Below are 72,089 nucleotides of genomic sequence, written 5' to 3'. Positions count from 1 at the left end.
TTTGTGTAAACTAAGAGAATAAAGTAAATAAATAAACAGGAGAAAAAAGATAATTTTATTTATTTATTTAAATTCAAACATTTTATTCATGGTCAATAAAGTGTCAATGAAGATTGATTTAATTGGTAAAATTGATTGATTTGAAGTGGATTCGATTTTTATTGTCAATCTGAAGACTTCTTTGATGATTGATCTGTAAATATTTTTATTAATGTTCATTAAATTTTGAAGTCTGAATTGATCCTAATGAACTTCATAACCCATTTCACCTTACTTTTTATACTAAAATTTTCATTAGAAATTTCATCGAACAAGTGTATAAAAAGCGATTAAAACTTTCAGTACATGACTGACACATAGGGAAAATTGATCTTAAATCATTTTTCCTTTAAAATGCTCCCAGTTCGTACGATGTTTCTCCCAAGTGGTCAAATGAAGTTCTTAATCTAATTTTAGAGTGGGATGTGTCAAATTTTACCGCACGGCTTGCTTTGAGAGTTAATGGAAGAACTCAATGTGTGTTAAATCTGTTCTTAACCTTATGATTTCTATTGATATAGAAATTAATAATAAAACTCTTTACTAATTCATTTGAGTCGATAGCCCATGAACTTCTATCCCTTAAACTCATATCATAATTCAACCAAAGAATAAAAGGGAAAACGTATTTGAATTTTCCATTCAGATTCACTGAAGGTGGGTATTTAATCTTCCAATTTATAGAGTTTTCTTATGGCTCCTTAAATCTCCTCTGATGAGGATGAACAGAGAATTTTACTGATGAATCATTTTCACGTTTTCTACAAATGAGAATCATAACCCCTATAAATAACCTTAGGGTTATTTCTTAGTTTTCAATATTCTAATTTGTCCCCTCATCAAATTAGATATTGACTTATGCTATCTAACAATAATCTCATATTTCATGATATTTATACTTTTAGCCACATACTTAATATTAATTAGACTGTTGTAGTTTTGGCTAATTAAATAATGACCCTAATACAAGCAATATTACATTTGTGATCCAAAAATTCTAACAATCTCTCACTGGTCACATATGTAATTTTACACGCACTACGCCAAAAACTGGAATAGACAGCGCCCCTTAGAGGGCGCTTTATTACAAAAGCGCACTCTAAAGTAAAGAGAAAAAATAAGGAGCATACTATTGGAATAGACAGCGCACTTTAGAGGGCGCTTTTGTAACAAAGCGCACTCTAAAGTGAAGCGAAAAAATAATGAGGAAATGGAGGGACACCAATAGAGGACGCTTTATTGAAAGCGCCCTCTAAGGGTAACCTTAGAGGGCGCTTCTAAAAAAGCGATCTCTATGTCCATGTACATTTCCAGTTTATAAGGCGTTTTTGGAAAGCCTTAGAGAGCGCTTTTAGAAGCGCCCTCTTAGGCCCCCTTTAGAGGGCGCTTTTGTAACTAAGCGCCCTCTAAAGTGAAGCCAAAAAAAAAATGGAGGGACAACAATAGAGGGCGCTTTTGTGAAAGCGCCCTCTAAGGTTACCCTTAGAGGGCGCTTTTGAAAAAGCGCTCTCTAAGTCCATGTACATTTCCAGTTTAGAAGGCGCTTTTGGAAAGCCTTAGAGAGCGCTTTCAGAAGCGCCCTCTTAGGCCCCCTTTAGAGGGCGCTTTTTTTAAAAAAGCGCCCTCTAAGGTCCCCTTTAGTAAACATTAAAATTATAACATATACTTCATGTCTCTTTATTTTCCCTCTCTATAAGCTATTTCGTTTACGTAACTGGGTTTTCTCTCAACTGCGATTACTCTCTACTGCGATTACTCTCGTCCTCCGTTCGTTCTCCCTCCCTCACCGTCATCGTCGCCGTTCGTTCTCCCTCCCTCACCGTTCACGTTCACTGCGTTAACCTCTTCCACCGTCATTGTTCACTTTCTTCTCCATCGTTACCGTCACCTTTAAGGTATTTCTCTTCTCCATCGTTACCGTTCACTTTCTTCATGTGTTTGATTAGGGCATTTTCTAAACTTAGTTTTTCATTTTGTGCATTATGTTGATTAATGTTGTTTAGGGCAAACTGAGTTTTTTATTTCTGATTGAAAACTGATATATTTGAAGTGTGTTTGAGCTTGTGCTTGGAAGTTTGATGATTATGGATGCAAGTTTGTTCATGTTCCAAACACCATAAGTTTGCATTGGTCTTTTGCATGCAGTAGGTGTGTGTGAGTAAATGTGTATGCAGTAAGTTTGTGCATGCAGTAAATGTGTTCACGTATTGAATCATTGTCTTACTTGGGTCTTATTGAATCATTTCTATATTACAGATAAAATGGCTAACCAAGACGATACCCATGTCGCGAATGAATCACGTAATAATGTTGAAAAAGAAATCAAACGAGGATTGACTGTTATGAAGTCAATCATTCGTGCAAGAGACAAGGGTGTAAAATTTGAAGTACATTGGAGTGCTGAAGACCAACTAATTGAGCCTAACGGTTCAATGTTGGCAAGTTACATTGGTTTCCTTGTTCGCCAACATATTCCGATTACATGTGATAATTGGAGAAGTCCGGACTTGAAGGTTGGCAAGGAAAAAATATGGTCGGAGATACAGGTACTTACCATATATTGTTATATGTTTTTTTTGTTGACTATTTGTTAACCATATATTGTTATAATATTACTTTATAATAACACACTTCATTTGTATGTTTTTTAGAGATCCTTTCACATCGATGAAAGCCGGCAAAAATATTGTATTCAATTGGCCGGAAAAAGACTCCGAGGATTTCGATCCTTTTTGTGCAATAAATTTCTCAAGGATGAGGAAGGAAAATTTGTTGAAGGAGAACGGCCAATGAAGTATGCCGAGATTATTTCAGCCGATGAATGGGATAACTTTGTCGCCAAACGAAGAAACGAAAAATTCCATGTAATGTCTATTAATTATGGTATTATACAATTGTTAAGTTACTTGGTTCTAATATGCCTTAAACTTTTTTATCCAGGAAGTAAGCGACATAAATAGGAAAAGGGCATCAAAACCCGCGTATCCGTACAAAAAAGGGCGTACGGGTTATGCACGGTTACAACAAAGAATTGTGAGTATATTCAAATGCTATGAGCTTATACATTGTCACAATATGTTATAATTGATGATCTTATAATCTAATTCAATGTGTAGCTAGCCGAGGAGAAAAGTGACGCAACATCTCTTCCGGACCACGTATTATGGAAGGCTGCTCGGGTTGGAAAGGATGGGGTTGTCGTTGAAGCGGTCCAAAATGTTTATGACGAATGTGTAAGTATATGTAACATTATTTCTTTAATTATATCGAAAATTTTGTTAGACATATAATTCATTTTTAATCTCCTCTAATAATATTTCAGGAGACTTTATCCCAAACCGTACCTTCAACCGAGGTCCAGGATTGCAGGAGCGTACTTAGTCGAGTACTAAATGTTCCTGAGTATTCCGGTCGTGTGAGGGGTAAGGGTTTTGGTGTGACTCCGTCGTCATTTTATAAAAAAACAAAAACAAAAAATCCTACCAACAAAGAGGTGATGGAGACCTTGGCGGAGTTAAGGGCACAAGTACTCCAACTGCAAAACGAGAATGCAAGGTATAGAGAGGAAAGGTGCGCTTCCGAGGCAAAAGATACTAGTGACCGAGCTAGTATCAATCATCAACCGAAATTTCCCGAGGTAATTATATATGTTATTATGAAATTAAAATAGCACTTTTTTACTTGACACATATACAAGTTAACAATAACATTTATTATTGGTTTAGGGCATTTCACCTTGTCAGCTGTATCTATCGTCACCAACTTATCGCATGGTTGGCAAGAGAAAAGTGCACAATACTTTGGATGAATTACTTCACCATAATCCCCTCCCGGTGGGATTTATGAAAGTTTCGGTTGACCTCGTATTAGATACGGACGCCCGTCTACCATTACCCGACGTTGTTTCAGAGACAACGTTGATGCGAGATGCAGTCGGATCCTTTGTTGGTTGGCCGTCAGATCTAATTTTCCCTGATGCCGAGGTATATATGTTCTAAATGATTATGAATATTTAGAATTCACATTTCAATTCAGCTACAATTATGATATTTAATCAATCCTTATTACATGGTAATGTTAGACTCCTACAAGACCCACCCCTAAAGCTGGTAAAGGGATTTCAAGACGCATCGAGTCGGTTGCATCTCAAAAAGAGGTACAAATATATATACCCATTGAATTATATACACAACGATTCTTTTGCATCACAAAAAGTAATGATTTATTTTATATGAATTTTTAGGTTCCCGGTCGAAAGTTGAAAAGCGATGGTAAGGATATTCCAACGAAGGATATTCCAACGAAGGATATTCCAACGACGGCCGGGACAAAATCTCAAATTATGATGCGTCTTGAGAAAATGGTGGAAGAGTCCGATATTATGGACGGGTCCATTCGTAGTATAGATTTTGATGAAGGTGTTTTCGGAAAAGCTCATTTCGAAATAATTGGAAAGGAGGACATGCAACAACTTTTTGAGCACGACGAATTGGGCATCGCTATCATTCATACATACATATGGTACTCCGATCAATCTATAATTTACTTAGTTGAACAATTTATTTACACATTTCAATGAGTAGTCTAATATTTATTATGTTTCTATTTAAGGTATATGTATGACAAATTGATGCGGGGAACTGAATTGTGTAACCGTTTCAATTTTATTGCTGCTTCCCGTGTCAACGCAACGTTAATATCGAAAAATCCAACATCCGTAAAGAATGATCTAGTCGATAGATTCATGGCGGCCGGCGATAATACTACACGCAGTTTGTATTTTTTACCGTTTAATTCTGGCAACGGGTTAGATTTTCTTTCTAATAATTTCATTCTAATCTATGTATATCTTTTACGTAGAAAATTTTCATTCATCTAAATTTTTGTTCTATTTTACAGTGGCCACTGGGTGTTGGTTGCTATGGATCTTTCGAGACTAATAGTGTATTATCTCGATTCGTTTTTGGGTGATTGGAGTAAATATCCGGGTTTGAAGAAGACGGTTGACACGTAAGTGAAATTCCCCTAAATATTCGTGTGTATTTCTATATTTAATTATGTCTGTCAGATTGATCTCAATATACGTTTTTATTTTGTTAGGGCAATAATAAAATTTAGATCGAAAAAGAATTACCGCATTAGGAAGGACATTACCTGGGTCAGAGTTCAGGTATATATTAAGTATCTTATTTTTGCTTATAATAGTGTTTGTTTTTTTGCTTATAATAGTGTTTGTAAGAAATTAACTATATATATATTGTTTGTTTTTCTGTGTAGTGTCCTCAGCAAAATAATTTGGTCGATTGCGGATTTTTTGTATTGAGATTTATGAGAGATATCATTGCATTGAATCGTATAGACATCCCAAAAATGGTATGGAATAATAACTTAGGGTTTATTTTAATATTATCGGATAACTAATCTAATTTGTTACTAAATCATGAATATGTTTTATTCTCTTAATTGTAGTACTTTGAGGAATACAAATCTTACTCAAGAGCTCATTTGGATGAAATGAAGGATGAATTGTGTCAATTCATTGTTGATCAAAGAATCATATAGCTAGGTTGTATATTGTTGTACATATATGTATGGAATGTTGTTGTTGTATGCTGTTGTTGTATATATGTTGTATATTGTTGTTGTACTTTTACTAAATCATGAATATGTTGTTGTATATTGTTGATCAAAGAATCATATATTAATGTTGTATATATGGAGGATTAATGTTGTATATAAATGGATTCATGTTGTATATATCAATGGATTAATGGTGTATAACATTGGATTAAAGGATGAAATCAATATGAATTTTACACTTTTGCAGCATGCGAACAGGTTACCAATTAAATATCCACTGTTTTTCAAACAAATTTTTTTAAAATAACTAACACTTTAGAGGGCGCTTTCTGTAGGAAGCGCCCTCTAAACACTTTACATTGAGAACTTTAGAGGGCGCTTTGTCCAGAAAGCGCCCTCTAAACACTTTACATTGACAACTTTAGAGGGCGCTTTCTGCAGAAAGCGCCCTCTAAAGTGTTAGTTATTTTAAAAAAATAAGCGCCCTCTAAACACTTTACATTGACAACTTTAGAGGGCGCTTTTTCCAGAAAGCGCCCTCTAAACACTTTACATTGACAACTTTAGAGGGCGCTTTTTCCAGAAAGCGCCCTCTAAGGTGTCCCTTTATGGACCACTCCAGAGGGCGCTTTTTTCATAAAGCGCACTATAATGTGGGCCTTTAGACAGCGCTTTCTCCAGGAAAACAAAGCGCTGTCTTTACCTATGCCAGCGCCAGATTAGAGGGCGCTTAAAAGCGCTGTTATAGGCCAAAATAAGCGCCCTCTTTTCCCTTATTTGGCGTAGTGACGTGTGCTAGACTTTATGAGCTCAAAATTTGGCATTATATTCTTTAAGCATATCCGAAGTATCACGTCCATTAGTCATGTCAGTATACAAAATCAAAGTGATTTTCGTTATATCAATCATAACTAAACCCTTCAATAATCACTAATAGTGACATAACTAAATGAGATAGATCCATCATGAAATGTGCAACATGAAAATCAGATGAAGTTGGTATGTATATGTCGTTTTTCAAATAGTCCTACTTTACTTTAGTAAGATCATTCAATAACTTTATTGTATACAATATAAACTAGTGAATATCAAACTTTATTAATTGGAAAGTATCCAAAATCACAGTATGCATACATATTACCAAACACAAAAAATAAAATTCAAAATCGACTAACTTCCACTAAACCAAGACTCCTCTAACGGTAAAACACTCATGCAAGAAGTGTGCTCATGAAAGACCCTGGATGGAAGACCTTTTGTGATAGGATTTGCTATCATGGAGTTTGTCATCGGTTGTTCTATGAAAATTTGTCTACTTTGTACCCTTACCTTAACAACTAGGAACTTGATGTCAATATGTTTTGACTTGGTCGAGCTCCTGTTATTGTTGGAATACATGACAACTGATTTGTTGTCACAATATAACTTAAGTGGCCTTTCAATTCCTTCCATAATTCAAAGTCCAGTGACAAGATTCCTCAGCAAAATTCCATGGTTTGATGCCTCATAACTATTAGAAGTAATTCATATTTATTAGTTGTACTATTTTCTTAGCCCCTAAGTTTGTTAGAGGGTATTTTAGTATTTTATCCTATTCTAGTAACCCTAGTTTTAGCTTATAAATAGGGTGACAATCATTGTAACTTTTATCATGTTTTGTAGCCGTCATTCTCTTAATAGAATATTTCCGTTCATCATTCGTTCTACCTTTGCACCAACAATTGGTATCTAGAGCTCCGGTTCGGATTCATTGGGAAACACGGGAAACACGAGTGAACGTGAGGTCTTGTGTGTTTGATTTTGATTCTTAGATTCGTGTTGAATCTTGAACAAAATCTGATCAGAATTTTAATTCTGTGGGTTGGGAAACACTGTGTGAGAAATCTGAGTGTACTGCGCAAGGTAGAAAGATGAACGGAAACGGCAACATGAACACCAAACTTCCAGTATTTAACAGTAAAAACTGGAATCGTTGGATGATCCAAATGCGTGTACTGTTCGGTGCTCAAGATGTTCTAGATCTTGTCACTGATGGTTATGTTCCGGTAGCAGCAGATGCGACGGATGAACAGAAAAACACACAGAAGGAAGTAAGGAAGAAGGATCAGAAAGCATTGTTCTTCATTCATCAATGTGTTGATGTAAATGTGTTTGAGAAGATTGCAGATTCAACGACAGCAAAGGCTGCGTGGGACACACTGGTTAGATGTTATGGTGGTGACGCATCAGTGAAGAAGGTGAAGCTTCAGTCCTTGAGAAAGCAATATGAGAATCTCAACATGAAGAATAATGAGAAAGTTTCTGAATACATCTCCAGAGTGATTCTGATCACTAATGAGATGAAAGCGTGTGGAGAAACTCTTTCTGAAGAAACAATCATGGAGAAGGTATTGAGATCCCTTACCTCTCAATTTGATTACATTGTGGTAGCAATAGAACATTCCAAAGATCTGAGCACCATGAGAATTGAAGAGCTTCAGAGCAGTCTAGAAGCGCAAGAGTTGCGTTTGACTGAGAGAACTTCTGAAAGGGAAGTAGAGCAGCAGGCTCTGAAAGCAACTTCTGATAGGAGGTATCAGAAGCAGTCAGAAGCCAGGAGAAGATCTGATGGTGGTCAGAAGTCAGAAAGCTCAACCTCTGATAGACAAAAGAATGCTCAGAAGGGAAAAGAGAAGTATGACAAGAAGAAAATCCAATGTTACTGTTGTAAGAAGTTTGGTCACTTTGCTAGAGACTGTTGGTCAAACAAGGAGAGAAAATCAGAAGAAGCAAATATAGCCAGAAGTTCTGATGACGAATCTGTGCTATTGATGGCCTCTGAATCTGATGATATGGATCTGATAGACTGGTGGTATATGGACACTGGCTGTTCAAATCATCTTACTGGAAACAAGAAATTGCTGGTTGACTTTGACTCTGAAAAGAGGACAAAGATCAGATGTGCTGATGACAAATATCTTAATGCAGAAGGTATGGGAAATGTCAGAGTGATTCTGAACAATGGGAAAACATCATTGATTCAGAACGTGTGGTATGTACCTGGCATCAGAAGCAATCTGATGAGTGTGGGACAATTAATTGAGAAAGGTTTTTCAGTTACCATGAAGGACAATCTTCTGAAGCTGTATGACTGCAATCAGAAGTTGATTATGGAGTCAGAACAGGGAAGGAATAGAACATTCAAGGTGAATGTCAGAACTGCAGACTCAGAATGTCTTAGTGCAACAAGTACTGAGAAGGAGAGTGAGTTGTGGCACAGAAGATTTGGTCATTTGAATTTCAGAAGCTTAAAACATCTGAATTCAAAGAAGTTGGTACATGGAATTCTTGCAATTAAGAAGCCTGAAAAGTCATGCAAAGTTTGCATGGAAGGAAAACAACCACGATTGCCATTTGCGTCAGAAACTGCTCCAAGAGCAAAACATGCCTTGGGAGTTGTACATTCTGATGTGTGTGGTCCATTTCCAGTAGCATCGATTGGAGGGAATAAATACTTTGTGTTATTTGTTGATGAATTCACAAGAATGACATGGGTATCCCTTATTAAGTTTAAACACGAGGTGTTTGATGAATTCAAGAAGTTCAGAATGAAGGCTGAGAATCAGAGTGGTCAAAAGTTGAAGATTCTTAGAACTGACGGTGGAGGTGAGTATAACTCCAAAGATTTCCAGAAGTTCTATGAGGAGAATGGAATTGAGCATGAGGTTACTGCTCCTTATACCCCTCAACACAATGGTCTTGCTGAAAGAAGAAACCGCACTTTGCTTGATATGGTGAGAAGCATGCTAAAGGAGAAGAAGCTTCCTCAGAAGCTCTGGGGAGAAGTTGTTGTCACTGCAACGTATGTACTCAACCGATGTCCTACGAAGAAGTTGAAGGAAATAGTTCCAATACAGAAGTGGACTGGAGATAAGCAAAGTGTTAGTCATCTGAAGGTGTTTGGTTCTGTTTGCTATAAACATGTTCCAGAAGCCAGAAGACAGAAGCTGGATGATAGAAGAAAAGTGATGATTCTGATAGGGTACCACAGTACAGGTGCATACAAGCTCTATTGTCCATAAACCAACAAAATTGAATTCAGTAGAGATGTGATTGTGAAGGAATCAGAATTTTGGAATTGGGATAAATCTCAATCTGATTCTGATGTTAGAACTTCTGAAGAAATGTCAGAGTTAAGAATTTCTGAAGTTGGAGTAAACTCTGACGTTGATTCTGATTCTGATAGTGATTCTGACTCTGGATAAGACTCAGAAGATGAAGGTAACTCTGATGATCCAGACTCTGATGATCCAGACTCTGATGACCCAGACTCTGATGGTAATCCAGATTCTGGTGGCAATTCAGACTCTGGAAATATGCCAGACCCTGAAGATGATCAAAGCTCTGGAGGAAGTCAACCATCTGAAGCTAGAAACTCTGAAGCTCAAGACTCTGAACAAGTTCAGAGACCACAAAGAATCAGAAACATCCCCAGAAGATATGCAGAATTTGACATGCTGCAAGACACTGAAGTAGACTCTGAAGGAGAAGTTATTCAGTGTGCCATGTTAGTAGACTCTGAACCCATAAGTACAGAAGAGGCTCTTAAGCAGAAGCTCTGGCTAAAGGCCATGAAAGAAGAACTTGACGCTATAGAGAGAAACAAGACTTGGAAGCTGACAGAACTTCCAAAAGACAAGAAAGCCATCAGCGTCAGATGGGTTTTCAAGCAGAAGTTAAAGCCAGATGGTTCAATTGCCAAACATAAAGCAAGGTTGGTAGCCAGAGGATTTCTACAGAAACCTGGGCTGGATTACTCTGAAGTGTTTGCACCTGTAGCAAGACATGAAACAATCAGAATGGTGATTGCAATAGCTGCTAACAGGAATTGGCCTCTGATGCATTTAGATGTAAAATCTGCATTTCTGAACGGTCCATTAGAAGAAGAAGTTTACGTGTCACAACCTCCTGGATTTGTGAAAAAGAATCAGGAAGGGATGGTGTACAGATTATACAAAGCTCTATATGGATTGAAACAAGCACCCAGAGCTTGGAATCAGAAGATTGATTCATTTTTCAAGAAGCAAGGCTTTCAGAAATGTGAGATGGAGTACGGTGTCTATGTTCAGCATACTTCTGAAGAAAATATGACTCTGGTATGTTTATATGTTGATGATATACTGCTGACTGGAAGTTCTGAACAAGAGATAGCCAAGTTCAAGAAAGTTTTGATGAATGAATTTGAAATGACTGATCTAGGCAAAATGACATACTTTCTAGGGATGGAGTTCAGATACTCTGAGAAAGGTATTATTTTGCATCAGCTCAAGTATGAATTAGAACTTCTGAAGAGATTTAATCTGAAGAACTGTAAGATTGATGTCACACCTTCTGATACAAATCAGAAACTGGATTCTGACTCTGATGGAAAGGATGTGGACGCTACAACCTTCAAACAGTTGGTTGGTTCTCTGAGGTATTTGTGCAATACCAGACCTGATATTTGCTATTCAGTTGGGATGGTTAGTAGGTTCATGAGTAAACCTAAGTGGTCCCATTACCAAGCTGCAGTCAGGATTCTGAGGTATATCAAGGGAACTCTGAAGTATGGAGTATTATTTCCTTCTGGAAGAAAGGATGAGTCAGAACTTCTGAGTTATTCAGATTCTGATTGGTGTGGAGACAGAGTTGACAGAAGAAGTACGTCTGGGTACTTATTCAAATTTCTGGGAGGTCCCATTTCTTGGTGTTCCAAGAAGCAACCTGTTGTGGCATTGTCAACTTGTGAAGCTGAATACATTGCAGGTGCTGTTACTGCATGCCAAGCTGTGTGGATTCTGAATCTATTGCAGGATCTGAAGATTAAAGTAAACAAACCTCTGAAGCTGATGATTGACAACAAGTCTGCAATCAATCTTGCCAAAAACCCAGTATTGCATGGGAGAAGCAAGCACATTGAGACCAAGTATCATTTTCTGAGACATCAAGTTCAGAGGGGAGTGTTAGAAGTTGTACACTGCAACACTCAGAAACAGTTGGCAGATGTTCTGACGAAAGCTATCAAGACTGATCAATTTCTCAGATTAAGGGATGAAATTGGTGTTACAAGTTTTGATGGAATATGAATTAAGGGATGGTATTAGAAGTAATTCATATTTATTAGTTGTACTATTTTCTTAGCCCCTAAGTTTGTTAGAGGGTATTTTAGTATTTTATCCTATTCTAGTAACCCTAGTTTTAGCTTATAAATAGGGTGACAATCATTGTAACTTTTATCATGTTTTGTAGCCGTCATTCTCTTAATAGAATATTTCCGTTCATCATTCATTCTACCTTTGCACCAACAATAACATGCTATAAACTCTGCTGCCATGGTGGATGAATCCGTAAGAGTTTGCTTAACATTGCGCCAAGAAATAACATCATCAACCAACATGTAAATATAGCATGAAGTGGATCTTTTACTGTCTTGGCATCCAGCAAAATCTGAGTCAGAGTATCCAGTGATCTCTAACTGGTATGACCTCCTATATATATGAGCATATTATCATTTGTTCTCTTTAAATACCTCATAATCTTTTTGGCTGCTTTCCAATGATCCATTCCTGGTTTGCTCAAATATCTACCTAACATCTCAACTATGAACGCAATATCCGGACGTGTACACACTTGAGCATACATCAGACTCCTTATAGCTGACGCGTAAGGAATCTTTTGCATTTCTTGAATTTCTAAGTTCCCTTTTGGACACTGATTGAGACTGAATTTGTCTCCCTTAGCAATTGGAGTATATCTTGATTTACATTCCTTCATACCAAATCTTTTAAGTACCTTTTCTATATATCTCCTTTGTGATTATCCTAGAATACCTCAAGATCGGTCCCAATGTATTTTAATTCCTAATACAAAGGAGGCGTCACCACGATCTTTCATCTCAAATGTTCTTGATAGAAATTTATTGGTTTCGTGCATCATGCCTATATCATTGGCGGCAAGCAATATGTCATCAACATATAGGACCAGGAAAATGTATTTGCTCCCACTGAATTTGTGATACACATAATCTTCAACGAGATTCACCTCAAAATGAAATGAGAAAGTTACTTCATGAAACTTGTGATACCACTAACGAGATGCCTGTTTTAGTCCATAAATAGATTTTGTTAAATTTTAAACCATATTCTTTGAGTTTCCCGACACAAAGTTTTTTGGTTGCACCATATAGATCGTTTCATCAACGTTGCCATTGAGGAAAGCCGCCTTGACATCCATTTGATGAAGTTCCAAATCATAATGTGCAACAAGAGATATGATTGCCCCAAAAGAGTCTTTCAATAAAACCGGAGAAACATTCACTTTAAATTCAATCCCTTCCTTTTGAGTATAACCCTTAGCCACAAGAAGGTCTTTATATCTTTCCATATTACCGTTAGAACCTCGCTTGGTCTTAAAAATCCATTTGCAACCAATAGTTTCACACCTTCTGGTAACAGGACAAATTCCCAAACTTTGTTTTCTTGCATGGACTTATACCATTCCTTACTCCTTGATTGCTTCAATCCATTTTTTCGAGTTGGAATATTACATGTCTTGACGGAAGTTGATTGGATCATCTTACATCATAACATTATTTTCCTTAAGTTCTTGGAAAAATATTATGTAATCATCCGGATTAGCATTTCTCCTTTCTCTAGTGGATCTCCGTAAAGGTATTGGTTCTTGTAACACTTGTTCATGAGGATATTGAGTTCATGAATTACCAAATCACCTTGAGTTTGAGGAATTTCAACAATGTCTTGTGGAGGTTCCGCTCTTGTTTGATTAAAAGCAACTATATGAATCGGTTCTGGAATTGTTATTGATTCCTCCCCTCTAAGAAAAAGTCTTTAACCTTATTCTTTTTACCAAACTCAATGTCCTCAACGAATGTGGTTGTTCTCATATCAAAAATTGAATTTAATTTCAGATTGTAAAATTTGTAGCCCCTAGATCTTTCAGAATAACCAATAAAGTAGTTTCTCATTGTTCGAGAGTCCAATTTATTTTCATTTGGCTTGTAAGGCCTTGCCTCAGCTGGACATCCCCACACATGAAAATGTTTTAAACTAGGCTTTTGCGCAGTCCAAAGCTCATAAGGTGTTTTGGCAGCTGTCTTTGTTGGTACTTTGTTTAGGATGTAAGTTGCAGTCTTTAGTGTCTCTCCCCAGAGTGACTCTGGCAAGGTAGAATGACAAATCATACTCCTTACCATATCCTTAAGAGTTTGATTTCATCTTTCAGCAACACCGTTCATACTAGACGATCCTGGCATGGTGTATTGTGGGACGATCCCATATTCCTCCAGGTATTTAACAAAAGGCCCTATACATTGTTCATTTGAATCATCATGCCGTAATATTCACTGCCACGGTCAGACTTGACTTTCTTAATTCTTTTGTTGAGTTGATTCTCAACTTCAGCCTTAAACAATTTGGACACATCCAATGATTGAGACTTTTCATATATAAGAAACATGTATTCATATCTAGAATAATCGTCTATGAATTATATAAAATATTGTTGACCATTCCAAGAAGGTGTCAAAAATGGTCTACAAATGTCTGTATGTATCAATTCTAAGACATTCATAGCTCTATATACACCAAATTTCTTTGGTTTGGTCTATTTGCCTTTAACACATTCAACACAAACATCAAAGTTTGTTAAGTCAATGGAATCTAGAATCCCATCAAACACTTGTCACTTAACTCTATTGTTAGAGATGTGATCAAGGCGCGTGTGTCATAATGCTCCTGAATTATTATTATCAATTTTACACTTAGTAACACATGTTTCCACATTTAAGGATTCGCCACAGGTAGTTATTGTGTCAAGCAAATATAGATTATCATGACTCATAAGTGAATCAGTTCCAATAATATTTAAATTAAAAGACAACTTAAACATATTATTTCAAAATGAACACAAATAACCTGATTTGTCCAAATAAGAAACTGAAATTAAATTATGTCTAAATGACGATACAACAAAAGTGTATTTTAAATCCAAATAAAATCCAGTACTAAATAATAATCTAAAATTCCATACAACTTCCACCTTCACCTACTTGCCATCTCCAACATAGATGTATCCTTCAACATCATTTGGCTTCCAGTAGTTCAGGCAACCCTGCGTTGAAACATTAATATTAGTAGTTGCACCTGAGTCTAGCCACCAAGTATTTCTAGGTACTCAAGCTAAATTGACCTCAGAACAAACCAAAGTGAGAAACATACCCTTCTTTGCATGCCAAGCGTGATATTTAGGACATTTTTTCTTCACATGTCCAGACAATTTGCAAAAATAAATAATTATCATCTTGTTTTTGTTTTTTTTGTGCTGGAACACTTGCAGTTGCATTCTTGGGCTCATAATTTTCCTTTATTTTGCCCTTGTCTTTAGAGGTGCTAACAGAATGAGCACTTTATGTCTTATTTTGTTTCATTTTTCCCTCTTCTTGCACACAAAATGAAATGAGCTTATTAAGAGGCCATTTCTCCTTTTGACAGTTATAAGATATCTTAAACTGACCAAACTCTGAAGGAAGAGAAAGTAATACTAAATGAATGAGTAAATCTTCAGACAACTTAACTTTTAGTGACTTAAGTTTTGAAACAATGTTTTACATGCTCATAATGTATTCCCTTATATTTCTTTTGCCTTGATACTTTATGGAAATCAAGTTGCAAAGAAGATTACTTGTTTCCGCTTTATCGCTTTTCTTAAAGTGCTTTTCAATCTCAGTAAGGAAATCCTTGGTATTAGTTATTTCTTCTGATATAGTACCCTTAAATATCTCAGGAATGCCACGCTTAATGATCATGAGACACATGCAATTGGAGCGATCACACTTCTCATGATATTTCCTCTGTTAAGAGGTGGTAAATTCCGTAGGAGAAGCAGGTTGCTCCTTTCTTAATGCAAGGTCAAGATCCATGCAACCAAGAATAATCTCTATGTTCTTTTTCCAGTCCTTTAAATTTACCCCATTAAGGACCAAAATCGAATTCATATTAGCAGGTATTGAAGTAATTGTAGCTGAAAAACAAGAACAAAATTAAACATTTTAAATATACTCACATAAATAAAGTGAAATTATCAATTTGTTCAAATAAATACATAACACGTCTTAAGATACCTAGTGCACCATCAATATTGAGTCTTTGCACGCTAATATTAACTGTTAGTGGTACTCTTATTGTATCGATCAAACATTGATAATAAAAACATGTTGAATAATAAACCCTCTTTGGATTGATTTATTTCACACGTAAGACCTTATAATTATTAGATGTTTACCATCACAGGCGTGTATGAAAATCGGCCAACCACCAACTGTCATTTGCGTCAATTGATACTCGCATGGACATACATACACACAACCATTAAATTATTCAACACTTTTCATAAGCAATTTTCATAAAAAGATGTCACTTTTGCGACTTTTTCATTTTAATTACTCATTCAAAAGTTAAATTACTGGATAAATTTATCAACCGTAGCCAAAACTTGAACAAAATTATACCAAAGTTAATTTAGTTAGTTATGCGAAGCACAACAGAAAATAATAACAAATAATATGTCATATAATTATAAAAAAAAAACAAATTTATCAAAATTATTTATTTATTAAAATTACTTGTTTTAATACATAAATAAATAAATAAGCACTGAAGTAAAATAAAATAAAAATTTGTTCATAAAAGGGATGACAAAAAGTTATGCACTAAAGTAGAAGAAATTAAGCATACTAACCGTAATAAATAGAAGAAAAAAAGTTGTTTACCGTAGGCAAAAAGTTATTTTAATATACATAATACCCATGTTACAGCCTAAGGAAAATTACTTTAATGGGGTATTAAAATACCCATATTATTGTCTTACGATTTTTGTAGAATGAATTTCGCAAAACAGTGCCAAAATTGAGTTTTTCCCAAATATTGTCGAATATGTTCGGCATCCAAAACAAAACAAAAAAGATCAAACATAAACTTAAAAACACATGACCAACATGATGAAAATATTGATTTATACATATAAGAATTCAATTAGAGAATAAAAACGAAAGCATACCTGAATTTGTCATTGGGGATCACTGAAGGGTTGCGGGTATTTGATTTTCTAATTTGTAGAGTTTTTTATGGCTTCTTGAATCTCCTTTGATGGGGATGAAGAGAGAATTTTACTGATGAGCCGTTTTCATATTTTCTACTAATGGGGACCATAACCCCTATAAATAACCTTAGAGTTATTTCTTAGTTTTCAATATTCTAATTTGGTCGTTCATCAAATTAAATATTGACTTATGGTATCTACATAATAATCTCATATTTCATGACATTTATGCTTTTAGCCATATACTTAATGTTAATTAGACCAATGTAGTTTTGGCTAATTAAATAATGGCCCTAACACATGCAATATTATATTTGTGACCCAAAATTCTAACATGCGGTACTGGAGATCTTTCTAAGATCAACACAAAATAGTTCAAAGAGTTTGATTCCATTGAGATATTTCTCATAAGAGGGTAGCTGATGGTACCGTTACTTTCACACTTAGTGATAAGAGAAATAACTTTTTTTATTTATAACAATCTCAAGACGACATATGTTAGATTTGATTATTTCTTTGTAGATCATAACTCTTTAATTATTTCTTTATATATCGAATTCTTTTATGTAAGGAAGTAGTTGACCCACTTCATTCTTTCAAACGAGGGTTTAACATCAAACTCATAATCAAAAAGGTTTTTGAAATTAACAATGTATTCAAACAAAATATAGAGATCATTTTTATTACAAGCTATATTGGTATAAGTGTAGCGGTCTTCCAGGGTGCCCAAAGTTTCTCAGGATGGGAGGAATGGTATGTCGCCCACGTGAGACAATCCCTAGTCGCCAATTTACTAGGACAGACGCCCATTTCTCAAATATGCCGCCCACTTTCTAAACGACTCACCTGGCTAGTCAGAACTTGTGAAGTATCATGTGTCAGTCTATAACAATGCAAATAGGGAGTCAGGGGGAATTAACCATGTTCTCCCGAATAATACGGGATTAACTTCCTTATTCCCATTCTCCTAGAAGCGGTTGCTAGTTCTTGAGAGTCTGAGGTCCAGGCCCATGGACTTCTATAAATATCTTAATCCTAAGGTTGAGAGGGGATCCAATTTCATTTTGCAAATACCACATACAGAGCTTATCACCTACATGCGTAAGACAACTCTAGCATTACAACGAAACCTATAAACATCTTGAATAACCATACAAATACAAGGTTACCTCATTGTATTTTTTTAGCAAAAACAATTGACGCTCACCATGAGACCCCTATAAAACCGACATGGGTCACCTGTTGGGTGTGAATATGGAAGTAGAAAAACTGTCTGGATGGTGGGTGAATAGATCTAAATTAAAAAGTTCAACCGCCACTTTCGAAATCAAAGTGTCTTCAAAAATAAGTTGCGAGCGGAAGGTTTGGTGCGAAAATGAAAATTATACTATTCAAATATTGATCAAGTTAACATAAATTGTTTCATAAATACCAAAGATTAATATGATGAAACATTTGGTATGAATTGATTCAATTGCGTAATGCACAAGAAGTGTTTACACAATGACTCAATAGATGGAGTTCTAAGGTCAATTTATTTCAAACTATTAATCAGTAATCTAGCTTAACAAGTTATTCAATTCTAACAAAACTTAATGCTTACATAATAAATCGTTATCAATGAATAAATGATATAATACGATGGAATTGGAAAACCTAAGCATGCAAGTACTACAAAATTAAATGCAAGGGTGAGAGAGAGAGAGAGATATGATACCGAGATTTATAGTGCTTCGGCGTTCGTCCTCGCTTTGCCTATGTGCACTCTTCAATGGTTTCTCATTGGAACCTGCATAGTTCCTTGTTATTTGACAAATATTCCAAGAGTTCATACAATTATCAATCCATAATACAACTGAGAAAATAAATCTCCTATTTGGATCTTGACTTGTATACAACACACTTGCCTAACTCTTCCACGTAATATTTACTCGAATTACGTTTCTTGAATCTTCCAATATCACCAAGTATGCTTCAATACTTCGTATGTAGCTATCAACACCTTGATGCTATAGATTCCTTAAGCAGTGAAATTATCTGAAGATCTGAGAAGAACTTTGCCTTATCCTTAGCCTTCCACACAGTCACTACTAAGGCATTTCTGGAAAGGAGAACCTACTTCTTTTCAATGGAATTTGTCACCACCATTGACAATCACCTCAATCTTGCTAACAACCTGAAAAACTCAACAAGATCTCTAAGAACGATTAGTTTCAAGGACGCGCCTCCTTCAATCAATTACAAATCTTTTGTTATCAAGATATGAACCAAAAGAAGTTGATAATGCAATAATTTTGTTGCAAGACTTTGAACACTAAAAACATAAGAAATTTAATTTTCATTAAAATCACACTGAAAAATTATGATCAGAATGATAGATGTTATGTGAGAAAGGACAGCAAAAAGGTTTAATATGTGCTAGAGATTAAGCACAAAAAATGATTGAAAAGTCAGTTAGATTCGAATCAAAAGCAAACCATGATTTGAATCAAATGAGTAAGTGAAGTGGAATAAAAGTAAAACATAAAATTGAAAATACGTAAGTTGATTCAAATCATAGAAAAGAGTGATTTGAATCATGAGCCACGTGACTCGAATCATGTACAAAAATTGATTCGGATCAAATGGCACAACCCTGACAGAAAAATATTGAAAAAGTGAGTGATTCGAATCAAGTTCAAATTTTGATTTGAATCAAATCAAACAAAAGTGAACATCAAGAAAATGATTTGAATCAAGTGTAAAAAATGATTCGAATCAAATGAATTAGTTTTGCCTCTGTCCAATTTGATCATAATCATAAAATATGTGTAAACTCCATGATTTGAATCAAACATGTAAAATCTCAAAATTGAATGATTTTAAAGGAACTTTGAGATTTTACTTTGAATTAAACTCAAGTAAAAAACATAAAATGTTTTCATCCCACTTGCTCATGCAATTGATCAAAAAACATCATGATTAAGATCAAATATAACCAAAGCTTTATGCATGCTAAAAATGAATCTATTCAAAATGTATTACAAGAAGTGCAATCATGAAGAAGACTCAACAAATCAAATGTAAATGAAATATGAAAATGATAAGACAAAGAACAAAATATTCAAATATAGATGCTCCCCCTGAATGAAGTAGGGACGTGTAACTACATCATAATCATAATATCCAACTAGATTGTTGTCCTATTGTGCAATCCCTTTGTCCATCACGGTGAATAAGAAGGCAAAAACTTTGGCCAACGATGAATATAAAGGTGAGGAGTGCGCCATGGCATAGATGCGTGTTACCATGGATGACTTACGTCGCCATAATTGGACTTTGGAGGATAACATGATTAATGTGTGAAGAAAAGTGAGGTCGTGCGTGACTGAGTGTAGTGGGTTTTAAACAATATTTGAAAATACTAATTACATTAAATACAAGTAATCATGACATATGGAAAAAATAAAGTTTTCTTACACAAACTCATACACTTCATTCTCGTAAATTCCGAATGCCACTATAAATTATTCAAGTAGATGAGAAGGTATTCATCCTTTTACATTTTATTGCCCGACTATGAAAATTTTACCAAGGTTCCTTTGTAAGATTGAAGTTGATCTACAATGATTTGCAAACTTTACAAATCCTCTCGGTATGAGATGTCAGCAGAGCCATCTGGGTAAATCATGACTCATATTACATGCAAGTTTGAAATCTGCATTGTTCTCACCATCAATTTTTCTTTGTGGGGAACAACTTCCTCTTGATCTTTTTTATGTAAAAAGGAAATCAAGGGTCTTGGGAAATCGTCATGTTTTCAAGTAAATCTAAAATATGGTTTACCTGTCTTCCATATAATTTTTTGGTATAACGAGATTCACTTTCTCCTAAGAATCTTTTGACTGTGGTGTTGAGAACCCGCCTCAATGTATTAATAACTTTATTTTGAGTTTTGATCCTGAGTTTTTCTCATAAGGATCTCAGCCTGCTCGTGAAGTCTTTGCTCAAACTTTTCCTTCATCAAGGATCTTGTACAAACTTCTTCAAAGTACTTGAAATGAGTTTCCACTTTAAAAGTTTTACAACTCCAATAATGTCAATCCGGGTGTTGATTATTGTTAAGGGTTCCTTGAGGTCTAGCATTCCATCGAAGGTATCAAAGCGACGAGGTTTAAAATTCTTTGAAATAGGGGTCTCCGTAATTTCATGGCACAACGGCTAAGGATCATCCAATTCTTCGCCAAAATCGTCCTTTACAACTCTTTCTTGTTAAAATGCTTGAACATGTGTTTATTGGAACTCATTTTGACATTGCATTTCTTCCATGGTGACATGAATTGTGTGGAGTGTCTCATTACCCTCAGATGAATGTTAGATTAACACCATTTTGATCTAATATAAGAAAGTGGCAAAAAATTGTTTTCTGTGGCCCATGGTGGACGTTAAAAGTTCTTGCTAAGTATATGATGGGCATTTCTAGGAGTGTGATATGAGCAAAGTTCTATACTGTTTAAGTTTGTAGTAGAGTTTGGATTATTATAATTTCAAAGTTGACTCATATACATAAAGATAGAGGGGCTCTTAGGTCCATCTTTATCATTGCCTTGATGATGCTTTGATCTCGTATAACTGTTATCCTACCTCCTTCATGCTTCCTCGTGCTTTGGTGTTATATGAATAATAATATCTCACTTTAGTCGTGTTTTAATGTTTCTTGACTGTGTAAGACATCACATGTCTTGTTATGTGAATGTGTCCCTATTTAGATATTGAATATTCTTAGTCGATGAAGGACTTAAAAGTCTTATAGAATATGAACGAGATAGTTAAAAGAAATTTATGATGGTCTAGAAATTCAATTCAATTAAAAATATATCTATTTTATTTTACTATAATTTATTAACTAGCTAATTTAATTTCATTATTTATAAAAGTAAAAAAAAAACTAGTTAATTTATTTGTCAAACAAAAGAAACTAGTTAATTTCATTTAACATTGTGTATCAACCATTTGAATTTTGACACTCATACATCAAGGATTCTATCATAATGCAACCATGGCAGACAATTTTTAGCATGTAACCATATACTAAAAGCCACTAATCATCTTTATCATTGTATATGTTGTCCTTCTTTATATTAGCAATTTTGTTAAAAGATGAAACTTTAAATTTTGAGGGGTTTAAGAGTAACGACTCTACTTTTGACCCCAAAAGACGCTTTCATCTTAGGACGGTGGGCCAGCTAATAAAATGAATTAAACAGTAGCTAGTGGCATGAACTTAGGTCAATAAATAATAATGTGATAAATGCCCTCTTGTTCGTTACTTGCATTGTATATAGATTTTTGGTAGGTTTGGTTTGTCGCTTTGTCTAATGGTAACGCGTAAATGGAGTTAGATGCGTCCCTAGTTGGGTAAAATTATATACACATCATTGCATTGCAGGTTCATGAATCATCCGTTTTTTCTTTGTTTTTAAGAGTGGTTTAAATAAACGTAATTTTCATGAAATATGTACAAGTTATTTATTTAACTCTAACCACATTTTATCTCTAAAATATATTTATATATAAAATAATCGCACATCGAATTATACAATTAGATGTAATCTCTATATAATATAATTTTCGTAATATATTTATTCAAACGTTTTTCACTCTCTTATACTTTAATATAATATTTAGAGTTTGTTGAGATTCAATTGTTCGTCGTGTTTTATTCGGTTGATAAGTTGTCTTTCGATGAGAAAAAAATTATGGGAGACTCATTCCGGTCACCACCATATTGCCACTTTTTCTGCCACAATCGGAACTGTTGCCAATAGCGTCGCTGCTTCTAACGTCTTTTCGGTGAGATACTTATACCGTCATAACCGCCTCTTCCAAATCGAAGAGTCCTCAAAATCTCATTGTCGTTGTCTTCCCACGCGCCCCCACGCACCACTTCTCCATCCTCACATGGACCTCACGCACCACCGCTCTAGCAACGCGTCCGACAACCCCCTCCCGTCGCAGTTTCCATCGTCGTCGTCGTCGTCTTGTCCTCTTTTCAGATTTGTACTCAATTTTCCGTTTCAAGCCATCAACTCTCATGGGAGACACCAATTCCGCCACATTTACTAAGGTTCTGCTTATCCCGTGTGAAAGACTAATCGGAACATCCACTGAATTATTTGTGCTTGCCTCCCACTACCATGGTCGTGGTGGACGAAACGGGGGACGCGATGGGCAACACCATGGTATTCGTTGTAAATACTGCATACATCCACGTTGAAGCTGAATGTCGTACAAAGTCAAGAGAAAAACAACGACAACTTAGGGTTGTTGTTGCCGCTCAACCAACTATCACTAAAGAAGTTAATTCTAGCCACTGATTATAATGAGTTCCTTTAGTTCAAAGCAGTTCATCAACTATCATCTCCTTCCACTGTTGTTCAGTCGGGTAATCTTGTACCCTTTGTCTCTACATCCTCCTCCTTTGGTTCTTAGATCATTGACTCTGGTGCCTCTGATCATATGACTGGTAATAAATTTCTTTTATCTCACCTGTCTTATTCTAATTCTTTGCCTTCTATCACTGTGGTGGATGACTCTAAAATCAAAGTTCAAGGCATTGATCAGGCATACCCACTTCCAAATTTGTCTTTAGATTTTGTGCTATATATTCCCGGTTGTCCTTTCAATCAAATATTTGTTAAAAAGCTCACTCATACTCTTGATTGTTAAGTTCTGTTTATTGATAAATATGTTTATGTCTAGGATCGACGTACAAGACAGACGATTGGAATAAGGAGTGAGTCGGGAGGATTATCGTCTATCACCACTGGTGGCATATGCTTTTATGCTTATCAAAGCCTTACATATCAACGCCTAGGTCACCCTAGCCTTAATAAAATGAATCTTTTAGTTCCTAGTTTTTCTAAGCTTTCGTCATTTGAGTGTCAGTCATATCAATTAGGCAAACATACTCGTCACACGTATTGTCAACGAGTAAATAAAAGTCTTGTGTCGCCTTTTGCTTTAGTTTATTCTGATATTTGGGGTTCTAGTCTTGTCAAGTCAACTTTAGGATATTATTGCTTCATAACCTTCATCGATGATTTTTCACGATGTACTTGGTTATTTTTTATGAAAAAACGTCCAGATGTCTTCCATATATTCTAAGAATTTTATGCCAAAATTAAAAATCAGTTTGACACTTCCATTAGAATGTTATGCACCAATAATGCTCGTGAATATATGTCAGCCCAGTTTAAATCTTTTTTAACATAATAAGGGATTATTCATCAATCATCATGTGCTCACACACCACAACGAAATAGTGTCGTTGAACGGAAGAATCATCATTTAGTTGAAACTGCACATACTCTTTTACTTCACCATAATGTCCCTTCTCATTTTTGGGGTGATGTTATTCTCACAGTTTGTCACCTTATCAACTGAATGCCTTCATCGGCCCTTCAAAATCAAATTCCATACTCTATCTTGAACCCGTAATATGATATACACCTGATTCCTCTTCGCGTCTTTGGTTGCACATGTTTTGTTCATGGTCTTAGTTCAGGTAAAGACAAAATTTATGCCAAAGATCTCAAGTGTATCTTTCTAGGTTACTCATGTATACAAAAAGGATATTGTTGTTTTTATCCCTAACTTCAACGATACATTGTTTCCTCCGAAGCCACATTCCTTGAAACCTCTCAATTTTTCTCTGCCTCTATGTCACCTGATGAGAATGGTACTCCAAATGCTCGAGATATCCCTTTCATCATTCCCACACCCATTACGCCTTTATTGCAGGTCTACCAGCGATGAACACTTCATCCATCGGAGGTTAGAGATGATATTGATCCATCAGCACCATCTCCTACTCCAACAACTCCTCTAGTCACATCACATACACTTGACCTTCCAATAGTATTACAAAAAGGTATTAGAAATGGATCGTATCTCTAGTCACATCACATACACTTGACATACACTTGACATACACTTGACATACACTTTTAAATTATGATCGTATCTCTACTTCCCATGTCTCTTTTGTGTCTGCTCTGGATTTTGTGTTTATTCCTATGTCTATGGGTGAAGCTATGATTAATCCCAATTGGCGTCTGAAGATGGTGGAAGAAATGGATGCATTACGTTCAAATAACACTTGGGAGATTGTTACTTTACGTCCATACAAAACTACATTGGGATGTCGATGGGTTTATATAGTGAAGGTTTGACCAGATGTCCAGATAGATCGTTTCAAAACCCGTTTGGTAGCCAAAAGATATACACAAATATTTGGTCTTAATTATGGTGACACTTTTTATCCGGTGGCCAAGATTAGTTAAGTCCGCCTCTTTCTTGTCGTGGTTGTTATTCATTATTGGTCGCTTCATCAATTGGAAATTAAAAATTTCTTTTTACACAAAGAATTGGAGGAGGAAGTTTATATGGATCAACCTCCAGGTTTTATTATTCCTAGAAATTCTGAATTTGTTTGTCGGCTTTGTCGTTCTCTTTATGGGCTAAAACAGCCCCTGCGTGCTTGCTTTGGTTGCTTCACTCTTCCTTGATCCAGTTTGGTATGACTAGAGTGAAACTGATCACTCTGCTTTCTTCCTTCATTCCTCCATCAATCAACGCAACTTTCTTTTGGTCTATGTTGATGACACTATTATCACCAGAGTTGTCCAATCCTCATCGAGCATTGCAATTAACCAACGCAGGTATACCTTAGACATTCTCAATGAAATTGATATGCTCTATTATCGTCCTATTAATACACCTATGGATCCCAACACCAAGCTTCTTCTGGGCTAGGGGGAGCCATTAAAAGAACCAGGAAGATATCAACGACTTGTGGGAAGACTCAACTATCTTACAGTTACCGTACTAGATATTATATTTGCAGTGAGTATTGTGAGTTAGTTTCTAAATTCTCATTATGGTAGTCATTGGGATGTAGACATTCGAATTCTTAGACATATAAAGAGTTCACCAGGAAGAGGACTATTATATGAAAATAAAAGTGATGCTAAAATCATTTGTTATTCGAATGCAGACTGGGCCGGATCACCACTAGATAGGAGATCCATATCCGAATATTGTGTTATGATTGGAGATAATATGATCTCATGGAGAAGAAAGAAATAAAATACAGTTGCACTACCTAGTATTGAAGCTAAATATAGTGTTATGGAAATAACCTCAAAGAAGCTTGCATGGCTGAAAAATTTACTCTTAGAACTTAGGATATGATATCTTCTGAACACAAAAATCATATGTGATAATCAACCAACACTCCACACTGCATCCAATTTTCTATGAACAAACCAATCACATAGAAATAAACTATCAATATGTAAGGGACAAGGTATTATCAGGAGAAATCATCACGAATTTCTTAAAATCTGAAGACCAATTAGCTAATATGTTTACAAAGTCTTTAAATGGTTCTCGAGTGGATTACATTTGTAACAAGCTCGACTCACATGTGTCGCACCGCGAAAAATACCTGAGCGCATCGCACACTCGAAATACAACAGAGTCACCATTGAATTTTATTTATTCTAAAAGAAAGAGAAATATCAATAAAACGCAAGGGAAATAGAAAAAGGATAAGGATGTTGGTTATGCAAGGGGAAAGTATTAACACCTCTCATATCTGTTGTACTCAACGAGAACCATTTTGATTGTTCTTTATGTGTATGGGTGTTATTATCTAAAGGCTAGTTGCGATTGATTTTGATAAAGGGGAAAAATAAGTTTTTAATTAGTGTTCTCGCCAAGGATTCAAACCCTCGTGCCTATGTATTCTCATAATGTAATGATAAAATCAGAGCTCTATAGTTCATGGATAAAAAATAAGTAACTGTTAAGGGACTTGAAAATAGTCCCACACCAACTATAATCTCTATATATCTATAATACAGTATCCGTAGTGCGTTTTAAACACACAGTTTATTCAAACGTCTCTCACTCTCTTATACTTCAATATAATCAAACAACTAAGGACTCACAAACTCTTAACAAATAGTTGATAAAATACATTATACTAGAATTATGACTCAACACACAACCTAAATCATGTTTAAAAGTTCCTACATTTCAATAAATTTCTTCAAGTCATCAAATCTTGTCTTCTTCAATGGTTTGCAAACATGTCAGTTAATTGCATTTATGTAATATACTAGTTACAATTTATCAATGTTTACTAGATATTTCAAGAAATAAAATCTCTTCTTAGTGGTTCGGCTTCTTCCATGATTGATTGGGCGTTTTTCTAGATCAATGGTTGATTTGTTGTAAATTAGCACCTTCATCTTTCTAACTTCATGAATTTACAATTCTTCAAGAAACATCTCAATCTAGTGTGATTGACAAGCTGCAACATATTCGACTTCACACGATGACAAAGGAATTATTGGTTTATTCTTTGAAGTTGTATCCATATATTCATATTGACTTAAGACTTGCTCTACATTAACTGAACTCTGCATGCTTGACATAGAGCCTAGAGAACCCTCAAAGAAAAAGAGTCAAGAGAACCACAATAATCTCCTTTGAAATAAATGGCGAGCTCGCACGATTTCGTGGTCATTTTAAGTTAGGGATCGAGCATAATTTTTGCGTCAAGGAGTCATACCTTTTAAATAAACTCGCCCAATCTCGTGTTCAGTTTAAGGTAAGGGCAGGATGTAAGCTCGATATCAATAAACTGTCTGTAGTCATGCATAAGTGTTTGGTATACAAAGAGACAACCATATTAATAAGCTTTATGCCTATTAATCTCAGTGAAAGGAACAACATTTAATGGTTTTTATGGCCATTACACTCATATGAGGAGACAATAGTATTAACAAACGTATATGCATTAATGGTTGTAACCACCCGATGAAGAAAAGGAAGTTGAAGTATAAAAAGGCGTAGAAGTAAGAGAGAAAAGATCGAACCATAAGGAATACAAGAAAAATGAGGATTTGTTAGCTATATGATCAACAAGACTACAAACAATGTATATTTTTCCAATAAAAAAGTCCATGAGATTGGTTCCCCACTAATCATGCACAAATAGTATGCAATATTTTTTTCTGTCATCGTGATCACCTACCTAGTCAAAATCTAAGTAACCATGTGACATTGTATCCTTTGTTAATCTTTTAGTTTGACATCAAAATTCCATGATCAATTGGGCCTCTAACATTTTTGGTTATTCTCTTTACAACTAGAAGATGATATACTCTGGGTTATTTGATGAATTTTCTCATTAAGCTTACACTTTGACACAAATATGACCTAGTATTTTATATACACCCTTAAGAGAATCACACTCTTGATAAAATAGTTAAACACCAGTACAACTAAAATCTCACAAAAATATTTCACTCACAAAGGCAATAAGATAACTTTTAGTGAAAGAAAAAAATATATGAGAGAGAGAGAGAGAGAGAGAGAGAGAGAGAGAGAGAGAGAGAGAGAGAGAGAGAAATTATTTAAAATCGAATTATGGTGTGCAGAATGATAAGGAAACACCCTCCTTATATAAGAAAAAATGCAGATCAATAAGAAAAACAATCCACATACTTTTTAATGCTCATAATTGATTATACATTGTAAAAATGGAAAATTTTCAAATTATGAAGTTACTAATTACCTATCAACCCTAATAATCAATTATGAGGCGTTATAGCTGAGATAATCGACTAGGCTTATTGGATAATCGATTATTTTGTTTAATTTTCACTCATAATTGATTATTTTAGGTTGTAAACAACTAGCTATATGCAAAAAAAAAACATTTTTAGGTGATTTCATCAAAACGGGAGGGTCCTTAAAAACATTTTTTGAGTGTGTGTGAGTTTTCTTAGTAACTTATGAGTTACTCCACCCTTTTATAATACTCTGATCACTCAGACACTGCATTAAGCGCACAACCGACTAGAAAAGCTTTTACACTTCCTCTCTTTCACAAATTTTAAGCTTCAAGTTCTTTCATACATTATCGTTATCTTTATCACTTAATCAGAACATTGAGTCTTCTACATGATGAGGCTTGAGATGACTTTCAAGATGGGCAACATAATCATAGACAATCGGAAAGACATCACCAAAGATCAACTTGATCAAGCACATGATCAACCAACTGTATCATACCGAATATCAATTTCATCATCAAAACCATTATGATCACTCAAAGGATCAATGTATCATATATGCAGTACCTGCAAGCACATAAGTCCAAATTTTTATGGGTTCCTAAACTTTCTTTGACTAATGGACCTAGTGTCTCAAAGATTAGAAAATTCCTTTAAATTGGTGATTCAATTGCATGATTTCTACCATCTTCAGCTAAAGTCACAAGTGGTTCTCATACTCCTAATTCACATCGAGTCTAACACCATGATTTTATATTCTAATGTATTTGGTTGATCCATTAAGTTAATTAGTTCTTGTGGTGAACTAATCATTTATAACTTCAATAAAAGGTCGTAGGTCGACATGAGTTGTTAGTTGAAATTATTATTTAGTGATATTGTAAGCTTTTAACAGTCAAATTAATTTATCAATTATTGAGTATCATGTATCAACTATCAGTTAGTTTTATTAAACATAATCTAATATCTTTCAATAATACTTTTTTTTCAAGCAATTGCACCCTAAGTTGTTGGTTTTTTAACCACTAAAAAAAACATTCAATACAATGTATGAAGATGCAAAACTACTAAGCTACAAAATGCGTAAAAAAGAAGAAGATAATAACACATAAAATGTTTTGATTCAATTAATTGTGTAATTTAAAATATTACGGTCAAATATTTATACAAATACTATTCTTACGGACCAAATCGTGATGATAGATAAAATTTAACCTTAGTCCAAAAACATCACATTCAGTAATTACATTTAATCGATTATTATAGTTATAATTTTTGTCATAAAGATAAGGTAAAAAAAATGATAACATAGTGGGGGAAAAGAATAATAGAAAAGAAAACCCCACTTTCCATATTGAATGCAAGATACATTGTATGTGTAAATGAACCATTCATTGTACGGGAATCCGTTTCCCACTTGTCTCTTACAATAAAAACCTTCCCTTTCATCAACATCATCAAACCCTTCATTTTTCTTCTTCTTTCAACACCCCCCAATTTTCTCTCTTTTCCTTTTTTGCCCTATCTCATAGGGTTTCCAATTTCCCCAATTTCCTCAATTTCACACCTTCAATTCATCTCTCTATCTCATGCTTATTTGCTTTCAGTTTTCACAGATCGTAATCTCCGTCTTCGTTTTCTTCTTCGCTGTTCTTTTTTCTCTCGTTCGAGGGTTGTTTCAGCTGTATCCATGTCTCAAGTCTTCGGCTTTTCCGGTAAGTTTAACGCGGTTTTTATTTGATTTATGGTTTAACAAATAGTAGCGTGTTTGATTAGGTGATGATTTTGATGTTCGTAGGAAGTTTATTCTTTGGTGATGATTAATTTGTTATGTGTTATGGATCATCGTGTGGTTGAGTGTTGAAATTTGAATTGGGTTATATTGTGTTATAGATCTGTAAGATTAGAATTTGGGGGTTCTGTGTGACGTAGTTTTGATTGTTTACCGGATCTGATTAGAGAATTAGAGATAGAAAGAGATTCATAGGTTTGATTAGGTAGAAGATAATTCAGCATGAAATTGTTTTATGAATTTTTCTTTTGTTTGTTTGTTTACGCTGGAAATTAGAGCTTGATTTGTGATGTTTTTTAGCATATGATTCTGATTTTGGGTAGTTTGTTTTGTTTATGTTTGATTCTGATTTGGAAGTTGATATGAATCTAGTGATGGTTTCGGAGGATACGATGGAATTCTTGAGATGTATACTATTGATTTCTGTTGTTTGATTTGATCAAATGTTTAGTTTACAAAGCAGATGTTTTTTGTTAAATTTTGTGGTTATATATAGATTGTTCACTATGTTTATGTGCTGAATTTGTTCTTTCCTGACGGGTTTGTGCTTTTTTTTTTGGTTCTCAGGTGATAACTTTTGCCATGGGGGTTCAATATACACAAACCCCAAGGAAGCAAGCTTCTTCCTGTCTCTTGGCCCTCAGGTTGATGTCTACTATCCTCCTCAGAAGAGATCACGTGTCAGCGTTCCATTTGTTTTCGATGGAGAATGGTTCGAGCAGAAGCAGAAAACAACAATTGATTCCTTGCCAGATGAGTGTCTCTTTGAGATCTTTAGAAGGTTGCCTGTGGGTGAAGAAAGGAGTGCTTGCGCTTGTGTTTCCAAACGCTGGCTTATGCTTCTAAGCAGTATTTGCAAGAGCGAAATCTGTAGCAACAAAAATACCTCAGATGGCGAGAATAAAATGGAAGGTGACAGTCAGGAGTTTGGAGGCGAGGGATACCTTTCCCGGAGCTTGGAAGGAAAGAAGGCAACTGATGTTAGACTTGCCGCTATTGCAGTTGGAACCGCATCACGTGGAGGATTGGGAAAGCTTTCTATCCGTGGAAACAACTCAAATCGCGGGGTGACTACTCTAGGTCTCAAAGCAGTTGCTAGCGGGTGCCCTTCTCTAAAGGTTCTTTCTCTATGGAATGTTTCCTCTGTTGGTGATGAAGGCCTAATTGAGATTGCTAATGGATGTCAACAGCTAGAGAAGCTTGACCTTTGCAGATGCCCTTCAATTTCCGACAAGGCTTTGATTGCAGTTGCAAAAAACTGTCCAAATCTAACAGAGTTATCATTAGAGTCTTGTCCTAACATTCACAATGAAGGTCTACAAGCCATTGGAAAACTCTGCTCCAATCTGAAGTCTATATCTATCAAGGATTGTGCTGGTGTTGGTGATCAGGGAATCGCTGGCCTCTTTTCTTCAACTTCTTTGCTTTTGACAAAGGTGAAGCTCCAGGCATTGACTGTTTCTGATCTCTCTCTAGCCGTTATTGGACACTATGGAAAAGCAGTTACCGATCTTGTCCTTAATTTCCTCCCAAATGTTAGTGAGAGGGGCTTCTGGGTTATGGGAAATGCTAATGGATTGCATAAACTGAAGTCACTCACAATTGCATCCTGCAGAGGAGTAACCGATGTTGGGCTTGAAGCTGTGGGAAAGGGCTGCCCTAATCTGAAAAGTGTACACCTTCAAAAGTGTGCGTTTCTCTCAGACAATGGGTTGATTTCGTTCACCAAGGCTGCTATATCACTTGAAAGCCTAAAATTGGAAGAGTGCCACAGAATTACCCAGTTTGGGTTTTTCGGTGTCCTTTTTAACTGTGGTGCAAAATTGAAGGCTCTTTCTCTTGTAAGCTGCTATGGAATCAAAGATCTGGACTTGGAATTGTCACCCTCATCTCCTTGTGAATCACTTCGTTCATTAACAATCTGTAACTGCCCTGGATTTGGAAATGCTACCCTATCCGTACTCGGAAAGTTGTGCCCTCAGCTTCAACAGGTTGAATTGACTGGACTTAAGGGAGTGACAGATGCTGGTTTGCTTCCACTGCTTGAGAGCTCAGAGGCTGGTCTGGTTAAAGTCAATCTTAGTGGTTGTGTAAATCTTACAGACAAAGTAGTTTCATCCCTGGTCAATCTGCATGGTTGGACTCTCGAGATTCTAAACCTTGAAGGTTGTAAAAACATTAGCAATGCTAGTTTGATAGCAATGGCTGAGCATTGCCAGTTGCTTTGTGATCTTGATGTTTCCATGTGTGCGATCTCTGATGCTGGAATAGCAGCCCTGGCACATGCAAAACAGATAAATCTACAGATTCTTTCTCTGTCAGGCTGCACTTTGGTTACAGACAGGAGTTTGCCCGCATTGAGAAAATTGGGCCGCACCCTTTTGGGACTAAACGTCCAGCATTGCAATTCAATCAGCAGCAGTGCAGTTGAAATGCTTGTTGAACTTCTTTGGAGGTGTGACATCCTCTCCTGAACTGCAAGATTTAATCCCCTCAGCAATTAATACGCCGAAGTCTAGTTACACAGCATAGTAGTTTTTTGGTCCATTGATGTGGGTCTTGATCATCCAGCGACTTGGGTCTCTTTTTCCAAAGTATGCAGTCATCTAACACTCATTTTTGCAGATTCTTAACCGGAATTCTGTTTTTGGCACCTTATTATTGGTTGCCGCCTTTTAGATGGCTGCATATCTCTGAGAACACAGCTACCAGGTTCTGGAGTTAGGAATCTTTGTTACTTTGTGTGGCACCCCGATGTTTTTAGCCCGGCTTTGTATCGGTTTTGCCACAATGTCCTAGTTCCCTCTGTCTATGTTTTTACAGTTATCTGTACCAGTGTCAATAGGTGTTTTGACTCAAAGGGCAGTTGCAGTATTTGTGTTCTTGTTAAGGTTGTAGCAGTTGTCGGGTTTGGAGTTATGATGCCTTGTTTACGGGTGCCTTGGCCGTGGCGGCAAGTTATACATGTCTGCCATGACAATCTTATTCCTTTGGGAAAAGGTTGTTTTTTTTACCAGGCCCTTGTTTTTTTAAGGCTTCATTTTTTATGAACCTGTCTCTGTAACTTCTTTATAGTTTACTGATGCTGATATCTGCGCTTTGTGTTGTATGGTATATCACCACTATCATGAAATAAAATTTGCAGTTTCTTTCTAAAAGCATATGTTTTGATATTCATGTATATACTTTTATTTGTTTCACAATAAGTTTTTTGAACAGATTGGACCATTTAAAATGCAAGGCAATGTTTTAAATTAATTCATAAATTTGCAACTTGGCTCTTAATTTATTATTACAAGCGTTTTCTACACACGTACAAGTAGTTTATATCAGAAAATTTTATCCCATACACGAATATCCCCTACCCCTAAACTATATTTTTTTACTAAAATACTATTGAAACTCTGTTGGAAAATTTTTCGAGATACACAAAAGTTAAATGTTAAAAATTAATTATCGAAAATCTTTTACAAAATCTTTTAGTATATAAAATAAAAGTTAAAAAATATTAAAAAAATAATTATCAAAATTATTTTACAAAATCTTCCGAAATGTAAAATAAAAGTTAAAAAATATAAAGAAATTGACTATTAAATTTCTTCTCCCACGTCTAAAGTCATTTCTTTATATACTCTTATAAAATATAAAAATAAAATAAAATTTAATAATATAAATTAAACAAAAATATTAGTATTCTTTTTAATTAATGAATACTAATTTAATATTTTCAACAAAATAAATATAATCTTTTGAAAAAATGGATGATGCATTAATAATATAAATTATTTTTACACTGTCAATCAATAATAATCATATATTCCACCAAATTAGCCTATACATTTTAACTTGATATATGTCATATTTTTTTACACTAACAATCCACTACTATTAAATTCTAATTTTTTTATTTAAATTTAATTTTTTCATATATATATATATTAAAGATAGTACACTGAATGTGTAAGTAAATTTACAAAGTCATTTAATAAATGTCATATCATCAACTTAATTTTAAAATCAAAGGGTGATGTGGCGGGATGCATCTCGTTGATTGGTTAACCGTATACAGTTATTTTACACTGTCAAAATATATATATATATATATATATATATATATATATATATATATATATATATATATATATATATATATATATATATATATATATATATATATATATATATATATATATATATATATATTGTCAATATGCTCAATTCATCATTATTATCCATTTTTATTATTTTATAGATTGTTAAAATAATTTATTTATTTTCAAAACGTTTATTATTAAATAATGATGCAAAATCATTTTATATTTTCAATATATTTCAATTAAATTCGTATAAAATATTTAATATTCTTTTTTTATGACATGTACGTTATATAGTTGAAAGGAACATAAACCAAGATAATAGTGAATCACGTATCTATAGATTCTGTACTTACTCGCCACATGTGGTTTATATTGTGAATCGTGGAAGTTCATGTTTCACATTTTTTAGAAGATATTTAGATTTGAATACGTGTTCCTTATAAAACTTCACAACAAGGTTTAGATTCAATGGTTCTTCTAGGGTATTATTGTCAGAGACATAAAAGTGACACATGCAATGTCACATGCAATGAATTATCATTCATTGATGCACCAGTTGTAAAGTCACGACTACATTACCCTACATCAGAAGGTTCTCTGTACATTTGTTGAGACAAAAACAGCAAGTTCAGGCTGGGACATAAGCCCCACTTGGGGCCACTGTTCTTTTTCCTTTTCTTCTTTGAAATTGATGTATATACTCTTAAGGGGGACACTGAGACCGACTGGAAAATTAGAATAGGACATATTCTTAGACAGGTTCTATTGTGAACTACTACTATTGAAATATGTTTAAAAAATTTATATTGTAATGAGATGATGACATGATTATACGTGTCTCAAAACTTAACTCTTACTTTAACAAAAGAAGCTTTTTTTTTTTTTTAAAATTTAATGTACAAAGGAGTGTTCAAAAACATATAACAATATAAAACAATTGAAAATAACACAAATTATCCATTAAAATTTGTATCATATCAAAACCTAAAACATTAACATAATTCACAATGTCAAGGTATAAATATTATCATATCAAATCAACCTTAACATAAATAGTTAATATAGGACATCAATATAATATATGATAATTGGGAAGTTGAGTCACAATTTAAACAATCATATGCATGCTATTAGACTCCAAACCTCTTTTTTTATGAGATCATTCTACACTGAAGTATTTGGTTAGATGGTCATGATACTATGCGATCATAGAGGTGGACAAACATCATTGAATGATCTTAATTCATCAAGTAAATCTTGTCTTCCAAGGTTTCTTTAACTGAACCCGAGATACACATACATGACAGTCAATCTACAAGTGTGTTGTATGTTAGCTCTTAATATTGAAGGACTATCCCAAGTCAAATAAAAATTCTCTACATGTATATCCTGTTGAGAATGTATCAAGTGTGAATAGTGTGGGTAATAGTCCCACATTGATTGGAAATGTGGATTCTTGAATATTTATAAGTGAGAGAATCCACCCACCTATAATCTTAAGATTTTGGGTGAATATGTGGTGTATCTCTCACAAATGTGTTGCTCTAAAAGAAAAAGCCTCATAATGTTCAATGCTCCATAGTAAAAAACTCCCCAACAAATGGTATCATGAGCCTTTGGTTCGAGAAAGATACCGACTTACTTGTATCGAAAGTCAACGGTGTCAGTGTGGTGAATAAGAAACGTTCCGTTAAAGAGTGTCAACGGCGCCAATGTGGTGAATAATAAATGTTCCGTGCGGTACAAGAGTTTGTGAAAGTAAGAAGATCTTTCACTTGAGGGGGAGCATTGTGGACTCACACTTGATGGGGAGTGTTGAGAATGTATCAAGTGTTAGTAGTGTGGGTAATACTTCCACATTGGTTAGAAATATGGAGACTTGAATATTTATAAGTGAGAGAACTCATTCACCTATCACCTTAAGGTTTTAGGTGAATATGTAATGTGTCTCTCACAAAGGTGTTGCTCTAAAAGAAGAAGTCTCACAATATTCAATGCTACCTAGTGAAAAACTTCCCCAACATACCCAAATGTTTGTTTACTTTTCCAACATCAATTATATTTGATATACCATACCTATACAATGCAAAATTAATCTCCACTCAAAACCACTAACATCTACTTTATCCCCTTGTTAGCTTAGTTTACTCTTTAGAAGTGTCATCTTCAACAAAGATCAAAATCACAATTCTTTCTTCATCTATGAGAAAATACCAAATACTTTTTGCATCTCAACTTCATTATAATATGTTCATCATCTATACACCATTATTATGTATTTCATACAATCAAACATCACATAACAAATATATGTCACAGTTAGGCATATCAATCCATCTAAATCTTTCTGAAAAAATAGTCATAATCATAACATCTTCGTTGATAATTATATTTATTCATAATAATTCATCAAATTAGACTCATAATAACTCAACCATAAACATATCATCATCATCATAAATAGTTACATAGATCAACAATAACTTATCAATTCAAGTAGTGATATCTTTTCAATTATAACCACATCATTAGTACATATAATTACAAAGATCAAGAATAATTTATTAAGTCAAGTTATCATAGAAAGTCGGCCATATGCACCATATCATCACATATAATCACACATATCAAAATAATCCAACAAGTCAAGTAGTCACAATAGTTCAATCATAAACATAACATCATTTTTATCACCGAAAATCACCCATTCAACATAATTTAAATCAACCAAGACTTTAATCATATTTTGCAATCCATCTATTAAATCCACACTTCCAGATTTTCGCATTAATTAAATTCTTACCCAAAGGACCACACCAAGCATAACAAGACCGAATGAGTTATAGGAAATAAGATTTTTCTATTCATCTCATTTATCTTATACTCGTGAATATGAACTCTTTCACCTCACACCTTATTTTAATGCTTTTACATGGTAGTTTAAATCCACAAGCAAGAATATTCTACACGAGAATATGATGATAATCAGATAAGTTGATCTGAGTATTCTGTTACCACATAACTTTGGTTTCGATGCGGTGGATGGGGCTAATCTACAATGTTGGCACTCCAATACTCAAGTTAGTATATAAAGTGAATAGTGGATATTCAAATGGGAAAGAAGTTACCTTAAAACAGCGCACTTTACTTACTTTTATAGAGGGATTTGTTTATAACTGAAATGTGAAGGGAAGGCGAGAGATGCAGACAAATGTATGATGGATTTAATGGATCTGACTATTTTCTCTAAGGGAGTCACGAGTAATAACTTAGTCTTTATTTTCCATGTTTTACTTCCCTTGCATATTTGACCTTTCTCCTTACTAGGCCTTGGCGACCAACTCAGAATAGTTGCCCTCATGCCATTAACTTTTGTTGCGAAAAGAGGAAGGGCATTGCAATTATTGGCTTTACATGTCGAGGAGAGAGTTAGTAATTGACATGTGCCTTCTATTCTAATCGATTGTTTGCATGATTGTCCGTATGCATTATTGCACTTACATGTCCCTAATACATTCAGGGGGAGCACTTTGATACAATTATTTTGTTGGTTGTCTTATCGCTTTCATCTTTGATTTACTTTCGATTATTGTGATTCCTTTATGATTGCACGTCTTTGAATCAAGTTTTGAAATAATTTGTTTTTAGCATGCATAAAATCATTGGTTAAGTTTGAACTTGATCATAATGCTTTTAATAAATTGCACGAGTCAGTGGAATAAGAGCCATATATGATATCGATTCAAGTTAGGTGGAAAGAAAAATCTCAAAGTCTCCTTAAATTTTTTTAAACTTGGGATTTTGGGTGTTTGATTCGAATCAAGCACAAATCCTTATTCGAATCATTTTGGACATAGGCAAACCAAAATTTGTTAAAATAATTTGATTCGAATCACATTTTACACATGATCCGAATCATCAAACTCCGGATCACCTCTGCCTCAATTGATTCGAATCACACTTTACACATGATTCAAATCATGCAAATTTCCATATTTTTTCGGTTATCTCAGCCTATTTGATTCAAATCAAATTTAACACATGATTTGAATCACGAGGTGTTTGATTTGAATCGCACTTTCCTCTTGATTCGAATAAACTGAAAAATGGTTCAAAACTCTATTTTTATTTTATTTCACTTCACTTGTTCATTTGATTCAATTTATGAAATGCTTTTGATTCGAATCTACCTGACTTTTTCAACCATTTTCAGTGCTTAATCTCAAGCACATACAAAACCTTTTTTGTCATCATTTCTAAAAAAACTGAATCATAGTGAGTATCATAATCAAAATTGTGATTATGTGAAAAATCAATCTCTGTTTTGAAAGTTCAAAGTTCTTGCAACAAAATTTTTGCATCTTCAACTTCAATTTGATTGAGATCTTGATAAAGAGAGATTTGTAATTGATTGAATGAGACATGTTCTTAAAAGTTAAAACTAATCGTTCTTGAAGATTTGGTTGAAATTTTCAGGTTGTTTGCAAGATTGAGGTGATTGTCAATGGTGATGACTAATTCCATTGAAAAGAAGTAGGTTCTTCTCCCCAAAATTGCCTTAGTAGTGATTATGTGGAAAATTATGAATAAGGAAGAGTTCTTCTCAAATCTTCGGACAATTCACCGCTCAAGGAATCGATGGGATCAAAGGGTTGACCGATACACACAAAGGCTTGAAGCATATTGGTGATATTGGAAAATTCAAGAAGCGTTAATTGAGTAAAGAGTAGTAGAATAGTTTGACATTGTGATATATACAAGTCAAGATCCATATGGGAGATTTTAATTTTCTCAACATTATTGTAGATTGGTGATTGTATGAAATTTTGCAAATATTTGTCAAATAAAAAGGAAAAATGCAGGTTCCAATGGAAAACCATTGAAGAATGCACGTAGGCAAAGAAAGGATGAACACCGAAGAACTATAAATCTCGTTCTCATCTCTCTCTTACTCTTGCATTTTAGTATTTGCATGCTTAGGTATTTCAATTATAGCGTAGTTTATTGTTTGTTCAATTAAGATCGATTTACTATGTAAGTATTAGGTTTTGTTATGATTGGATACCTTATTGAGTTGGAAGATGACTATCCTAAGGGAGCGTATAATAGAGTGTCTATTTTCAAAAGAGAAAATTATACTTATTAAAAAGAGAACATGTATGTACACTTGTTATCGGTTGATAAAATATGTGGTGTGCCGTCATCGAGGGGTCATTTATTCCCAAGGACGATGACGAAGTTGTTAAACATCCAAAAGATTAGGATGATGCTGAAACCAAAAAGGCTTCATATGATTTGAAAGCGGGTAACATACTTATTTCCGCTTTAAGTGTGAAAGTTTTCTACTCAATTTCACATCATAAAAGTGCTAAAGGTATGTGGGATACTCTCCAAACTCTATATGAGGGAATGAATGACGTCAAGGATTATAAAATCAATATGTTTATAGAGGATTTTGAACTATTTCGCATGGATCCCGGAGAATCCGTGGATTCCATGCAAACTAGATTCCTCAATTTAATCATTAAATTAAGCAACTCGGGTAAAACCTTTTATAACAAAGATCGTACTAACAAATATTGAGACTTATATGCATGGAGTAGAAACCAAATGTCACTACTATAAAAGAAACAAATGATCTTAGTACTTTGGATATTACAAAACTGCTTGGAAAGTTAGTCGAGCATGAGAATGAACTGAAACGACTTGTTGATAGCGAAGTAAGGTCGAAAAAGGAAGATAAAGGTAAAGAAGAGAAACAAGATATATTTTTTTAAAGCTTCATCATCAAAAGTGAAGAAGTTAAAGGAAGAAAGTCACAACTCTGACGAATAGGCTTCTAAAAAGGAAGAGATGGGTTTATTCATCAGACACTAAAATACATACCTAAAGAGAAACAAGCTCAAGCATTCCAACAAAGGTCTAGTAAACTTCAGAAATAATCACCACCCAAGAAAGAACACAAGAAAAATGATGATGATATCATATGTTACGGGTGTGGAAAATTGGGACACTATAGAACCACGTGTCCAAGTCTCACCAAATATCATAAAATTAAAGACATGGAATTCTATAAGACGAAGGGAAAATGTTCCAAAGGTCGTAGTTCCTCATTGTGTGGGAAGAAGGGGATGACAAATCCTCCTCTTATTCTCGCTTGAGTTCAGATGATGAGTGTGCCAACTTTTGTTTGATGGCACGTAAGAAAGGTAAAACTTCAAAGGTATATAACTGATTCTGTTAATGAGTATTCTTATAATGAGTTGTCGAAAGTATTCAATGACTTTTATGCATATTCTATAAAATCGTTTAAGAAAATTTCTCTCAAAAAGAAATTATTTTAAAACTTGAAGAGGAGATAAATCAACTTAATTGTGCTTTAGAATCTCTTAAAGAAGTGCATACATCTCTAACGAATGAGCGTTGTAATGTTTCAGATACTTTAGTTGAAAAGATGGAAATTATGGAATGTGTTGAGTTTCCAAACTTAAAACTTGAAATTGAAACTCTTAAGGGACAACTAACATGTACTACTTCATTATTATACTTGTTCTAGTTCTTCGAGTGAAAGAGGGAATGTTTTTAATAAAAATCCCCATGTCACTAAAAAAAATAGAATAAGCATTTCATCTAGAGCTATTTTCCATTATTGTGGTGATAATGTTTATATTAAGCCTCTTTGTCATGTTAGGAACATTCTAGTTCCTAATGTAAATATGACATGGATTCCTAAGTGTACCTCAACTGACCCAAAAAGACCCAACTAAAATTGAGTACTTAGTTCTATATATTGTTGTTTTGTGCAGGAGTGTCTAGGTATCTCTATGGATTCTCAAGACAAGTGAAGGAAGATGTATCCAATATTATTTTTTATTGTATGGTATTCTTTTTGCTGTATTAGTGTTGTTATGAACATGAAGGTGATTTTCATGATGCATTGTTGGTGATGTTAAATTAGTAAACTTAGATGTTAATTGGTAGGTTTATGATGTAATAATAGTAGATATAAGATGTTAGATTTTTAAAATAAGTTGTTATAGCATAAGGTGTGTTTGAGTGGATTTTAGGAATACTTGGTTTTGCTGAACGTGCCATAAAACTCATATTTTTGAAAAAAAATAGCTTATGTCAATTGATTGCACCATAATGTCAATCGATTGATCATTCTAAATTTTTGAAAAATTGAAATCATATAATCAATTAATTAGGTGAATCCGTTTATTGTATCAAGCCAATATGTCAAAAATAAAAGAAACAAAATGTATAAGAAAGCAAGAACAATCGATTAATGGATGATGACAATCGATTGATGCTGTTAAAAAACGTGAAAAAAGGCCTGAGAGTGAGAACAATCAATTGATGGTCCCTTTCAATCGATTTCACCTGTGTAATTCTAGTCAAATATTATTTTGATAATAACTAGAGATCCATGACTTCGTTTGAGACGCGGTTCGAAGCGTTGGAAGGCTAAAACATAACATTTTTCCCCAGTAATGTCTTAAGGAGCTGAATGTGAATTAATGATATGCATATAATGTTTTTTAGGTGTGAGTGTGTGATTGATTCAAGAGGAAATTGTTATGATGATTGATGATTAATTATGTGGAGAGTAAATAATCGTTGTTTATTGTGGTGGTAGTTTCGAAGGGGGAACTACGTTGTTGTTAAGTTGCATGTTTTTTATGGTTCGAAGAGGGATCATAAATATGTGATTATTATTGTTGCATAAATTGTATGTCATACTTCATTTGTGTCGTTGTTATGAAAGAGGCGAGTTACGAGTCTAAAAGGGGTTCATAAGGGTGAGCCTGATTCGTATGAAGAACCATCGTTGATTGGTACCACATGGATATTGTCGATATCGTGAGTCACAAACCACGTCGTTACAATCTCACATTTTTTCATATATATATATATATATATATATATATATATATATATATATATATATATATATATATATATATATATATATATATGTGTGTGTGTGTGTGTGTGTGTGTGTGTGTGTGTGTGTGTGTGTGTGTGTGTGTGTGTGGAAAAAGTGTGATATTGTAATGGTGTGGTTTGTGTATTGAATGCTTGATGTGTTGTGTGTTTATCTACCATCGTATTCTTAATGTCATTTTATATCTTAGTTTATTCTCACCCTTTTTGCTTTATGTCATCCACCATGGACCTTTTTCATGATGTGTTATGTGTTTATCTACCATAATTTATTAGAGTCTACCTTTGATTATTTATCGTTCTATTATATTTTAGTGGTTTAGTGCTCTGATCTTGTAATATCGGGGACAAGGCGCTTTTGTTATGTTTTGATTTGGTGTCGAATTGTGATGTTAAAATTGATTACTTTATTTTAGAAGTTCATTTGGAGTTGTCATTAGGTTAATTTCTGCTCCATGTTGTTAAATATTTTTTTGATTTTGTTGGTTGGTTGTCGAAGTGACACCTTAAATTGTCGAGTAATTATTTTTATATAAGTTTTGGGGCTTAGCGTGTTACATTTGGTATTATAACGTCTCTCTCTCTCTCTCTCACACACACACACACACGCACACACGTGCACACTCACACAATTTTACTAAACTATAAACTAGCTAATTTTATTTAGAAAACTGATAACTAATGATTTGGTCAAATCCCATATTTATAGAATTTCAGAAGTTGGTCTAATTCATTGGGTGATGAATGAATTCTCCTAGTAAATCCTAGTTTTTGACTTGCTTAGATATTAATTATTCTCAATTGCCTTTGCTTGCTGCCTTGAATTTGATTGGAGAGCCATAATTTTGCCCAATGAATTTTCCTTGTTCTTGACCCTTTGGTTTCATCTTAGATTTCGTTAATCCATCTTGGATTCGCCGAGCAAATTGATCTTAATTTTCAACCATGCGTTATGGATCAGATGATCTTGTTTAGCTCATCAATTGAACCTTTTAACTTTGACTTTCCATTTTCCATCCTAAGAAAATTTAAAAGGGGAACAATGTGTATTTATTAGAACAATTCTTAACTTAACATGATTTGAGGGTTACGGTATTACTTCGAGTCTAGATAAACTATTAAATATCTGAGAATGATAGTATCGAATAGGTAAACTATACACTTTTCATGTTACATTTCTAAACAATTAATATTCACATGATAAATGTTATGTTGTACATTTTCCACATACCACATCCATTTGTGAGCAAATTTCAATTTGATAAAAAATGTCATAAATCACTAAATTATCTTTAGTGGGAAACCTCCATGAAAATGATTATACTTTTAAGGGAACTGCTCCATTTCAAATTATGTCTCCTTCAAATAATATGATCTTATATGTTTCTTTGACCTAATACTCATTTTTTGAAAGTGAGTTCCAATTTCAAGAATCTTCTCCATTAGCATGCCAAAAAAAGGTTAGATAACAACAAAGTACAATCACTCACCACTTCTTTTTTCCATCATCCGCCAACTCAAACAATATACTAAGCCTATTACACAATCTCCCATTTCAATCAAGGATCTAATAAAAAAAATATGAATCTTTACCACCTCCTATCTTTTCTTAAACAACTTTTTTTTCTAAATCATTCATCCCCGCCTTGTTGCTACCCTCATATAATCATTAAATATCCCTCAATTAAATGGAGTCTCTACAAGATCATCTACCCAATTCCTCCTCCGACAATCCATATTTACAAGATAACACATCACTATTTCCATGTATCACACTTAACTTAACAAATCTTACAAGATTCCTTAGTTCCCTTATAAAAATAATTTGAAAAGATATTCAGTTTTAGAAATAGTTTTTGACTAGAAGACTTAAGGTTACCCGTTGAAAAATTACGATTGTTCCATTCAAAAGAGTCCGTAAAAGTTGTCTCAATGGATTATCACCAATTGAAAATTTTAAATATTTAATGATTTTGTATCTCACTTACAATATAAATATCAATGTCTTAGAATCCGACCGTTTCGGCCGATCAAATTGATTAGACAAATAATTGGATGGTAGAACGGTTTGATAAGGTCATCGGACCATAGTTGCAATTGACACAATAAAAATCAGTGTGATATGTCAGATTCACTTGTTAGACCAGTGAATCAACGGGTTTTTTATCGGACGGATTAATCTTTTAGTGCTTATTTTTTAACTTTATTATAATTTTGATTTTCTATTTTGATTTTTTTTAAGTTTTGATGTCTTTGTTTTAAAATCTGTTTTTATTAATATTTATAACTTTATTACTAATATTAATTTTATTAATATTTTTATTTTATAACTTTATTATTAATATTAATTTTACTATCTTTTTTTATAAAAAATATCTAATTTAAGAGTCTTATATTTTTTCTTTACTACGGAAAACAATTGCAGAAAAAAAGAAAATACTTCAACTTCATATTCGGCATTCCTTTTAAAGAACGTCATTGATTCTACGGCATTAATATTACTTTGTATACTTCGATATAATTTTGAATATCTTTATTTACCATTTTTAAAATATAATAATATTATTTTTAATACGACCTACAATAGAAACCTCATAAAAAGAAAAACAAAGATTTATTTTTCTCTGCTATGCGCATTAAAAAAAAACTCCCGTGAACACTAATTATGTATAATGATTAAACAATATTAAAATTATAAATATGAAATTTAGTCAAATTAACTTTTCAAATCTATTATGATTGTAGTTTTATTCACGACATCATGAATTCCTTTGATGTTGATGTTTAATTTGGTCAAAAAGAAAAGAAATATATTCTATAATATTTTTCTCTAATACATTCTCATTAAATTTATTTATTATTAATTATATAACATAATAATATAATAAATTTAAAAAATTAGAAAATTAATTATATAATATAATAATACAACAAATTTGAAGAAAAAATTATGTTACAAAAGAAAAATGAAATCATATTTTTACATTATTTTCAATTTGATCTCATTATTTGGAAAAAGAACTTTGTCGATGGAATTAAATTTTCACATTATTTTCATTATTTTTAAGTAAAAGTCGCATTATTCTTATTAACTTTTTTATTTATAGTTTTTTTATTTTTCACTCTATCTTTTATTTTTAATTATTTATATAGAGCTTAATAAATAAAATGTTTTAAATTAATTTAGTAGTTTATGTATTATTATAAACAATTACCTTTTCAATTTTTGATAATTTATCAGCATGATCAAATTGTTATGTTTGGATGTTGGAATTTTATTTAAGATTATTATACAAGTTATTTGCATGGATAGATTCAGATTTTTTTTTATAGATTTTATAGTTATGAAATTATGTCAAGAATTTTATTTTAAGATTTTTTTTTAAAATTGAATTAGAAGTTATGCGGTCCGACCAACGATCCACTGATCCGAGCAATAATTCATTGACTCAATAGTTTAATCGGATCGATGATCCATCCAAATTTTAAAACGTTGATAAATATGTTGTTATGTTATGAAGAAAAGAGTCATTGATATTTATGCCCATAAATTTGATTTGATTGTATGCGGGTCAAAATAATTCAAAAAGAAAAAGAAAAAAATAAGTAACAAGATAACTAAATATTAATTGTCTAAAAAGAATTTATAAAAATAAGTTGAAAAAAAGTTTACAAACATTATCTCTAAATTATTTTCTTAAATTCTTCAAGACAGTCTCACAGGAGATAAATTCAAATCCGTCAATTCAAACATGTGTTTTTGTTATTATTTCTTTTGTTATTTAAAATTAAAATTGCAACCTTTATTTGTTCTTTTTTAAATAAAAATATGAATGCAAATGAGAAAAAAAAAAAGCTAATATAGGACCAACCAACGGGCTTAGTAAATGGATCTTCTATTATATGTTTTTAAGAATTTTTATAAGGAAATCATGCATCAAGGTCAAGCAAGAGATTTTATCTTGAGACGCCGCATCTTGACCTTGCACCTCCATGTATTTTCAAAATTAAAAAATATATATATATTTATTAAAATTTAACTAAGAAAGAGTGAATAAAAAATTATTAGTGCAATTGAAAATTCCGGTATATATTTCAAAAGTTTAGTATTCATTTTTATTGGATTTTTAAAAAAATAAATTTAACATATCAGATTTTATGATAAATCTGAATTTTAATTTTTTGGATTTTTGAAAAGTTGATAGTTCATATTCAATTGTTTAAAAGTGTGGTAGTCTATCGACTTTTCAAAAAATTCGATAATGTTAAATATTTTTTTCTTTGAGTATGAATTATCGATTTTTATTTCAAATAATCAAGTTATTGAAATATATTTCAAAAATAACTATTGTTGAAAATACTTACTAATATAACCACTTTTTCAAAAAAAAAAAAATAACAAATGCGCCATTTGCATTGACGCATGCAATGAAACTATTGTACATAGACGCCATTTGCATTGGCGCATGCATGTCCATGTCGCCATTAGGAGTGGCGCATGCACGTCCCATGCGCCACATGCAATGGTTCATACATAGTCCACTCAGTGGAGGCGCCAATGCATGTGGATACTATGCTACACTTCATCTATAAATACAACATCATCCTCCCATAATTTTTTACATCTTCTTACTATCTCCTTCCATTTTTCTTTAAAATGTCTTCATATATGTAGATACGTTTTAACATCTTAAAATGTCTTCACAGGAGAAATGCCGATTTAATTTTTCAGCAGTGCAGCCTCAAAATGAAGATTCGACTTTGGAATGTAAATATGTTTGAACATATTAACAGGACCTTGAACCATTGGTTAGATGGAGAAATTGCAGAAGGTGAAAAGATCAGAAAAATTCAATGGCTTTATACCACGTTCAACCAAAATGAAGAAGTTCGTTTCTGGTGAATGTTAAAACTGACAGAGACGTTCACATGATGATGTATACTTCTCATAAAATTGTTTGGATGATTGTAATCACATAGTTATGTTGTTTATTTGTTGTATTTGTTTGTGATGTTATTTTATTGTTGTAGTTATTTGTGTTGTTGTTTAATTGTTGTTTAATTGTTGTTTAATTGTTATTTAAATTATTGTTTAATTGTTGTTTTTAAATTATTGAATCTGAATCTTATGATATTTATGAAATGAATGTTGTTTTCATTGTAAAGCAAAAGGGTTACAATTAAAATTATGTTGTTGTGTTTGGTCCAACATTGGGACACTTTTTAGGGTTATGATCGGGCTGACGACATGAACTACATAATCTCACCATTTTGTTCACCGTATCCATTTCGGTTTGAATATGGGTGTTGTTTGTGCGGTCATTTTTCTTTCTTCGTATTATTTCATTATGCGAGAGTATGTTCCCTTGATATGCAGACAAATAATCCTCTTTTGCTACCACCGAAAAGCAAATTTTGTAAACATTCGATAGGTTTATGACTTTGTAAACAGCGGATAGTAAGTTGGAAGGATCATGTCGAACATTTGAACATGCCGCTATGACAAGGGAGCAGGGCATACGAAAGGCTTGGAACTTTCCGTAGTCGCACTAACCTCTATCTAGTTCCACTCGATAATGTCCCATTGGCACACCTTCATTGTGATCCATTGACTCAGCAACGTTGTATCAACCTTTAGTATGGCCAAACATTGTGACCACATGTGTGTTAGCTTTGACAGTTTCTTCTTTAATGAATTTCATTGAAGCATCACTAAACAGCTGCCCCGATTGTAACACTGAACTCCATTTGAAATGTCTGATCTCAAACAGCGCCCCTAGCCTAAAATAGGTTGCTTGCACTAAAGCGGTTATTGGTAGGTTTCGGATGCCTTTGAAGACAGAGTTCATCGATTCCACAAGATTTATTGTCATGTGGCCTCATCGTTGACCGTTGTCATATTCCCTAGTCCACTTCTCTAATGGAATATTGTTGATCCACCTTACTGCATCTGCGTTTGACAATCTGATGTCTTCGCGTTAGTGTTTGAAGGAAGGTTCTGTTAAGACACAACTATGGGATAAATTTTGGGTCAACCTAGGGGTCAAGGTATTAATTTAAACTATCTTAAACAATATTATTCAAGTATAACATTAAACGAGGAATCTAGTGAGTATGAAAAGATATTTAAAGCTCGTTGTTATATTATGATTCTATTTTGTAATTTTTTATTTCCTAAAAGTACTGGTAATACGATAAATATTATGTATTTGTCGTTGTTACGAAATATAAATAAAGTAGGCACATATAGTTGGGGTTCAATTATTTTGTCCCATCTATATAGTTCGTTGTGTAAAAAAGCCAAAAAATAATACTTGTACGTTTTATTCTTGCGCCTATTTGCTACAAGCATGGGGTTGGTCAAGAATGTTGTCACTCGCCCCCGTCAACGAGAAGTCATTCACATTCCCCTACACAACAAAGTAAGTTTATCTTAAATCTTCTAATTTGTCAAACTTTATACTACAATTGACTGTAACTAATATATTTTCAATCTTTTTGATCTAGGTGGTCAGTTCAGGGGATGAACTACAATAGGTGTCCAAACACGTTGTAGTAGTCTATCGCAATCTTTTAAATCATATTGGACCAGACTATGTATTACTACTAAACAACTCTACTTTTGATTTTAAAAAATTATCTAATTACATATCCTCTAATCATGTCAAATTCTTATACAGTTTATCTGGAGACCGTATTTGGGTCTTGACCATCAGGTTAACCACGATGATGCTGCAGTTTGAACAGCAAATACACCAATCATCTGGTTCACTATTGTGGAGATGCACCAGAGTGACCGTGTGAAACTACATTCGGCATGCAGTAACAAATTTCAGAATCTCCGACGTGTTTGGGATATTGACATCAACAAAGAGTCGATGACCAATGAGATTATTCTGATTGAAGAGACTTCGCAAAAGAGATGTATCGTCATTGAAGGAATCAACATCAACACATCTTAAACGAACCAATCATACATGGTGCTAGACCAACTCAACATTATATGGCTTGATTTAGGTCGATTACAACGCTAAAATTTGTGTCTGAACCAATGTATTTTATTGATTCACGCCAACGAGCTTCGTCATCATACGCCCAACAACAAATCCCTGTCCAACAACCAACCCCACACCCTTATCAAACCCAAGAACAATGTCAACCCACCCAAACCCAACTACCAACCTCACACCATCATCATACCATATACACTCAACCTCGCAATCAATTCATGTCTCACGCTCAAACTCAAAACCAGGAACCAAACCCTTACCACCAACAACCATATGTCACCACCACATTTGTCTATAGCACAGATGATTCATATGATTCAACCTCATCCCACCATAGCTCCCCACTTATGAACACCCAAACATCTCATCGCCACAACATCCAACTATTGTCTGACTTTCTTACATCGCACGAACCATTGCTTCGTTTCCAGAACGATTCAATGTCCCAATTTGGACAACCATACCGTCCACAATCAACTCAACCACAACGACCCAACTACGACAACATTGGCACGAACTCAATTACGGCACCGAACTCAACTCAATATTTTGTAATTTCTTGTCAATTATCGCGTATTTTAACTTTATAGCATAATATTATTAATTATTTTTCATTTACCTATTTATTTCAATTTTATATAAATATAACATAAAATTACAAAAAAGAAATTTAAAAATTTTGGTATTTCTTCACAAAAAAAATCCTGTAAACACTAAATATAAAATTCAAAAATATTTAATAAAACAAAAAATAATAGCAATCCTCGTGTGGTGTGCCAGATCAAACAGGGAGGGGTTATGGTAAAATATCGTCAAGCAAAATGAATCTACTACAATTAAGTTACTATCTATCAACAGTCGCAATCTTAATTACACATATTCCTTTAAATGACTTATGTTGCCCATATTGTATTCCATAGGTATCATTTCAAATTCATAGAGATTTTAACAAGCTAGCTTACCCTAAATAGGGCTGTTATTATTTTTATACCCTAATTAATTTTTTTCTTATTTTTGTGTTTATCGATTTTTTTGTATTTATTAATACTGAATTTATTTATTTTTGTAATTTTTTAGATTTTTAAAAACTGCCTGTAGAAGAAAAAAATTAAAAACTATTGGATTTTTTGAATAGACTACCACACTTTTTCGAAAAATCCAATAACCTAGGACATTTCTTAAATCCGATAAATTACAAGATTTTTCGAAAATCCAATAATGTTAAAAAAAATTGTTGAATATAAACTACTAAAAATTTTAAAAATCAAGGAAATTAACAAAGATACCAAATTTATAAAAGGGGATAAAATCTCAAATTCATGGTAATTAGAACATGGTGAGGATTGTGAGTTACTTCTTTGCAAATTTGTAATATGTTCTCATAATTAATAAATCAAGGCCTTAACATAGCAAACTTTCTCAAAACTTTCCTCAAAATATATATATATCCCACTAAACAGAGAAATGCTGCATATACTCAAAATAAGCATCAACTAGAATATTCAAACTTGCAAAGTAGTTTACATACATTGCTGCAAGCAAATAAAAATGAGAATGATGACAACTGAATTATCAAGCTTAGGAGTAAACAGATAAATAAACAACGACAATAGGACAACACAAACCATAATGCAAATTTGCAAGCCTTCATTGTCAAAATAATCTGAGTCATAAGCTTCTATAACATTCACAATCCGATCAATGCACGGTCGTTATCGCTTCTGGTGACAAGGTAAGGTGAGGATTCTCTTCAACCACTGTTATGTCACCATTCACATGAGATTCTTCTTCACTTGGTTTATCTGAAGGAACCACATTCAGAGGAAGAGCAGCATTTGTCTCACTGGAAAGAGTATTGTTCTCTTCATTGGCTGCAATGGTCTCCGTTTTCTCTTCATTGACTGCAACGATCTCGGTTTTCTCTTCATTTGTAGCTTTGGTTAAGGTAGTATCTTTCTTTGTTGCCCTCGATGTAGGTGCCGCGGTTGAATTGGTCTTTTCAGAAGCCAGTCGAGTAGGAAGGGACTTTCGTATCGGCTTCTTTTGATTGACAAGGGTAATTCCTTTAGTGGAGTTGCTCTGTAGCACTTTCTCCTGCAGACTTAATCGACCTTGTCGAGAACTGGTGCTTCCGTTTCCATCAGACTCTGAATTTGTGGAATTCTTCTTTCGCCCGAGCTTGGGAGATTTAGCTCTTGTGGTTGGTATCTACATTAGTATTGTGTCAAACAAAATAAAGAAGTTAAATTTTCCTAGTGATATCAGGATGTATTGTCCAGATAACAGGGAAAACAACATTCCAGACAACACAAACAATGGTACTACTCCAACAACCTCGGCGGATATGATTTTTCTTAACAAAGCCAGAACTATGTACAAAATCACTATATTGAGCTAATAGTATTGCTTTCAAAATGATCGATTTCTTCTTCAATTTTTATCTCAACTTGTTCTCATGTGCATTAAGCATTCGGTTGAAGATCAATAATGGTTTGGTAATGACAGATAGGGTATTTAAGAGTAGTCGTGCTAACACGTGTAGAAAGACGTGACGAAAGCAGCACAGGTAAAATGGGTTGGAAGAAGAGAAAGTGGAGAGCAAGGCAGATAGTGTTCTGCGGATATCACATTAGCACGGATCATTGGTGTTGATTTTGTTTTGTGGAAAACGGATTTCAATCATTTAAGAACAGGCATGAAACTTAGTGTGCTAAACACAACAAAACAGACAATTATAGTAGACATGCGGGAACGGCTAACACAAGTTTTCATCCGCAAATATTATTCTTTAATAGTTATTTTCAAAAAAATTTGTATGATTTGTCTGTCATAAGCTCGTACGATATCCAAGGTTTCCAAGCAAACAAAAAATTCATCTGGAAATAATTGGCGTAGAGTGAAAGGTTAAGAGTACACAACAAGGCGTGCATGCAAGTGCATGTTTTGATTGGGAGAGTAAAAGTAACTCTGAAATTAAAAATTGATTTTGGTATGTTTGGAGCAGTGTTATCAAATATCCGCCATGGCGCCGTTATGGAGGATATACATGGCGGCTTTTGGGCTCACCGCAATGATAAAATATCGACCGATATTGCTGATTTTTCCGCCATAATCCACTATAACGGTGCCGCAAAGCGGCTGGAATGGCAGGACTTAAAGCTATGAATTGTAGCTTTTGCCTCCAAACATGACTTTTACAATCAAATTCATTGTTCAACTCACTTTCACGTGAAAGTATCCAAACATAATACATTCTACCTTAAACTCCATTTTAACCTAAAATCAACTTTCGCCACTAAAGAACCAAACATACATCCAACCAAGAAGTGATGTACAAGGATACAACTATGCAAGTATACACACACATTCACATGCACATTCAGAAAGAGAGAAAGAAATTTACCTTCTTCAGCTCTACCTTAGGAGGAGCAGGCTCCTGATAGAAAGTTGGCATTGGAGTTGCTTTAAAAGTTAGACTCTTCCTAAGCTTTTTAATCTCGGCTTCTTGGCTCTCCTATAAAAGGAGAGAAAAAACGACATGCTTAAAAGGAAAACTCAGCAATTTATAATTCAATCGTGATATCAAAGATTCTCACCTTGGATTTTGCCTGCAAGGTACTCTTCTCCTCCTCCTTTGCCTGAATCTTTTCCTCAACCTTATTGAGGAACTGCTCACAAAAAAGATCAATTTGTTTTTATAACTAGAAGCTTATTCAAATGAAACCTGAACAATGAGACCGAAGCTGGAAACATGTATATAATGCAGTTTACCTCTCTCCTTTTCTCAGCTCGTTCACCGCACCTGAAACTGAATCCATAATTTGGAAGTGTCCCCACCCTGCGAGGTTTGGCATCTTCTGCATTGGTACTTTCAAGAGAATTAAGGACTACAAAAATACACATCACCATACTCGATAATACATTTATGTGACAAAGAAAACTGCATAGTTTCACATTTGCACTAGAAGGAATTAGAAAACCCTAAGAGAAAGGATACAGAGAAGGTTCTGCTTCTCCTTGAACTTTATCAAGAGTTCCCTTTTTCAATGATTTTGGATTTTTCTTCTCCCTGTAACCAATAAATCAGTCCATGAGTTTGATAACTAGAATCATCCCTTACAAGTATATTTCTTACTACGAAACATCGTCAAATAAATGTAAGTACATACGCTGCAACTTGAGAAGATGCTGCCTCAGACTTTGAAGGGTGCTGCGGAAAACAAAGTGAAAACACTATCAGAAAATGCCAAACTATAACTTTATCACCGAAAACTGAAAGGAAAATGAAATATTGAAGAAACATAAGGAAAACAATTATCTCAAACTCTGAGTTACTAAGTAAATATTTGAGAAGACAAGCAAAGGTAACAACAGGGTTTACCTTGGACAATTGGGACTGCCGGTCATTGAATGATCTGCTTTTACTAGGCTGTTTTGGGCGGGAGTCTACAGCAGAAGTTCCATTTGAAACAGCAGATGATGCTTGTTTGTCTTTTCCAATTTTGTTGTTTTTCACCAAACTAGCACGAACACCACTGGAACTAGCAACCTTTGCATTCTTAATCTTGACAGGACCCTTCTGTGCTTTTGATTGTTCCGTTTGAACTGTTATCTTCACTTCCTTTTCCTAGAATTGAGCAAGTATATATTAGATCCAAATCATATAATTACTAAAGTGAAACCAACTCTAGAAAAGCAAAACCCCTCCAACCTTTGAAACAGTGAGACTATTGCCATCCACACTGTCATTTGTTTCTTCAGTTTCCTCCATAGCCGAGTTTCCAGTTGCAGTGCTTTCTGACAGGTCGAAACTTTCAAAATTTCCATTCAAAGCTACGGTTTCTGTAGTTTCAGTAACATGGGGGTCTAAGCCATTTGAAACAACACCGTCCTCTCCAGAATTAGAAGGTTCGTCATCAACGCCATTTTGGTGGACCACATCAAGTCCATCAGCGGGCAAAGGGTTAATTGAATCCATCATTCACACTAATCTAGTTACATAGACACAAGAAATTGAAGTTAAAGATGATTAAACACAAGAAAACCACAACAGACAAAATGAACAAGTTTAATCATTCCTAAGGTGTTCAAAAGAAATATCAGTTGCTTATGTTTGAAAAATATTTAAACAAATTCTCAAAAGTCAAAACAATTTATCGGTTTCCAAAAGATTACAACCTTTAACAAATTCTCAAAAGTCAAAACAATTTATCGGTTTCCAAAAGATTACAACCTTTAACAAAAAAAAAACCTGTCAAACATTCATCAAGAAGCCTTTGATGTAAAGACTTACCCTCTTTTGAAGAAGAAAGATATGATTTAGACGACAAAGCAACCGACCTGTAAAACCATGCTATAAGTTATTTACCAGTCAAATGGTAATAAGCTTGTAAGCAACACTACACACAATACAATCATCATAATTCAGAATTTTTCAAAGTATTAAACAATTCTAAAGAATAAACAGTCATAATGATGATGATGTAGACCAATTTTGTTTTATAATCTAACACTACTAATCTTCTCTTGGACTTAGTTGCTTAGTGCATCAAGAAAAATTGGGGAATTTCACCAATGAGAACACACAAAACAACACAATCATGATTATTATTCAGAAAAATTGAATCTTTTCTTCAGCATTTCATCAGCAACCAACCAAGTAGAAAAATAACACTTGAACAGAAACTATTACTATTGATGAATATGATTACACAAGTACAACTAGGGATAAAAAAACTAAACAAAACCAACATACTCAGATTCCGAAACCCATTACTTTCCAAGTACCAAACTTGGATCCAATAAAAACCCAAGTTCAATTTATGAGACAGAACAATCCCAGAAAATAAAAAAGAGATTTTTGGTGAAAAAATTAAAGTCAACAGTAAGTGAAATTGTGCTTACCGAATAGTCAAAATGGCATGAAAAAGTGGAAATTGAACATGATTGAAACTTCGGAGAAGAGAGAGATCTGTGGCAACGGTAGAAGAACGAGAGAAAGTGAAAATGGGGTTATAGAAAAAGAGGGAAATCACGATCTGAGACGCTCCAGCAGCAAGATCCGTATGGTGGAAACGGTAGAACTTGCTAAAACATTTATTTTTTTATCTTTTATAATATTTAATATTGATTTGTATAAAATGTAAATATAGTGTATTTTGTAACATTAAATTTGTAAAATGTGTATCTTGCTTTTTCTTATATTTATAATTATAATAATTAATTGTAACTATTAAAGAAGAAAATCAAATAGGTTTTTAAAATAAATTAAATGTTGATATTTTTGTAAAAAACTATATTTATTATAAATAATATCTTCACTCAATCTTGTGAACTTAATTCTAAATAATCGTATTTTTTAATGTGTTAATTTTAAAAAAAAATTATACTTTTTATATAGTAATATTTTTTTCGATTTAAGAGATTAATCTCTATTATTTTATATATAAAGAATTTTTTTTTGTGAATAAAAAATACTATAATTTGTGAATAAATAATATAAAGAAATTTCTAAAAGTGAGTATTAACAATAATAATTGAGACAATAAAAAAATTGTGTAATAAATATAAGTAAATAGTTAAAAGGAGTTGAAAGGAAGGAGCGGTTTTTGAAATGAAATACTAGTTTGATTGAATTTCCAAGTGAGGTGGTGAGAAATATACGGATACTGTTGCGTTAATATTAATCAATATACATGGACATGGCGTATGATACTATTTTTTTTCTTTTTGTATGGTTTTCACGAAAATACTCTTTTTATAAGAGTTTCCACCAAAATAAATACTAGTACCGCAAACACGTTTGATTATTTAACTATTGCTCTTTGAATTAGTACATGTTTTCTAAGGATTTAAATTATATAATTTCAATGTGGTCCATTGTTTGTTATTTTCTGAATGTCAAATTCTAGTAGTTTAGTGTTTCAATTCGGCGGAAGAGTGTTTTGTCATTCAAGTCACCAACAAATATGTAGTAAAACGATACTTAAGAAAATAGAATGTGATAGGTTTTTTTGATTAAGGAGAAACCACAAAGGAAAAGAAAAAAGAGGGAGAAGAGGGAGAAGAGAAGAGAAGAGAATGAATAATCAAAGTGATTAAAAATTAGATTTTTGATTCAGTTACACATTAGAGAATAATGTTTAGAATTGAATCTCAATCACGTCATTTTCTCTCTCTGATTAGGATTATCAGAGACTAATGGAGAAGTGAAGACAAGTATGTTATTTATAAGAAAATTAAACCATAGTTTTCAACTAACATACTAAACAATTGATCCAATAGACTGACATAATTCAACATGTTAACTTAAACAACAAGCTAACATATATATCTGCATGCAAGAACAGATTTCGGCTACGGTATGCACATTTTCGACTGTTGTCGAACCATGAAGCTAACCTTGTCAGAGCTAGAGTTCGATCAAAAGACCACAAAGCTCCACCTTGGAACAAACTCTACACTAACAAGGGAACAAACTAGCTTTCATCATGCAGCTTTATCAAATGACAACTGCATACAATGGAAATTTTGCAACTTAGCAATGTCTTGGTGATCATATCAGCAACATTGTCATCAGTTGAAACCTTCAGCACTTGGACTTTTCCACACTTGATTATCTCTCTGACAAAATGCAACCTCACATCGATGTGTTTGGTTCACTCATGATAGGTTGAATTTTTCAACAAGTGTATGCCACTTTGACTATCACATTTAACAATGATAACTCGACCTTGAAGTTTCAGCTCCTTAGTAAAACTTTCAAGCCATAATGCTTTTTTCACAACTTCAATAAGGATAATATACTCTACTCTAGTGGTTGATAAGACAACAACCTTCTCAAGTGTTGCTTTTCAACTGATTGTTGTGTCAAAGATAGTGAACACATATCCAGAAATAGATTTTCTGGAATCCATACAACCTACATAATCAGAGTCGACAAATCCTTCGATTTCGACTTTGCTATCATCACCACTGGCTCCACCATAAATCAAGACTCTGCTCAAAGACTCATTTATGTACCTTAGGATCCACTTCAATATTTTCCAGTGCGTCTTCCCAGGATTGGTCATATACATGCTTACTGGGCTCACTCTGTACGATATGTTTGGCCTCGTGCAGACCATAACATAAATTAAAGAACCTATTATACTAGTTGATCTCACCTGATCAGGAGGGCCTTCCAAGGTCTTGGTGAATGGGCCGGAGAATGAAATGAGAGGGGGGTGTACCTGCAAGGTGCTCCAACGCTTAAGTCAGAAAAGGTACAGAATGAGATTATCAGAGTGTGAGTTAGCATACCTGCCCCTTTGCCATGAAAGGGGTATTTATATTGAGCCCCCAGCGCTGGGCCAAGGCTCCTAATGGGCTGGATTAGCTAGGCCCAAGGAGGAGCTGCCAGGGGACGCGTAAGAAGCGTTAAGACCTAGACCAAGGTCTGCCCCCTGGTCCAACTGCCCCTATCCCTAAGGAGACAATATAGGGGAGTTGGGTGACGTGGTGAGTGAGATGCCGTTGTGGCTCTGCCCGACACAACTTAGGTGCCCGCGGCGTGGGTTGACGATGAGTGGATGGAGATCATATGAGGAGGACCCGCTCGTTGTCCGACACGTATTTAAGGGGCCGGGGAGACATTCTCCGGGCGGACGGTCGTTCACCTGACGTGTCCTCGTGGTCGCTTGGATACGGTCGTTTGGACGTGGGCTTGGCGAGCATTGGGCCGCGCCGTGCTAAGCGTCGTGGCCCAGTCCAGAACAGGAGCCCCCCAAGTCGAGTCTCTGAGCCAGAGAGATGACTTATGTTTCAACTAAGGGTTCCCCGAGACGATGGGGAAGCTTGATCGTTAGACAGGTGAGGTCGTAACGGACCTATTCATGACTGACATTTCTCCGGGAATGTCGGGGATGGAGGTGATCGGTTGATCTGCTCCTTCCTTGTAGTAAGCGTGGGTATGGCGCGGGGAGGAGGCGTCTTGGTGAGTCGAGGAGACGGACAGGTGCTCGGGTCGTTTCAGCTTCTTATCTTTGATAGACGTGTCTCACGATTAGTGGCGTCGCTTCGTTTCGCGCGCAAAGACGGCGTAGGCAGGCTAGGCAATGATGACCTAGCGTGTTGGTCCACGTGCCAAGCCCTATAAAAAGGGGTTGAGTAACTTCATTTCTACCTTTTTTTTCTCGCTCATACGTTCACCGGAGATCTCCACCCTCTCTCTCGTTTGCTTGCTCAACCGTCTGGACCGCCGTCTCCGCCCGTCCTCCTATCTGAACCACCGTCTTCTGCTCGGACACCACCGTACCCTTTCAACTTAACTATGTCAGGTACGATTTTCTACTGTGACCCATTCTTTTTCCTTGTTGTTTTCTGTCAAACGCATGATAATGTTGTAGAAATGTGGTTAGGTTTAACTTGGGAACAATGTAGTGGACTGTAGGTGTATATTAGGTGGTAGAAAATAGGGTTGGGATCCTACTGTACCGGGCATAAACTTCATATGCTGGGCAATACTTGCATAGGCTGTATGAAGTTTATGCCCGGTCTCCATAGAGTGCGCGCGCCACCGAGTTGAGCACGGTTAGTGTCCGTCGCCGCTACGCCCTTTCACTTGACCTGCGGTGGAAGGGTGGATTTGATATGACGTCGAATTCACTCTTTCTGTCTGCGTTTCAGGTGCTACCGGGCGCTTACGACCGAGGAAGGAAGATTCTGGGTCCTCCACCGAAGACGCGACAATCGCTCGTCTCCCTGTCGGGGATGGGAGTGTCCGAGATGGTACCGAACACGCCTCCTCTTCCGGGCAGGTCGACTTCTCATGGGTTGCGGACGAGCCCTTGGAGGAGGAATCCGACTTCTGTGACGAGGCCATCACTGCTCACGCTATGGTCGAGACCATAAGCCGGGAGGATCCACCAAACTGGTATTGCTGCGCCCCCAAGGAAGAAGACCGCATTTGTCATCATTTCCCGGGGAAGCAGTTCACCATGTATGAATTTGCTTTTCGTGAGGCGGGGATCAGACTGCCCTTCAACTCCTTCCAGATGTCGGTCTTCAAGTGGCTCCGGCTGGCGCCGTCTCAACTACATCCTAATGCCCTCGCATTTATGCGGGCATTCGAGTTAGTTTGCCAGTTCCTCGGCATTGGTTGCACCCGGGCTCTCTTCTTCCACGTCTTCCATCTCCAGAGGTCCGGTTCCCGTGGTCGCCACAGTTGGGTTTCTTTCAAGCAGCCCGTGCGTCTGTTCAAGACGTACGAGGATTCTGTTCGCCATTTCAAAAGCCGGTGGTACGTGGTGATGCCGATTACCCGGGCTGCCCTTCACTCTCTATACTACTATCAACGGGAACCCAACGGGGAGGAGACGCTGATGTCGAAGATACCGCTGAGGTGGCAGCGTGATCATTTCGATCTCTCCACGGCGCATTACCGGGTCAAGTATGCGATGCTCGGCGAGGAGGATAGGCTCGCGTACAAGAAGCTGGTCGATTACGTGCAGAGCTTCAGCTTGGCGTTCTGGGCGAATCGACAGGGCGTGCCCTACCTGGATGAGGCCGGGGAGCTAATCACCGAGACGCGTTATATCAATACGAAGGCTCTGCTCGAGTGTGATACCGAGGAGGAAGCTCTGGCGTTATTGAGTAGGCAGACTTTGTTTAGCTTTTTATTTCTGTTTATGACTTCGGTCGCTAATGTTTGTGTGTAATTTACTTGCAGGTGCCATGCCCAATGCTCGTGATCGGGTGCTGAAGCTAGCGAATCAGGTCGGCGCTCCTGACCGGGTGCCCAAGAAGAAGAAGAAAACTGTGGCCCGTGTCTCGGAGACTGCTGGCGATGCCGGGGTCGGTCCCTCGCAGGCGGCGAGCGTGATTCCTTCCTCTCCTCCTCGATCTAACCCGATCACCATTCCTGATAGCAGTCCGTCGCCAGCGGCTTCTCCCCTCCATAAACGGAAGCGTCCGGCTGGGGCCCTTACCAGGTCGTCTCCAGGAAGTTCGCATGGACCGGGCAGCTATCTTCTGCCTCCCTGCTATGTGGAACGGTCGTTCTTCAAGGCCGAGGAGTCGATTGCTGTGCCTGCGCCTGAGGCCAAGGCTATTCTGGACCAGGATGTTGCTGCCCGGAGGAAAGATCTGGCCAGGGATATTGCTGCCGTCATCCGGGTGATGGAGACGGCCATGGTTCTGACCGACACTTCGGTCTCCACCGCCTCGCTGGAGGAAGCCCTTTTGCAGGTTCGGACAGAGAAGGAAAGACTATCTCAAGATCTGTCGGACTACAAAGAAGAGCATCAGCTGCAGGAAGGGCTGAGCCAGAAGCTGGAGGAGGTGGAAAAGGAGAGGGACCAGTTGAAGGCTGCTAAGGCGAGCCTGGAAGAGCAGGTGGTCGACCATCAGAAGCTGACCGAGGACAACGCCTACCTACGGGCTCAGGTTGAGTCTCTCGAGGGAAAGGTCCGTCCTCTGGCAGATGAGACCGAGGAGGAACGCGCCCTTGGTTCGCGCGGTGAGCTGCTAGGGCATATTCGGACTCTCAACCAAGATCTTGTGGCCTGCTTCAAAGAGGGTTTCGACAATGCTGTCGAGCAGCTCGGGCTTCTGAACCCTGAGTTGGTGACGGAAGGGTCGGCCTATAACTGCTGCGTCCGGGATGGTGAGATTATCTGCCCGTTTGAAGCGGAGGAGGAGCTGGGGGGAGAAGAAGAAGAAGAGGATGAAGAGGAGCTCCGAGCGGAGTCTTAGTTTATATGTTTTTCTTATCATGGCCTGCGTGCCTTATGTATTTTGGCCTTCGGGCGTTGTAATATGGCCTTCGGGCGTACTTGGCTTCGGCCGCTTTTATCGTTTCTAATGCATGAATATTTTCGTTACCGTTCATTGTGCTCGTTTGTGTTTGATACTTGTTTGCATGAATTCGTACTCTGCTCGACTTTGTTAATCTCCTCGGTTTAGGGAACCGACGAAGTGTCGGGCTTTGTGCCCGTGGGTATCGAAGCCCGGGTCCGTTGTTCGAACCCTGGTCCCGAGGCTTGGGTCCTCCCATCGCGAGCTGGGTGCCCTGCCAGTCTTGGTACTTCGACGTTGGGTCTTGGTCAAGATCCCAACCGTCGGGGAGGGTTGTGTTTGTTATGTGACCCCGGATCGTTCCCGGGTCTCGTGGTTCCTCCCTGGGGTTTTGGGGACGAAGAGCGTGGCCGTACCTGCCACGTCTCCCCGTGGCGTACTTAGCTGTAATATTGTCTAAGTTTTTCTGCGTTCCATGGTCGAGCGAGTTGTTCTCCTTGTAGGTTTTCTAGGTAATAGGCCCCGTTGCTCGTTTTGTCGCGGACGCGGTAAGGGCCTTCCCAGTTGGCCGCCAGTTTGCCCTCTCTCGGGTTTTTCTGGTTTCTTCTGAGGACCAGGGTGCCGACCTGGAATTCTCTTTTTATGACTTTCGCGTCATGGCGTAGTGCTATTTTTTGTTTGAGGGTTGTTTCCCGGAGAGCTGCTTCGGAACGTATCTCATCGACTAGGTCGAGCTCGGCTCTAAGGGTCTCATCGTTCATTTCCTCGTCTAGGGGCTCCTCCGTCCTCCTCGTTGGCGTCCGTATCTCCACCGGGATGACTGCCTCGGTGCCGTAAGTTAGTCGGAACGGGGTTTCCCCGGTGGTAGAATGTGGTGTCGTGCGGTAGGCCCATAGGACGCTATGTAGCTCCTCGACCCATGCCCTCTTTGCCTCGCCGAGTCTGCGTTTGAGGCCACGTAAGATTACCCTGTTGGCCGCCTCTGCCTGCCCGTTCGTCTGCGGATGCTCGACAGACGTGAAATGTTGAGTGGTGCCCAGGCTGGCGATGAAGTCCTGGAATCCTCCGTCCGTGAATTGTGTCCCGTTGTCTGTGACAAGTGCCTGGGGTATACCGAACCGAGCGAGGATGTTGCGTTTGAAGAACCGGAGAATGTTCTGCGCGGTTATTTTAGCCAGTGCCTCCGCCTCGATCCATTTGGTGAAGTAATCCACCCCGACGATGAGGTATTTATTCTGATATGATCCGGTGACGAAGGGCCCGAGGATGTCCATGCCCCACCACGCGAAGGGCCATGGGGAAGACAGCGATTTGAGGTCGTTCGGGGGTGCGAGGTGCATGTCGGCATGTCGTTGGCATTTGTCACATCTTTTGACGTGCTCTTTCGAATCGTTTTGCATGGTCGGCCAGTAGTAGCCTGCTCGAAGGGCTTTTCGTGCGAGCGATCGTCCGCCGAGGTGTTGAGCGTTAATTCCCCGGTGTATCTCTCCAAGTATGTCGGGGACTTTCTCTTCCTCGACGCATTTGAGTAGTGGGATGGAGAATCCTCTCCGGTAGAGTTTGCCTTCGAGGAGTACGTACGAGCATGCGCGTCGTTTGACAGTGGTCGCCTCTTTCGGGTCAGCCGGGAGTTCGTCTCGTGTGAGGTAATTGTAGATGGGTGTCATCCAACAGTGGGCATCTCCAATAGCGTTGACCTCGAGTGGAGGCGGTAGTTTGTTGATGCTGGGCCGAGGGAGGATTTCTTGGATTACTGATTTATTCCCACCCTTTTTCCTCGTGCTGGCTAGTTTGGAGAGAACGTCTGCCCGTGTGTTGTGCTCGCGGGGTATGTGTTGAACTTCCCATTTTTCAAATCTATCAAGTTTTTCTTTGACGAGGGACAAGTACTCGAGGAGGTTGTCGTTCTTGGTTTGGTATTCTCCTCGCACTTGTGAGGCCACGAGCTGGGAGTCGGTGGATATTTTTACCTCTTTTGCTCCTAGGTCCTCGGCTAACCTCAGGCCTGCGAGGAAGGCTTCGTATTCGGCTTGGTTGTTTGATGTTGGGAACGCTAGCGCTAATGATACCTCTATCAGGATCCCTTCTTCATTTTCGAGGATGATCCCGGCCCCGCTGCCTGATGTGCTAGAGGCGCCATCGACGAAGATCGTCCATTTGTGGGCGCTTTCTGCTGGAGTCGGGCAGTGGGTCATCTCCGCGACGAAGTCGGCCAGTGCCTGAGCTTTCAAGGCTTTTCTATTTTCGTATTGTATGTCGAATTCGGAGAGTTCTAGTGACCACTTGAGCATCCTCCCGGCCATATCCGGGCGCCCGAGCAGCTGTTTGATCGGCTGGTCGGTCCTCACCTTTATCGTGTGTGCGAGGAAGTAATATCGTAGTCTCCTTGCTGTGTTGATGAGGGCCAGGGCGACCTTTTCGATTTGCTGATATCGGAGCTCGGGACCTTGGAGTGCTTTACTCGTAAAATAGATGGGTTTTTGTCCTTCGTCGGTTTCTCTTATTAGAACGGCGCTGACGGCCTCGGTTGCCACGGATAGGTATAAGTATAGGGTTTCCTTTTCTGATGGCCGTGATAAGACCGGGGGTTGGGACAGAACCTTCTTTAGATGGAGTAGCGCTTGCTCGCATTCATCGGTCCAGTCGAAGGTAGCCTCTTTGCGAAGGAGTCTGAAGAACGGCAACGCGTGCTGGGCGGACTTGGCGATGAAACGGGAGAGTGAGGCGAGCACTCCATTGAGTGACTGGATCGATTTTTTGGTTTTCGGGGTCGGAAACTCCGAGAATGCCCGGCATTTGTCGGGGTTGGCCTCGATCCCTCTTTCGGTGAGATAGAAACCGAGGAACTTGCCTGCCCGGACTCCGAACGTGCATTTCTCGGGGTTGAACCTCATTTTACACTGTCTCGCCTGCTCGAATACCTTCGTAAGGTGTCGAGCATGGGTTATCTCCTCGTGTGATTTGACGATCATGTCGTCCATGTATACTTCGAGCATGTCCCCTATTTCGTCCTTGAAGACTTTGTTCATCATGCGTTGGTATGTAGCGCCAGCGTTCTTGAGCCCAAACGGCATCACGTTGTAATAGTAATTGCCCGTTGGGGTCATGAACGCTGTGTGTTTCTTGTCTGCGGGCGACATAGGGATCTGGTTGTATCCACTATATGCGTCCATGAAGGACAAGAGTTTAAAACCTGCAGAGTTGTCAACGAGCGAGTCTATATTAGGGAGGGGGAAAGCATCTTTCGGGCAAGCCCTATTAAGATCAGTATAATCAACACACATACGCCATTTTCCATTATTTTTCTTAACGAGGACTACATTAGAGAGCCAGGTTGTGTACTGGGCTTCAGAAATAAAATTTGCCTCTAAGAGGTCTTTTACAGCTCGCTCGGCAGCCTCTGCCTTTTCGGGCGATTGCTTGCGTCTACGCTGTGCTATGGGCTTGGCTGCCCGGTCTACAGCTAGCTTATGACACGCGATCTCGGGGTCCAGCCCGGGCATTTCTGCGGCATTCCACGCGAAGAGGTCGGAGTTCTCTTTGAGGCATGCTACTAGCTCTTCTCTTGTTTCCTCGGGTAGTCCCTTACCTATCTTCACCGTCCTTTCCGGATCGTCCCCAAGAGGAATGAGTTCGAACTCCCCGTCGGGGATTGGTCGGACCGGGTGTTCGAGAGAGCGTTCCTTGGGGAACCTCCCCTCTTCGGTCTCGTCCAGCCCGATGCGACAGTCGAGGTCGATGGCGTTGACTCCTCGGGCAGGATCCTCGGTCTTGAGTTTTTTGTTGTTGCAGTTGCTCTTCGTGCTGACTACGGCCTGTCCTTTTACTGCGGCGTCGTAGCATCGTCGGGCTGCTTCGATGTCACCATGGATGGTGACCACACGTCCCAATTTGGTGTAGTATTTCATCTTCAGGTGGACGGTGGATGGGACCGCAGTGAGTTCGGCCAGTGTCGGGCGTCCAAAGATGCAATTGTAGAGAGACGGACAGTCTACGACCAGGAATTGGATTTTGACTTCCCTGGCCGTTTCTTGTTCGCCGAAGGTGACGAGGAGCTCAACATATCCCCACGGTCTGGTTGTTGCTCCGTTGAATCCTTGGAGATCTGATCCGACGTAGGGGGCTAAGTTGGTCTTGTCTAGCTTCAGAGTCTTGAAGAGGTGGACGTACATGATATCCACTGAGCTGCCTTCGTCGACCAGGATGCGTCGTACGTCGAATCGGGCCATCTTTGCTCTTATCAATAGTGGGATGGCCGAGTTCGGGGATCCGCCCGGGAGTTCCTCCAGGAAGAAGGATATTGGGTTGGATTTTCCCCGGTATTTCGTCAATGTCGCTTTCTGCTCGGGGGCAGTCAGTAGGAGTTCGTCGAACTTACGTTTGACGGAGAGGGCCGTCAGTAAGGTGTACTCGCTATATCTGCCCGCGGGGCCTTTTCCTTCCCGGAGCTCGCGAGGTCTTTCTTCTCTTCGTTTGTCTCCGTTGCGACGGGAAATGCTCGTGTCCTCGCGTTTTGAGTGCTCGGTCTCCCCAGCGTTACGTCCGCTGCGGGCATTGTGTGCCACCTGCTTTTCCTCGTATCTGATGTAGGCCTGGGCTTTATGCAGGAGCTCGTTTAAGGTGCGGGGAGGCTCGATCCCTACGGCTCTGCTAAGTTCACTGCCGGGTAAGAGACCTCTCTCGAGGAGATACTTCTTCATGTGCTCGGTGGTATCTACCTCGACAGCTTCCTGGTTGAATCGCTCGATGTATGAGCGCAGTGTTTCATTCTTCTTCTGCACTATGGCTTCAAGGGTCGCCTCAGTCTTGGGGTGACGACGGGAAGCTGTAAAGTGCCGGGTGAACATGGACCTCATGACTCTCCATGACGTAATGGACTCAGGGGCCAAGCTTTTGTACCAGGCCATGGCCCCTTTCCTGAGGGTCGTTGAGAACAGTCGGCATTTGAGGTGCCCGGTTATATCATTGCGGTAGTCGAGCATCGCGTTGACGTTGTCGACGTGATCGTCGGGATCTGTAGTCCCGTCGTACACAGCTAGGTTTGGCGGTTTCTCCATGCCTTTGGGGAGCGGGGCCTCCATTATTGCCCGAGATAGGGGGCAATGCAGATCTTCCTCGTCGCTCCTTAAGGGAGACAGTTCGTTGTTGTCGGGGCTGTGCCCGCGCCTTGGTGATGTTCTCGCTCGACCACCGTCACGACGTGCGCGTGCCCTGCTGGCGTAGGGTTCGGGAGAGCGACGTCCTCGCTTCTTCGTTGGCTCCGAACGTTGTTGTATCCTACTCACCGGCTGGGGCCGGGCTTCTTGTCGTTCGGCTTCGAGGGCCATGATTCGTTCGTGCTGCTGGTGGAGCATAGAACCGGCTTGATTGAGGGCATTCACCATGGCAATCATTACGGCGTCTCCTTCAACGGGAACGGGAATGGGATGAAATGTCTCTGCCCCTAAATTGTGGGCGTGAGAGGCATCTCCGTTGTTTTGGGGCTCTGGAGACGGGGTGGATGGATGACCGTCCCGAACGTCCGCTTCATGGGATGGCGGGCCGTCGTCCATATTGTAGTTGACGAGGGGACGGCTGTGATCGCTATGTTGTTCTCCGGCCATGTTGGAAGGACAGAAACAAATGAGCTTTTGATCCTCGTTTGATGAAGATGGGGATAGCTAATTCCCACAGACGGCGCCACTGATCTCACCTGATCAGGAGGGCCTTCCAAGGTCTTGGTGAATGGGCCGGAGAATGAAATGAGAGGGGGGTGTACCTGCAAGGTGCTCCAACGCTTAAGTCAGAAAAGGTACAGAATGAGATTATCAGAGTGTGAGTTAGCATACCTGCCCCTTTGCCATGAAAGGGGTATTTATATTGAGCCCCCAGCGCTGGGCCAAGGCTCCTAATGGGCTGGATTAGCTAGGCCCAAGGAGGAGCTGCCAGGGGACGCGTAAGAAGCGTTAAGACCTAGACCAAGGTCTGCCCCCTGGTCCAACTGCCCCTATCCCTAAGGAGACAATATAGGGGAGTTGGGTGACGTGGTGAGTGAGATGCCGTTGTGGCTCTGCCCGACACAACTTAGGTGCCCGCGGCGTGGGTTGACGATGAGTGGATGGAGATCATATGAGGAGGACCCGCTCGTTGTCCGACACGTATTTAAGGGGCCGGGGAGACATTCTCCGGGCGGACGGTCGTTCACCTGACGTGTCCTCGTGGTCGCTTGGATACGGTCGTTTGGACGTGGGCTTGGCGAGCATTGGGCCGCGCCGTGCTAAGCGTCGTGGCCCAGTCCAGAACACTAGTGTCGCATCTTGATACATGTGATCCTTCGTGAGGCACTCGTAGAAAAAAATTGATGTTCGAACAGAGTCGCCGCCAAACTTTATTTATTCCAAAAAGGAAAGGAAAAATATCGATAGAATCCTTAAAAGAAATAGAAGATGATTGTCACAATCAAATTCGAGTTCAAGAGTCAATTACGGAAGAGGAATGTATTAGCCCTCACGTTCATTGTACTCAATGGGAACCTTTAGTTAGATTTGCGATTGAATGTTAGCTATCGTTAAACATTTTCTTCGAGTGGTAAAAGATTTAAATAGAAAAAAGAAAGGGGTCGCAAAAAGTATTTTTTATTAATGTGCCTGGCGAGATTGTGGGTCTCACTCATACATATATTTTGGTGCGATGGAGAACTCAATGCTACATAGTTCTTAGTAGCAAATATTTGTGTGTTAGTCGATTTTAGCGAAAATTGGCATGTCGCGACCGAACGCAAAACGTTGTTGCCTAAAACATGGATAACTAAACACTCACATGACTTAAAAAATGGACGACTTAACTTGGATCAACACACATTTATGCCATCATCGCATTCGAGCGGAAAAAGTTTGATATTCTCATGTGGAAGTGTTGTCTGCATCATCGCGAAATGGACGAAGTGTCTTTCGTTTTTGAAAAAGTTTTAAATTGAAAGCCAAAAGACAAAAGGTTTAAATGTGTTGAAATTTATTTTAAGCTTTGAAGACGAGCATTTGTGACTTATGAGCGATTACCACTTAAGCTTAATACTTGAGACTATGACTGAACATTCCACCCAGGTAGTATTTTCTTTCAATTTATTTGCGAAAAGATTCGAATATTTACAAGTGTTTTGAATGAAAGACAAACATTTGAGCTTGCAAGCTATTACAACTTGGGCTTAGTGTTCAAGACTATGACTGGACCTTTCACCCAAGTAGTTTTTTTCTTTCGATTTATTGCAAAAAGGAGACGCATTTGTATTTTAGCGAAAGACGAGTATTTATGACTTACAAGTGATTACGACTTGGGCCTAATACTCGAGGTTATGACTGAATATTACACGCATGTAGTCTTTTTCTTTTGATTATTGTTTGAAATAGTCAAGTATGAGTTAATCATTTTGAATTTGACTATGAAAAGAGTTTGATGTTGAGTCAAGCATTTGATTAGCATTGCTAAGCAAATTAGGAAAATGGTTTTGAAATGATTGTGAAATTGATGAAGGAGTGAAGAAATGCTTTAAAAATTATTTGATATTGATCAAGCGTTTTATTTTGAAGGTTGATTTTTAATCACCGTTTATTTTCTTGTATTAACAATCATGGATTAGCTAAAGAAACAATAAAATAAACTAAATCAATAAAAATAAAAGTAATAAAAATAAAGGGGAGAGGGACACACTATCAATACAAGAGTTGATCAAAGATAAAGAAAATAAAATCAATAAAAATAATAATAAAAGGGAGAGGGATACACTATCAATACATAATGTGTGAGCAATTAAAGGAAATACAAGAAAATACGAAGAATAAAATAAATAAAGCATAAAAAAATAATAAAAGGGATGAGGATGCACTATCAACACATAAGTGAGAATAAATGGTATAAAAACATAGGGGGATGCAATATCAATACAAAAGTAAAATAAAACAAATAAAACATAAAAAAAAGGAAAAATATGCAATTAATTGCTTAATTGAATAAAAAAAATTGGGTTTTTCAATATATGAGCAATTGAAATTAACAAGTGTAGGACAAAAAAAGCATTGAGATCAAAAAATAAAATAATAAAACATTTAAGGAAAAAAAATGGTGTTGGACCAAACAGGATGTAAAGAACATAAGAAAATGGTGGCATAAGTCTAAATGGGTGTTGAGCCCAGTAGCCACAAGGCAAAAAAATAAATAAAGAAGGAGCATCATGAAATTGATGGTCACGATTTAATTTGGGTTTGTCTTCGAGAACAACAATAACATTCATCCATATTTTGGCCATAGATTGTTCAATTTTTCATGGAATTAAGTAAATGAATAATGAAAAATCATCAACTCTATCTCACGAACATCATGGAAAGCTCGGAGTTAAAAAAAAATAAGTCACGAAAAAATGAGAATTAAATCACATTTAATCAGTTTTGCTCACGGAGATTCAAGAATACTTTAAACTCTTGATTTTGAATCAATGGAGTTTCCATGCAAAATAGTGGTGATTAATATACTAATTAAGTGTAACAAGAATAATAATGCAACGAAAAATAAATAAACAATAAACATTAAAAGTATACTTAAATAAAGAAAAATAAAAAATGACTTGAAAATTGGAGAAAAATTGTGCAAAGCTTTGGTTTGTTCTTGTGAGTGATTCTTGATGAGATTTGTGAATGTGAATGATTTTATTTATAGACTCTGAAAAATGTAGTTTAGGAATTATGAAAAAGAGTGAAAATAGTGTGATTGCCTTCTAGAAACTTAATTATTTAAATAGTAAATTATGATGTAATATTTGGATGGAATAATGATGTAATATATGAGAGATATTTTAAGCCTTCTTTAAACATTGATTTTCATTTTATGATACATGAAAATGATTAATAAAATTCAAATGGATATTATAATGATAAATCAAACGATTATGGATTTATTCTTTTTTTAATTAAAAAAATGCATAATAAAAAATGCAAATTTAGTCAAATTCTCCAATATGTAAAATGTTGACTCTCCTTTGACTTTTATTAAGATGCATGATAATGATCAATGATGCATGAATTTTTAGTCAAAATTCATAATACCTGAAATATTGACTTTTGGTTGACATTATTTGATGATGGAAATGCTAATGGATAAAAAATGCAAAACTTGACAAATTGGCATGTATTAGATGAATTTAAAAAATCGGATAAAATTGGGGTATGACAGTTGCCCCTATTTAGTATCTTCGACCAAAAAATATGAAGAAATTCATTCTTCATATGATCATGGTGGGAGATACTTAAATATCAAAGGACTCAAATTTTGTTCCTTTATGAAATGAAATGATAAGAGATGTTATGAATGCATAAAGGAATCCTTGTTTGTTTTTACTGAGAATGTGATATGAGAAACATACTCTATGGGAATTATGGAAACAACTTATTTATGGAAATGTTACTAGGGATCAAATGAATTAAGGTGAAAAGACTTGTTAGGGAAAAATAATATATATTCCGGAGATCAGTCAGATTGATCAAGGAGTATCCATCAAAGCTTGGAATAACAAGGGACAAACCCCGAAAAGATATTATGGACGTCCAGAAAAGCATTGGACGCAAAAGGGAACCATACACTGGAAAATACATCAGAAACATTCAAGAAAGCATTCGATGGAAAATAAACCAAACTGAAGATACATCAGAGTCATTTAGAAAAGCATTGCATGTAACAACTTTGGGAAATACATTAAAAACATCCAGAAAAACAATGGAGACTTCACTTGGGAAAAGAAAACAATTTGAAGATACATCATACATTTAGGAAAGCATTGAATGTAAAAACTCTAGTAAAATACATCCAAAATATCCAGAAAAGCATTGGATGGAAAAGGAACCAAGACTGAAGATACATCAGAGACACTCAAAAAAGCATTGGATGTGATAACTCTGAAAAATACGTCTGAAACATCCAGAAAAGCATTGGATGGAAAAGAAATCCAAATTGAAGATACACCATAACCATTCTGAAAAGCATTGAATGTGATAACTTTGGAAAATACGTCCAAAACATCGAGAAAAGCATTGGATGGAAAAGGAAACCCATTATAATAAGATGTCAGAGACATTCAGAAAAGCATTGAATGCAAAAGGAGACCTAAATCCTGGAAATATGTCTGAGACATCTAGAAACGCATTGGATTTAAAAGAAAACAAACTCGGGGACATCCAAAAAAACACTGGATATGTATGTTATCCAAACTCATAAATATATTGCAGACATCCAAAAAAGCATTGGCTGAAAGGGGAACAAACTCAAAGGCGTCCAGAAAAGCATTGGATATAGTTGTTAACCAAACTCAAAGATACATTGAAGTCATCCAGAAAAACGTTGGATGAAAATAAATGATTCTGGAGATACATATGAAACATCCATAAAAGCGTTGAATGTATTGGAACAGATTCTAGAAGAACATCAAAACAAACAAGACATATTCGGAAAACACCTGATAAGCATAAAAAAGGGTTCAGGGAAAACATCAGAACAACAAACATATTCAGAAGAACATCAGATAAGTTCTAGAAATACATCAGAACGATAAACATATCTGGAAAAACATTGGATAATCACATAAAGGTTCTGGAAAAACATTAGAACAATAAACATATCTGGAAGAACATCGGATATGCATGTAAAGGTTCTGGAAAATTATCAGAACAACAAGACATATCCAAAAAAGCATTGGATGAATCCTAGGAATACATCAGAATGACAAATATATACGAAAGAAAACCGGATAGGCACATAAGGGTTATGGGAAAACAATAGAATGACAGACATATCAGGAAGAACATCAGATAAGTTCTGGAAATACATCAGAACGATAAACACATCCGAGAGAACATCAGATAAACAAAGATAAATTGAACTTGAACAGATAAATATTTATTTTTTGTTGGTGCCAACGAGGATGGACTTTGACCACATGGTAAGATGTTGATGACAACGCGGTCTCTAAAAATGCAAATGAGCACGAAATACTTTTCGAGCTATGCATGATATTGAATATTGCATTATATATGTCAGTGCATGCAATGCAAATGCTTATGACAAA

At 36.5% G+C, this 72,089-nt stretch overlaps 2 protein-coding genes across 3 annotated transcripts; one reads left to right on the top strand and one right to left on the bottom strand.

Moving 5' to 3' along the window:
- Nucleotides 1-29,742: 29,742 nt before the first annotated feature.
- On the top strand, nucleotides 29,743-33,332 carry LOC127093212 (EIN3-binding F-box protein 1). The gene is made up of 2 exons (XM_051032116.1): nucleotides 29,743-30,097; nucleotides 30,742-33,332. Exons 1-2 carry the CDS (start codon nucleotides 30,073-30,075, stop codon nucleotides 32,646-32,648), a joined length of 1,932 nt encoding a protein of 643 aa, XP_050888073.1. The 5' UTR covers nucleotides 29,743-30,072; the 3' UTR covers nucleotides 32,649-33,332.
- A 17,370-nt stretch (nucleotides 33,333-50,702) lies between these two features.
- Nucleotides 50,703-55,341, bottom strand: LOC127093211 (protein WVD2-like 5). 2 transcript variants are annotated; one of them, XM_051032114.1, is made up of 10 exons: nucleotides 55,133-55,341; nucleotides 54,522-54,568; nucleotides 53,940-54,219; nucleotides 53,610-53,855; nucleotides 53,398-53,438; nucleotides 53,226-53,297; nucleotides 53,000-53,096; nucleotides 52,825-52,896; nucleotides 52,632-52,742; nucleotides 50,703-51,436 (listed from the first exon to the last, which is right to left on the bottom strand). In XM_051032114.1, exons 3-10 carry the CDS (start codon nucleotides 54,207-54,209, stop codon nucleotides 50,927-50,929), a joined length of 1,419 nt encoding a protein of 472 aa, XP_050888071.1. In that variant the 5' UTR covers nucleotides 54,210-54,219; nucleotides 54,522-54,568; nucleotides 55,133-55,341; the 3' UTR covers nucleotides 50,703-50,926. The 2 variants fall into 2 exon arrangements, with proteins under 2 accessions (XP_050888071.1, XP_050888072.1); XM_051032115.1 differs by having other exon boundaries at nucleotides 53,940-54,214; nucleotides 55,133-55,326.
- Nucleotides 55,342-72,089: the final 16,748 nt, after the last annotated feature.

This window comes from Lathyrus oleraceus, chromosome 6 (genome assembly GCF_024323335.1).
Source record: "Lathyrus oleraceus cultivar Zhongwan6 chromosome 6, CAAS_Psat_ZW6_1.0, whole genome shotgun sequence".
Classification (NCBI taxonomy): Eukaryota; Viridiplantae; Streptophyta; class Magnoliopsida; order Fabales; family Fabaceae; genus Lathyrus; species Lathyrus oleraceus.
The sequence above is the reverse complement of the archived record's forward strand: the minus strand, read 5'-3'. Positions and strand labels throughout refer to the sequence as shown.

Excerpts from the sequence above, each read along its gene's own strand:
- LOC127093212 (XM_051032116.1), top strand. The coding sequence starts at position 30,073 with ATGTCTCAAGTCTTCGGCTTTTCCG. Across the intron at positions 30,098-30,741 it reads TCAAGTCTTCGGCTTTTCCG|GTGATAACTTTTGCCATGGG; the intron begins GTAAGTTTAACG and ends TTTGGTTCTCAG.
- LOC127093211 (XM_051032114.1), bottom strand. The coding sequence starts at position 54,209 with ATGATGGATTCAATTAACCCTTTGCCCGCTGATGGACTTGATGTGGTC. Across the intron at positions 53,298-53,397 it reads GCATCTTCTCAAGTTGCAGC|GGAGAAGAAAAATCCAAAAT; the intron begins GTATGTACTTAC and ends TATTGGTTACAG. Across the intron at positions 51,437-52,631 it reads CTAAGGTAGAGCTGAAGAAG|ATACCAACCACAAGAGCTAA; the intron begins GTAAATTTCTTT and ends ATACTAATGTAG.